Source organism: Athene noctua, chromosome 2 (genome assembly GCF_965140245.1).
Source record: "Athene noctua chromosome 2, bAthNoc1.hap1.1, whole genome shotgun sequence".
Classification (NCBI taxonomy): Eukaryota; Metazoa; Chordata; class Aves; order Strigiformes; family Strigidae; genus Athene; species Athene noctua.
Genome location: NC_134038.1, coordinates 33,162,639 through 33,234,727, shown reverse-complemented (window position 1 = coordinate 33,234,727; position 72,089 = coordinate 33,162,639). Strand labels below are relative to the sequence as shown.

The following is a 72,089-nucleotide window of genomic DNA, read 5'->3' as shown; positions in this document are numbered from 1 at the left end:
GAATTCAGAAAGAAAAAAATATTTGCATTACTAATAAGTCTAATAATTCAATAATTAAGAACTTCACACAAAATTATGAGCAAAAGCAGAAATAAATTACTGCATTCATTATGCTAAAGTGGGAGGAAAATTATAGGTCATTATGTACTGCAAGCGACATCAATTCTTAGGTTTAAAATGTGCTTTATTGAAGAACTAGTGGGTTTTGGATAAAAGCAGAACTCAATGAAAGAATGCAAAAATCCATTAGCCTCAAATTTATAAATCATTCTCTTACATTTCAATATACCAGCACTGATCATATTTAAAGTGCATTTGCCCTGAACAGTGGAATTCATGATGTTTGGAACATATCACCTTGCTGTGACATCTGTCATCCCTTTACTGTGGATTAAGGGAGGTGGTGAGGGAGGTGGTCAGATGTAACCACTGTGATGCAGCAAGTGTTACCAACAGTGTTAGAAAAAGGTTTTGAAAGAGTAATCAGCAACTGGATTTTCTATACCTGAAAATTAAACTTCTGACAAATCTACCAGTATCTCAGGTTTTATAATACTCAATTTTTATCTTTACCTTAACTAAGAGAAGACATTGGACAAAATACATGCAAGTGACTTCTGCTTTTTTGAAGAATGAGACTGGAAACAACCAGATATAGTCTCCATTTTTGCCATCAAAGGATAGCTCTTGCAGACTTGCCCCAACTCTAAATAAAAAAGGATGGTCTTAGTTGTGAAAACTACCTCATCCTCCCCATCCAGCCAAAACCTTCGCTGGTGCTAAATCAGAAACACCACGTATTGCTACACATTGCCCAACGCAACATCTTTGAGCTCAGAGTGCTGCTGCCAAGTGCTCACAAGACAAGCTTTACTGCCTGACATTTCGGATGCACAGTTTTACAATGTGCTCCACACCATTTTCTTTAGTCAGTCTTTGCCTGTCTTGATTATTCAGTTTGATTAACTCTTTGGGCAAGAAAGTAGCCCATTCACAGTCAAGCTGGCTGTTGAAAACTCAGCATCACCAAGGCACAGCTTTGTGCTGCTCTGCCACAGCCCACAGGCTGCTAGAATGCTCCCTGGCATAAATTCGGCTGGAATCAACTAGATTTTCCCAGACAGTGCCCACACTTAGTTTAGGGGACAATGTGAGCCAGACTGGCAGAGTGGATGACATTACCCTGCTTGGGGGAGGAGGAAGAGTTCAGCCACACAGAGCAATGTGCAGTGAAAAAAGCCCCTAAGCCACAACTTGATTTTGTTTTTACCACACATGTAACCAACTGGATTCTTTCAGTCTTGCTTCTTCCAAAAAAAAATAAAATTAAAAGTTGACAGAATCTTTTCTCTATCTTAAAACTAAAAGTAGGCATTTTCTTGAAGAAATGGAATAATAAATGAACACAGAACATGCAACAATAAATGAAAACACGTCTAAACCCACACCATCACTCTTGTGTGTGAGCTATACCTAAACTTCAGGTAGCAGAAGGAATACAGAATTTTTTATATCACTCTTGTATGTGGTTTTTTTTTTTTTTAAAAGAAAAAAAGAAAAAAGGAGCTTAAAAGGAGAAAATTATATCATTTTTCACCACTTTGAAATAAATTTGTTTAGAAGTTTGAGACAAAATGTTGACTCAAATGATTTTTTATTGCAGATTTTTATCTGTTTTGGCAAGAACAGTTGTTTGTATAGAGTGCATGAAGTTTAGTACATGCTTGCACAGAAAATGTTAGAGGAAAATATATTATGTGGACTCCAACAGCCCAAGAGAGGGGAGGCTGCTGCAGCTCCATATCCACAGGTGCAGCCAGTAGGGATGCTGAAGATGTATTCCTAGTAGGCACACACACATATACCACATACAGCACATACACACACATACATATACACACATACATACGTACGTACGTACATACACAGCCAGCCAGCCACACAGATCAGAGACAGAGCACTCACATGAACACAGATGGCACCGACAGTCTCATCCTGTTCTCTGGCTGAGCAGGACAGAGGTCCACTCATGAAAATACATACATGCACATGTATAATGGTGCATGCCTGCAGTAACTGGGCTCAGACAGTCTGCCCAGTAGCTTCCCCTGGATCCCAGTCTCCTCAGTTGCTGGTACCTGGGCATACAAGCACCTGAGGCTGCAGCCCTGCTCCAGTTGCTGGTATAGACCATCAGACTCTCTCTCTTTCACACACACATGCACAGAGCTGGCTAGGACTTCTCCTGGTCACATAGCTGACCCTCTGTGCTCTCCCACCTAGAGACATGACTCACAGCTGGCCCTTACAGACCCACTCACCACCTTGCTCCCAGACCACTTCACCTACTCACTAGCTCATCTGGTTTGATCTTCACTAGAGATCACACAGTCATTCACATACCCACAGTCGCTCCAGTCACTGCACCATGGACACACAGGACCTCCAACCCATGGCCTGACTCCAGTTGCTGCACTCATACACACAGGAATTTAACAAGAAGGCAGGACACTGACGAGGCACAGGGCATGGCTGAGCAAGTGCACCAACTAGCCAAATAGTTACATTTTGCCACACTTTTTTATCCCCTTATCCCTCTATTTCCCACACTTGCTCCTTCCCAAGTCACCTAAATCCCACACTTTTTCACCTTTGGTTCCTCCCTGAAATCCCATAAGGCCTCCCAAAATGCTTTTCCCCTGCATCCCATCATGTGTCCCACCACCAGGCAGCAACCCCCCCTAGTCCGAAAGGTGATCCGGAGAGCTGCTCCCAGGGACTCATGGAGATGGGTTTCATGCCTGGCTACTGGGGATGAGGCTCTGTCTCCTGAGGCAGTCCTGGGAGGGGCCCAGACAAGGTGTTTGCTCCTCCAGAGTCCTTCATCTGGGTTCCTGCCTCCCATGGTGCCTCTGTTTCCCTAGACTTGTGAAAAACAGTCTTTGATGGGCTGAAGGCTCCTATGATGGGAGTATCCCAGCATGGCATTATTTGGGCTCCCCCAACCTACCACAGTCTCCCTGTGTTCCTTTGTGGTTGTCCAGATGAGCGTTTATCACATAACCTGGACATCAACCAGCATAATGGGACACCAAGCCCCTTGGACCCTGTATCTGGTACATAATAACAGCTTTTGAGTGTCTCAGTAGAAAAGACTGTGATTGAAAATCTTATCACCTTAATTTTATTTCCCCCACAAACATATATGAAGTGCTGTTTGCATGCTAATGCCATTTGCTTTGTTTCAGTGTTTAGATTACCGCAAACTAGATTTAGAATATTTTTGACTGAACCATTTCTTAATTACTAATTGATGCTTCTGCAAGGTGTTCTGATCGTATGAGAAATAATATAGTTGCACCTAATCCTGAAGCTTTAGTTTTTTGTTGGGTGTGTCCAGAAAGACTAACATTTGCCATATAGCTGCACTGTTCAACCATTAAAGACAAGGAAAGCCCACAAAACAGCTTATGCCAGTTTCAAATACAGATACATTTAACAAGTGGCTGATAAGAGGAACACAAAGAAAAAAAAATGGATAGGTTATTACATAGATTGCACTCTCTATTGAAATATTACTATCTGCTTGGAATCTGTTCATTTCTCTAGACCTTGCAACATCATTATTTTTTCGCATGCTTCTACCTAATTTGTGTTGCTCAGTAGTCACAACAAGCTGGAGCAGCCGAGAGTTTTGCTCCACTTGTCATCCATATTGTAAATTATGAACTTAAATATGCTTCAGCAAAGCATAACAACAATTTTTGAATTGGCTTATGGCACAGATACTTAAATTATGGTTCATCCCAGCTTTCCTTACCTGCTGATTTAAATTCATGTGAGGCCTGTAAAGTGAGCAGCAACTATTACAATGGGACAAATGGTAATGGTTTTAAAGTAAAAGAGGGTAGATTCAGACTCGATATAAGGAATAAATTTTTTACAATGAGGGAGATAAAACACCGTAACAGGTTGCCCAGAGTGGTGGTAGAGGCTGCCTCCCTGGAAACATTCAAGGTCAGGTTGAATGGGGCACTGAGCAACCTGCTCTGGATGAAGGTGTCCCTGCTTATTTCAGGGGAGTTGGACTAGAGGAACTTTAAAGGTCTATTCTATGATTCTATGAATTAATAACAACAAATAACAAATGTTTATGACCATACTGCTAGCTGAACTAATTTGTCATGTGCTACATCATGGCCTGCAAAGTGTCATAACTATCCATCCTTTATCTGAAGGGCTCATCCTTACTTCAAGAAATCACCTGTATGTCCTTTATTGGTATCATGAGGAAAGGGAAGACTGAAAAAAATTTGTTTGGCAGGGTAACATTAGACACTATAATAATTAGACTAAATTAGCCTAAGGAAACTTAGTCCCTTAAAAATCAGCCACAAAGTTCTAAAAAATGTCCTCCTTTTATGTTGTCTTAAATCTGTACCTAATAAAAATCATGGATGTGGCGCCTTGTTTGAGACTCTACATGTTAGAACTTGATTTTGCCCCGAAGTTCTGGGTTTTTTTATGTTTGTAACTAAGGTAAGGAAACTGGCATATAAAAAGAAAAATCTGGAAAGGTTAATTAATCACTGTATAAACAGATAATATGAGCAATAGTACATTTTACTATAAATGTTTAGGGAGTATCACATATAGGGTAAAGCTTTGAAGAGACTACACCTAGAAGAGGACTTCAGCCTCCTGGGACAGCCTCCACTGTCTTATGAAACTACTGAAGAATCAAAGGACTTCAAAACCACACACTGGAACAAGTTAAGAGATGATCTCCCTTTGGGCTCAAGATTAAGACTAGGTGTGTGTTACAAGAGATTTTTAGAAGACAATTTGAGGTGGAAGACTACTTCTCTCCCACTCTCCACTTTTGCAACTGGTCAAGAACTGAAAATCTGGTTAGTGAAGCAAAAAACTAGGGATGAATGATGCTATGCAGAGGTCCCTCTGACAGGCTGCATCTCGGCTGTCCTAGCCCTTGACTACCTCATTACCCAGACAAATATGGCACTCACTATCAAGTGCTATCTGCTTGATAGTGATATTGGATACACTATGTGCATACATCTCTGAAAGACAGGGAATCTTCACTTTCTTTAGGACAGTTTTTTACAGAAATTATTAAAGCCATCATTAAAAAAGATTCTTTTAGAAATACATTTCCAGAATACAAAGCTGTAGGTGGGATAACCCAGTAAATTCAGCTAGTCAGTGAGCAAGGATCTGAATTTTTGTATTTATCTTAGGATAAATGCTATCTTTTATAGACTACACTATCTGGGGACTATCTCTCTAATATCAGTCAATTACAGAGATTGGCATGGCAGTAATAATCAAGGTAGAGACAGGTATTACTTTTTTCTATTTGTTTAAGTTACACCATCCCACAGATCATTAGTATGACCTTGGTAAAATGTGATGAAGTCATGCCCTAAAGTGAAGATATACTTTCAGAATTATATACTTTGCTCTTTCAGTAATGACAAACATTTTGCATTATGTATGGCTATACTTTTTACTGCACTTCATGTAGCAGTTTCTCTGTTGCCCACAGGGACTGTTTGGAGTAGGACAGCATGCAGGCAATAAAAATCCTCCAAATAGTTCTAGCATAGCATCAAGGAACAAAGCTCTTGGTTTTGTGTTTTTGTTAGTTATTGCTAACAAATGTGAAAATGCAGAAGCTCACAAGGTGACTGCTGCAAAAGCAACTAAGTAAACCGCCATATCATTTTGAGTCATTCACATGAATTATTTGATTGGAATAATAAAGCAGCATGGTTTTCTAAGAGCATCCGTACCTAAAATATTACCTCTCATATGACAGCTTTGTTTGCCGCCAGTTTTCTTTTAAATAAAAAAAAATCATTAAGAATATTTGAAAAAAAACTATTTTCCTTTATGGCTATTGGTACTTCAAACAATAAATATATCAAAATAACTTCTGATAGTCCTACCTTATTAATAATTAAAGAAAAATAAAACAAAACAAAACAAATTCGCTATTTGATGGATTACTTCCTAAAAAATTAATGAAACTGAAGCTGAAATTCTGAAAAAATAAAAAGTATACTGCATTCAACTGGTCTGCACTTTGACAAAGAATTATCATCTCCAGCTGACAGTGTTAACATCAACTCTGTGAGATATTACTCTGTCTACAAATTAACGGAGGATAAAACCAAATATTCACTTCCAGCAAACTGTCCATTTCCTATATAGCAAAATACACTGTAAGTCATAAAATGATCCTGTCAGTGATAAGAATAAATTTAACCTTCCTTTCTCATCTTCCAAAATTTCAGGATAATGGGAATTATGTCATTTGTTATTTAGATACTTAAAAATGTTGTGTCTGTATCCCTTATGTCTACAGCTGAAAGCAGCTTAAAATGTTGGGTTATTTTTCATTTGTACCACGAGAAGAAACCACAATTTTTAGTCTCTCTAAAGATGAAGAAGATAGATTGGAAGAAACTTTCCATGACTAGGAAATATTCCTATTTCTTTAATGACATAATGCATTAATTGATGGTTAAGTACCAAAGGAAAAATGACAACAAATTATTTTTTCGCAAATTTAATACATTTAAAAAACCATATAGTTAAACAACAACAAAAATGTAAATACATTTATTTTAGTAGTTCTCAAACTTAACATTCAGGTGTTAGCAAAAAAAACGCCAAAACCAAATTCTAATATAATGTAACCATTTTATCTTAAAAGTATTTGGTAGTTATTTTACTTCTCATTAAAATATTAGAAATATTTTGGGGCTGGAGCCTGACAAAAGTTTTATTATGGATTGTTTCCATAAAGAATATTTTAATTGAGATTCAGTAGAGTATGAAAATGAGGAAATTATTAAATTTTCTATATTTAAATCAGATTTTCTCAAGTTCTTAAATAGTTTAAAATTTACTGTCTATTCCTACTTCAAATGCAGTGCTCTAAATAATTATTTTCCTAGTAAATAGTCTTGGAAAAATTGCAGAAGTTTGCTAAATATTAATTCTGGTAAGGTTAAACATTCAACTAATTTCAACTGCATATATAAGTTATTTAATATTTTGCATTTTAAAAATTTTTAAATATATTAAACTGGAAACCCCTTTAGACAGCAATTTGAGACATTTTGACTTGTATATATAGAATCACAGAAGCATAGAATGCTTTGGGCTGGAAGGGACCTTAAAAATCATCAAATTCCAACCCCCATACGAACAAGAAAAGTAAGTATGAGAGAAAAAGTCTTAATACACTGCAGGAAATGGTGGGTTTTTTAATAATGTTCTTTTAAATATAATCTATTCTTCAACTTTCCTTGAACCTCTTTGCTTTTTTTCCCATTCCTTGGAAGTCTCCCTGAGACCTCGGCAAGATCCCAGTAGATCTGACAGTAATTCTTTAACATGCAGATATTGATTTTCAGTGTTCTGTGAATTAAGAATCAGTCATTGATGTTTCATTACTGCTATGTTGTAACTTAGCAAAGTCAATTATAGATCAGGAATCTGATTTTACACCTTTTTTTCTTCTTCAGTACCTGTGTTCACCAGCTCACTAGATAAGATTTAATAGAGATGAGCATTTCACCACAAAGGACAAGTTCATTGCTCCTTTCAGTTGATACAAACAACGAATTTGAGTCCAATTTTTGCCAAGGTGCCATCAGTATCAGCTCCGGACTTTGCCTCAGTTTTTGGCATATGCATAGGCCTTTAACAGCCGCTTTAATACAGCTGTGCATTTGATGTCACAAAAGAAATACTACAAATATTATACTTTTCAATCTTCAAGAAAGTTACAGGAATATAATTTCATATACTTTTCTATAACAGTGTTGGGATCTCCAGGCTTCACTTTTCAGCAAAGTTGCTGATAATATAAAGAGCTTAAAATGTCAGTGTGGGCCAAGACCATGCTGAGTGCTTTTGATAGCTTTGTCTTGTTTCTGACATTACCTAGGGAGTGTACTAATTCTTTCATTTTTTCACTCTTTCTCTGAATACCAAAGAAGGCAGACTATCACATCTATCCATTAGTTTCTGCATTACAAAAAGAGAAACCCTCCTGAGACCATGAACTGGGGAATGGTTGGATGCTATCAACTAGACTCTGTACAAACAGCATTTTCACAGCAAGTCAACTACACTGATCCTGCCAAGTCTTTTTCCAAAAATTATAATCAAATAGTAACTACGGTATTAAAGAGTCCAGCTAAATGTTTATTACTTCCTGTTACAGACAAACAAGCATATGGACTATGAAGATAATAGTAAAGTTAGTATATGAGGATATATTTTACCATAAAATAATCAACATTTTCCTTGTTAACGAACAAATAAAAACAATTAATACTATAGTGTATTAGGTTTACAAGATTTATAAATGTCTATTTAGCACATTTATAAGCTAACCACTGAGAATGTTTCAGCAGCCATTTTCCATATGAATGAAATTTGTCTGTATTTTATATAATCTTCACAGGGTATACATTTGAAAGTACCACAGGCATATTGACAAAGGAGAGAGAAAACTGAAGTTTATCAACAGATTAAGAGTTATTAAACACAGTGAAAGATACATAACCAGTGACATTAGTTTACAAATATCTACATCAATTAATTGCCTGGGAATAAATTGATATTTTAGAGGCTTAGTCAGAGATGAAGGTGGTTTAAAAAGAGGCATTTCAGGATATGCCTAACCTATCAGAGAGAAATCTTTTGAGAGAAGAATTGCTAAGGCTTTTGCTTTGTTAGAAAGTTAATTTTAATACAATAGTAAAATATGTGGCATTTTACATATTTTTGTTTTATTGTGCAAGGAAATATTACTTCCTAGAATAACAGCAAATTTTCTAAAGTGACCGATGTTATTAAGAAGCAGCTAGCCTATCTCTATGCTGTCTTTATTTAGCCTTCTACAGTGTGTCATGTTAATGAGATCAAAAAGAGGTTGCCATATTTTAATTCTGAAAGTTTGGTTTCTCTGTATCTCCCTGCCACAGAACTTCTTCATCATCATTTTTCCTTATATTTTAGAAATTATATTTATCCATGTATTTCATTTAAATGCTCCAATAATAGCTGTAACCCTACCACAATAACAGGTGTAACTTCACCACAGTAAACTAAAAATGTATCTGTGTTGTTTTTTCTTTTCTTTTACTGCATACATTATATCTTTCTGAAGCAACTGGAATTTTTCTAGCAACATGGCCTATTAATTAAGTATATATTTTTTTAAAGCTAGTTTTCTAATTGCCTGTTGCTGCACTGGTGCTATTCCTGCCAATGTCTCTTCTGAGCTGGAAGATGTTCTTTTGTGCATGGTATATACATTCTGCTGACTCCTGCTGTTGGTACAATTCTTTGTAGTTATGCTACCATTTTACAGACATCAAGATTAGTTGATCTTCTGATGATTGGTGTGATTTTGGCAACGTGACTCCATGGACTCCGAATTTGAGCTTTGCTTTCCCTTTTTGTTTCAGATTCTTTTTTCTGTTTGGGGATTTTTTTTTTTTTCTTTTTTGTATTCTCTTGTATTCATGCTATACAAGAACTTAACTTTCTTCAATAAGTTTTCATGTGGGTTGACAAATTTCCTTTGCTTGGCAAATTTTAATTACTTCAACAAAAATTACTTCTTTGTGTTTGAGATCTAGGAGAAGTCACAACCTGATCTTTTATAAAACCCCCAGCATTCTTGCATCATTATGTCAGCTGTATCCTCTTTTTTAATCTTGCTTTTATACAGATTTTAAAAGGTTTATTTTTATGTATACAATTCTAGTTTTTCAATTTACTGAAAAAAAAATTTAAAAAAACCCCAAAAACCAAAAACAAGTGCATATAAACTGTTCTGCGCATTCCTAGAGGAGTCAATAACTCAAGGTAGGCAGCTTTCAAGCTTTTTGTCACAAATACCACTCTGTACTTCCCAACTTTTCTTTGCTGCTGCTGGCTCATTATGATTTTTTACACTGTAAGCTGGTGTGACAGCTGCATCCATGCTAGGTGAGTCAACAGCATTGTGGTTCAGGCATCACCGACATGGGCCTGACTGAAACCAGCCCTGCTTTGCCAACCATGAACACTGTGCTGGGCTGCATCTTATCAGGAATTAAGAATTCGAGGCCCTGTCTTACCAGGAGCTAACAGTACCAGTCTCAGCTGGGACTAGACAGAATTAAAACTGCTACAGCTGTACACCTGCACATACACCAAAGGCGGCAGGGGGTGTAAGGTGTGGTGTGTTTGACTATGAGTCAAGACTTTATGCTCTAAAAGTCTGTAGCTCCTCCAAGCCCACTGAGCTCTCTTGTTTGGCAGCGGGCTGCACAGCCGCAATCTCCTCCTTGAGCAGGGCTGCCTCTCAAAGCTACTGCTCGAGACTGAGACCCCTTACCCAGCATCTGATATCTATGAAAAGGCGACATTTTACATTAGGCCTAAATACATACTGCATGCTAGTGACATGTATATATATCCAGCTATAGCTTAATTATTAGAAGTGTAGTAAGTAGTAAACTGTTCGATTGCTGTCTAAATCATTGTTTAAATCATCAGCTAATCACCATCTAAATTATCATTTAAATAATCATTTAAATCATTGTCAAATCATTCTCAAATCATTGTTAAATTATTCCTTAATCACCATTTGATTACTATTTGATTTTAATTTAATCATCAATTAATTATCATTTGATCATCATGCAATCATTTACAAAATCCTTTCAGTTAACACCACAGCGATGACTTCTCTTTATAATTCACCTGAGACAGACAGGCATTTTTTTTCAACAGACTGATAATTCACCTTCTCTTACTTTATTAGATCTCCCAGGGGGAAAAAAAAAAAAATCTTAATCCAAAATATGAATTTATAGTGCATGTTGCTACCAGACAGAAAGGTCTGTTTTCCATTATTATTTTGCTCATTTTCCTCAGCCTCACATACAAAGGTTAACAGTAAAATATAGATTCTGATGCACGTAAAACCTTCAGAATAATAAAGCACTGGATCTACAAAGTTCAAGACAGACAAGGCATCCACTGTAAAAATATTCATGCAAAGTGTTCAGACAATACATGCATTGTAAATCAAACAAGGGAGGAAAGAAACAGAGTTGCCCAGTCCATTCTAAGAGAAAAAACATTCTATTGTTTTCCCATGGCATTGTTAGAGACAAAGAATGCTGAATAAGTGATGAACTTAGCTTTTCTGTGATTAAGTGCACCAGCTGTATTTCCAAATTTCAACAGTCAACTGGACGATTTTCAGTAATGTTTGTAATTAATGATTTGCCTTAATTTGTCCGTGATGCTCTTTCACATAAAACAGATTTGAATAGTCACATACAGCAGCTACCTATTCTACAACAAGTGAGAGTTTTTTAATGTCATGTTTCTTCAAATCAACATCATTTGAGATATCAGGCATCACTGTAATTATGCTTATGGGATATGACACATCATAAATTAATGTAAAACAGCCTAAAAAATACCACTGTGCTGAGTCTCTTTATAACATGTTACTGGCATTATCAAAATAGGCTAGGACTTTCCTATAAAATCAGGAGAAACAGCTCTTCCCAAAGGACTGTTTCTCTGGAGAGTGAATAAACAGAGAAATGGAAGAAGTCAAACCTGGCTACACAGGAGAAATAACTTCGGTAGGAAATGTTCCCTACACAAATAGGTTTTAAAAATTATTCACATTAACATGCAGACAAATATTGCATCATATTATTCTATCAAGACTATTTTTTTTTTAGTTTTAGTTTCCTCAGCTGAAGAACCAAGAAAAGAAAGACTGTAAAGCTCCCTGGTAACTTCCAGGGAGAAACATCTTTCCTTCAAGAGGAAAAATGGCTACATTTAACTAGCTGAAGACATGCTGGTTCCAAGGCGTGTTTTTCATAGGCAGGAGATCCTTCCACTGTAACACTTATATAAATGTTTCCTTCCCTGAGGCTGTATTCAATTTGGAACTGGAATAATGAAGAGTCAATAGAGGCCCGACAGGGACAGGCACACATGGATAAAGTTTTGCCCTGTCATTGTTTTATTTCTGGTGAAGCTTTGAGAAAACTTTAGGAAAAGCTTTAAATACACACCCAGCCATCATATCTACCTAGAATAGCAAGCTCAAGCAGACTTTTCCAGCAGATTCCAAACATTTAGAGGCCAAACCCCTATCAAAAATACAGAAGCAATCTGAATGCCACTACCTTCCTCAAAAATAAAGATTGATTCAGGCTTGTCTCTGCTTCCCAGGACAGCCTAAATATCTATGCCAATGCTTAAGTGATGCATTGCTGAAAAAAACCTTTGCATTACGGATGACACTTAATTAGCTAAACGGATCACTTGAAGGGGTAAAGTGAGACCTTCCTTCTGATTTGCTGTGCCTTGAAATAACACAGTCATATCATGTCTTATCTGAAGTTCATTGCATCGAATAAAATCAGACAATTATCTAATTCTTAAAGTTTAATAACTAAAATTAAAACTCTTCATACATAATTGGATGACATAAGCAAAATGAAAGGACATTCAAATTTGGTTAATTTTTCCTTAAAATAAGGTTGATACAAACCTATTCTGCTTAATCATATACTACAGGAGGAGATCTTGTTCATAGCAAAAGTCTCACCAGTAGTGAAATTTGATGTGTATTGAAAAAAGTGATTACAGAAGCCACAAAATTTAGGGTTTTGGTAGAAGATAATACAGTTCATAATTCTTGCTTTTTTTTGTGAATTGTTACAAATTTAAGATGAGATTGGTTCATTATTTATATTTATATCCTCTACAAAAAACACCTCCCAAAGCTATCATCTCTCTCTCAGAATGTTGTTTGAACAGATTTGTATGTCATAAGGAGCAAGCATTCAACAATCTTTTGATAACTGCTCTCCATCTGGAAATGAAGACCAGCTCTACAATATTGTTTTTCATTGCTGCAAAAATAGCAGCTGTCAAAAAACTTGAATTTAAACCGTAATGCAAATAGAATTTAGGGTGAAGAAAAAAACCCAGTCATCTTATGATAAGCATTAGAGTGGAGAAAAACACCACACACTTAACAGGAAATAGAGTGGTTAAGGCACCCAAAACTCTCCGTTCAATTTCCAGCTTTGTCAGACTTTTTATTTGACCTTGCTCAAATTTCAATGTGCTCCAGTTCTCCATTTGTAAAGCAGAAATGAAAGATGTCTTTTTTCTTTCTTCTGTGCATTCCTTCCCCTCTGTGCATTAATGATTCAGACTATATATGAAATATACATATACACCTATATATACATTATATACACACTAATCACTTTGTATAGCTGCATGAGGCAAGTAACATGTTATGCTTTTTAGTGACAACAGTGCTGTCAGCATGAGTTAGCTGTTCTCCAGGCTGTAAAACAGAATTACTTTAGGGCTTAAGTAAGCAGACACAAACTCTAGATGGAGTAGGCCTTAGGCAAAAGCCAAGGATCTCTATGCTCAGTCAGAGTTTTTCCCAAGCCCTGATTTTAGGTGTATGAGGAATTCTAAGGACAGTCGAGGATAAATAGTCTCTGGAGGGCCACTTCAGCTCAGACTTGAGGACAATTGAGATACTGAGGGTCAAAGTAAGGCAGAATGTAGATGGATCTTGGCTTTATTAGTATGTGTATGTGCAACATCCAAGACATCGTGAGGTCCAGACTTCTGAGAATTCCTCACACCACAAGAAGTCAATAATTCTCACTAACAAAGATTATCAAAGTACCTTTACTTTCTGGTGCATATTTTACCTGACAACATGAATATGTGGGAGTTTTTATTGCAGACCAGGGAATCAAATTTAGAGTTTTGGTTCTATAGATTGAGCAGAGAGAGACATTGCCGACTCTGAGTTTTAGACAGTATCTCAAAGTTTGCCCAACAGAGTTCTCTCTCAATGAAGATTGCAGCAATAATGACAAATCTCTTATCAATTTTGTCTCCTTTAAGATTACAAGTACAAGTAAAAAGTAGCTTAATAAAGACTGTTGTAGTTGTAAAATTAACAAAAGGGCATTATCTGTTCAAAACATTCCCAGGTAAACAGCATTAAACACTTAAGGTGTAGAAATGTTGCTGTTGCTGTTCAGAAAAGGATTTTCCCTAATGTCTCATTTTCAGATAAATTTCTTTGACATTTCATAATTAAGTACTGTAAAGTCCATACTACAGTGATATGTTCCATTTTGGATGTAGTTTTAATTTAAAAAATGTTTTCTACAATAATTAATGGAAGATCATAAACCAAAGTCTCTCAGAGACATTTGAAATTAAATAAGTGTAAAATATGAGAGTTTATTCCCTATCTAAGGACAACTTTCAGCTGAAAAGCCCTACAATATAGTGGCAATATATCTGCTAAATCCCTGAAAACTCAGATTCTAAAGCAAGCTAAAAAATGAATGGGATTATCAATGTATGCAGTAGTTGTTTTAAGAAAACAAAGGGAATTTTCAGGGGAAAAAACTCTAGGAAAACCAAGCTTCTGCTCTGTCCTTCCACCACTCTACCAAAATCTCAGAACCAGGAGTACTTCCAGCTCCTGACTGACTTTTAATCTGCTGACTGTTCAGTCTTGTCCTTTCTTCATTTTTGAGGTCTCTTCCCACTTCTTTTAGGGTGGCCTTTAAATTAGCTTTCTCAACTCCTGTCTTTACCTTCCTAGAGTTCTGTCCTTACTCTCCTTCTGTTGTCCTTCTATATCTTATTTCAACCATGGATCCATGGTCTCTCTTCAAAACATTTCTAGAATTGGGGGGGAGGAATTTCCTATTTAGCCATGCAATCAAAAATCTCATTTATGTTCTTATGAATTACCACAATATTTTTTTTTTTTTTTTTTGCCTTTGGTATATGCCCTGCTTGAGAAAGTCAGAGCACTGTTACAATGAACCTCATATCCCATCTGCAGCATTTATTTCTGTGCATTCCTATATCTGTGGTTTCACATACAAACTTCTAGACCTAAGATGGGACATCTTCACAAGTCATCTCATTACCATCCCTATTCCCTTTGTTTTTATGATGTCTATAAAAAATTAGTACTTAGGCTGCTTCTGTGTGATTCTTGAATATTGGGGAAGACAAGGACAGAATCACCCAACTGTATCCTACTACCCAGTGTCTTGATCCTTTGAGTGTAAGTTGCATAGGAAAAATATCTTGGGTTTGTTGGCTCTTTTTGTACTGTGACTAGCCCAATCAGATCCTGATCTAGGATCAAAGCTTTTTCGTGCTATGGTAATTCAAATCACATTTTTAATTGACATTTCTAGTAAAATTCCAATTTCAGAAAGGAGGTAGTTTGTATTATGTGTACTGATTATATTCTGTTCAAATAATAAAGAATAATATACAAAGAGTAGTTGTTTATGAAACTGAACTGAATAAAACTAACTTTGGGCATCAGCTTCACAGGTCTGATTTAGCCAAACAAGAAGTTGCAAGTTACAAGTCTGTACTATTGAGCTACTTATCCATTTAATTAGTCTTTTATTGCCTTGACATAGCTAGCGTAGACTGTCCAAAGGCTCTTTTCACGTGGAGCATGCTCTGCTGCTCCACTGTCATCTAATTTGATACTACCTCTGGAAGATACTGCCTCTGTGGATATTCAAGACTCATTTTATATAATTTTATCTGTCTGAGTGTTCATATCTCTACAAGTACAATGCAATTCCACAGATCATAAAGTGTCAATGTTCCACCTATTGTAAAATTTTATTCCCCTGTTTATCACAGTAATATCTGAGCTCGTTCAAACAGCAACTTCTTCCTTGGTAATCCTTTATTTTCTTGACTGGAGAAAAAATGTTTGCAGAAGGATTTTGTGAAAGTTGTACCTTCCATTCAGCTCTTGCTGAAATTCATATTATTTTTTCAGTCTCCTTTTAATTCACATCCTACAAAACAATATCCCATTAACCTATTGTTGAGAAAGTCATCTCCAAAAGATTATTGTTTCTTGTGTTCCATGACTGACACACTTTGCTCTAGGAATATAAACAGACTCAAAGAAATCCAAAATGATAACAGAAGACTGACTTTAAAGCGGGATTCCTATGGAGGCATTGAGTTTGTGATTGGGCAGGTACAGGAGCAGTTAGAGAATTTTCCAATATAACTCAGAAATTAAACAGCAAAATTAAACCAAAAAAATTACAAGGCAAATATTTTTTACAAAACTACATTTTGGAGGAAAAGATTCACTAGCACTGATACAGAATCACTAAAGTACTTGGTCTGGCAAAAAAAAAGTATTTTTAAACAGAAGGCCCCAATACCCCCGCTGCATTAATCAAAACCACTGACCAGCTTTGGGCACAGCACTTATCAGTAATGAATTTGATTCTTTTATTCTATAGGGAAATAAAAGGTCGTGACATACACCCACTTGTACAGCAGTGAAAGGACTTCTCAGAAAATAGGCAGATGTCTTAACTGATGAAAAAATATTTCTAAGGATGACTATCAACGCACTCAAACTCCAAATGTCCAATATTGTCCTGACGGCACTAAAGACAGGAAGAATTACACTTGTACAGGAAAAGGCAGGAGCAGGGACCTAAATGAAAGTTTCACCAGATGATACCCAAAGAAACAACTGAGAACTGCAAATGCCTTGAAAACCAGGAGAACTGCATATGTTTAACTGCCACCTACTCACCAACATTTAAAGAACTACAAGCAACCCACAAACTTCTGTTATTTAGAAAACTAAGATTAGCCACCATCCAAAATTGATTGATTTTTTTTTTTTTTAATTCTGAACTGAAAATTTTTGCTCAAGAATACTGAACAGAAAGAGATCCAGAAAGGGAAACAACAGGAAGCAAATACAGAATCAAAACAGGCATTGTTTAGTTTTAGAAATTGCTTCAAACAAAGTTTCAGAGGTGCTAGCATGTTACTGAGAAATCTGCCTAAAACCTGACTCATGGGTTGTGATAGATTTGGGATTAGGAAAAGATGTATATTCTCTGGTCAAACAGACAGGTTTCTCATGTTTCTTGGCTGGTTTTAACTGTTTTGGCAGTGAACGATAACCTAAAGTATACAGGATCACTGTGGCACATTTTTGCTGTCAAATTCTCTGCATCTGCAAAGGCAGCAGGTTTTGGCAGCTCTCATGGTCTTTGCTTCTCTCTTCCCTGTTATGCACTTCAACTTTCAGTAGTAATTTTTTACTTTTTTTTTTTTTTTTTTTAATTAAAGATCTTATCAGTGTTACAAGATGTTCTCTACTGCACTGCAAAATGAATAGTAGAAAGGGTAATCTTTTGGAAAAATCTCTTTTTAAAGGCTTGAACATAACAATAAGCACCTGGACTCACTGACTCCAGTCTTAAATGTGATCCTCCACTAAAACAAATGTATAAGGGAAGAAATCTGAAAGAAAATCGGGATTAAAACTTTATAAAATTTTAAATCTGTATCAACGACAGTCAAAGTAATACAGGCTGTACATTAAATACTAAACATGACTGCAGGCTGAACTCCTGGATGTATTAGCAAGGCATCAAACGAAATGTGGACACTGCACACAGATATATAGTAAGAATAGCCTATCTATTATAGGAGTTACCACTTTGGACTGGACTCTTGATTATAACTTTACCAATTTTAAAAATTTGACCTATAAATTTCAGAATTGTGCAAGCTTCAAAATGTACTTTAATGCATTAATTACTTTCATAAGAAAATTATTTTTTTCCAAAAATTATCAGGGTAACTCCAACCCAGAATAAAAATAAATCAGAAGAGCTCTCTTTAGTCCACATGCTTTGGATGAGGAACTGAACTAGCCACTCAGATTCAAACATATCTAAATTCTTAGAAGTCTGAAAGCTATACATGCTCAGAGAGAACTAGGGAGTTTAAGCAACAACCACTTTTAAGATCTCCCTCTCACAAAGCATATGCCAGACCAGATTCATTGACTACTCACCTGGTACCAGCTCTGGAAACCTGAAGTTTTCATGTCTTTTGTTCTCTTAAAGCCAATTCCATCTGGCACCAGACTGCATGGAAGATAAAGACACAAAGTTCAAATGCAATGAAGACATGGGCAAGGAATGGGTTCTGCTAAGAGAAGTACATCACCTCAGGCTTTTTAGAAAGAGAGGAAGGGATATGGTGACAAGCCAAAATAACATGTAGCAGTTGTGAAGAAGAGAAAGTGAGATTGAACTACAGAGCCTCTAATCTCTTTGTTCCACCATATATTATTAGGAAGTGGAAATCTGGAAAGGAGTTACATTGAATACTAAGAAAAATAATGAAGAAAAACTAACATCTGTGGGGACTGGTATAAGAAACCTGAAGATAAGAATTAAGTTGAAGATCCAAGGGGATGAAAATATGCAGTCAGAAGAGGGCATAAACAATATGTGCCAAGATTCTCCAATTTTTGCTTTTACACTGTTGACAAATTTAATAGTTGTATGATCAACAGGTAAAGTATTACATCTCACTTCAGTATCATAGAATCAGAGCATGGTTTGGGCTTGAATGGACCTTTATAGATCATCTAGCCCAATTTCCCCCCTCCCATGGGCAGGGACAACTTTCATTAGATCACTAGATATCCATTCACGTAAGTAAACATATTGAAGACCTATGTAGATACCTAATTGTCACATGAGAGTATTTTTTTTTTAGAAAATGAACAGATTCCACATACTACATCTAAAAATGTGAAAAATCTAAGGTTGACAAGTCAAGCACTCAGAAAACATTATAGCTAATGCCAGAACTGAGAACACTAATACAGTCTTAATTTATCCCCTTATGGCATATGCCTTATAACAGCATTATATTATTATAAGCTATTTTTCCCACTTGGAAGGATGCTTTATATTACAATGTTAGTGATGTATTTTTAAGCACAGAAAATGCTACTATGGGACTATTATTCCTACAAAGTTTAAAAAATGTATAAGCAAGCAATGAAGCTGACAGTGGAAAATGAGAAAACCCAAGCAGGTTGCTATTATAGCGTTAAGAAAATCAGACTCCTTTGTACTGAGACAATGCTGGAAGCCCCAAGGGAAAAAAAAAAAAGGAAAATGCATCTGTTCCTACTGACGTCAGGAAGCTAAGGGCCAGGCTCTACCATATGGGAAACCTTGGCTGGTCCAAGGGATCAGAATGTAAGTTTGATATTGACCTTAAGCAGATAACTGTGTACCCTTAAGAGGCTTGAAAGTCCCGAGAAGAGCTGAGTAAACAAGAGTAAGGAACTACCAGACCAGAACTGCCTGACCACAAGGAAAGGAAGGTTATTGAGGCTGCAACAGAGAAGAGGTCATCTAATCATGAACTGTTAGTCTCTAATTAAACCAATCATATGTGGACACATAGTCTTAATAAAGTTATAAAAAGGCTTGGTAGAACAATAAAGTAGACATTTTGCACAATTCGGTGTTTGTCATATCCGTTTCAACAGCGACACTACCCCCCTGTACATTCACAACTTCCATTACCCCTCAGCTGAAACAACTTGTAACTTAGGGTAGAACTGGGTCTTGTGCATAAAAGTCAAAATATCATAGTAGAGACTCAAGTGTCTTGAATTATCATTAGTGCATTCTGCAAGTACAAACTGAAACACTGATAGTCCCTGCCTTGAAAACTTGAGTATTGTGGTCTAAGGAAATGTGCAACCAGCATTAAGAGGAGGATACTGAGAAACACTGGTAGAGGATGTCTGCATCCAGAGTTTGGTTATTGTAAACTCTGCAACCAGATCGTAGGTTGAAAAGGGGAAAGGGGGGAAGAAAGAAGGGGGGAAAGAAAGAAGGGGGAAGGGAAAGAGGGAAGGGGGAAGGGAAAGGAAAAGGATCAAAGAAATCCAGATCACCACCCCTGGGATCCAGCGTTGTCTCAGGTTCAGTAATCCTGGGTAGTGAGTGCCCACACAGCAAAGTTTCTGTTGCCTTATTAAGTTCATCTTATTAGCTAATTAGCATACTAGACAAGGAGGGGCAGGTATTCCACAAATTCATCTCCACGAGAGACGAGAAAAAAGACGGAGCATGGGTTCCAGTCGAGTAGGTGGTCATTGCCCAGCTTTGTTTTTTCCTCTGTTCCCAGAGATCTTATTTGTACTTGGGATTGCCCCAACCCTTCTGCAGGACCTTGCCCTTGACCTTGTTCAACTTCAGGAGGTTTGCATGGTCCCACCTCTCAAGCCTGTCAGGGTCCCTCTGGATGGCCCATCCCTTCTCTCCAGCATGCCGACTGCACCACACAACTTGGTGTCATTGGTGAACTTGCTGAGGGTGGACTCAATCCCATTGTTCACGTCTCCAAGAAGATTGTTAAACAGTTCCAGTCCCAATACTGACCCCTGAGGAATGCCACTCATCGCCTAGACAAAAGCACTAGAATTTGGGAACACACGAGAAGAACCTAATGTAGGTAACTGTCACATAAGCAGGTCCATAGGACGTAGGCTATTTAGGCAGAAAAAAGTGGATGGGAGACCAGAGTTCTTTTTTATACTCAGTACAACCAATTTTCCGAGTTTCGGGTATATAAACTTTAAAGAAGCCTATGTGCAGTGATCCTTATATCTTTTTATGTTCTTGTACTACTTCTGGCTGGGTTAGAGTTAATTTTCTTCATAATAGCTTGTATGGTGGTGTTGTTTGGATTTGTGATCAAAACAGTGTCGATAACACACAGATGTTTTAGTTATTGCTGAGCAGTGCTTATACAACATCAAGGACATTTCTGTTTCTCACACCAGGCCATCAGCAAGTGGGCTGGGGGTGCACAAGAAATTGAGCGGGGACACAGCCGGGACAGCTGACCCCAACTGACCAAAGGGATATTCCATACCATAATATGTTCTGCCCAGCAATAAAAGCTGGCGAAAGAAGGAGGAAGGGAGGATGTTTGGAGTCATGTCATTTGTCTTCCCAAGGAACCATTCCTCTTGATGGGGCCCTGCTTTCCTGAAGATGGCTGAACACCTGGCTGCCAATGGGAAGCGGTGAACAAATTCCTTATTTTGCTTTGCTTGCACGTGCAGCTTTTCCTTTATGTATTAAACTGCCTTTATCTCAACCCTCAAACTGCCTCACTTTTACCCTTTCAGTTCTCTTCCCCACACCATTGTGGTAGTTTGTGAGCAAGTGGCTGTGTGGGGCTGAGCTGCCTACCTGGGCTAAAACACAACAGTTATCCACATAATATATGCCTTCATTAGTAAGACATCTTGTAAATCAGATCCACTTTTACCAACCCTCATGGTCTATGCCGTTTTTACCACTGGTACCAAGCGAAGTGGTAAAAAAGCTAAGTCAGCTCTTTTCATTAGGAAACTTCTGAAGATCCTAATGCTAGTGAAAAGTCTTATATTTCTACATAAATACATATGTGAGCATATCCTTATTTCTACATAATATGTTTATGTGAAAGAGTATGATGAAGTATTTCCTAACAGGAAAGCTTCAGAAAGTTCCCATAAGCTGTTAAATACTGCTATACAATCTATGTCATAGATCCCTCCTTTTCCCCACCTTTTCTTCTTGCGCTAAAAATCCCATAATAAGCCTTGTACAACCCCGAAATGTTCTTCCTATTATGCATCCCACAATGCATCCTGTACCCCTAGGCAGTAACCCCCTCAATCTGTGAGGCAACACATAGAGTTTTTTGGTTGACAGCTGTCTCCATGGGGCTGAGGATCCCCTGGACAGCCCTGGGAGGGCTGGGCAGGGGCTCCCTTTCTCTGACCTGGTTACTGGAGTTCCCCCGCCTGCCCCTGAGCTCCTTTGTGTATGTGGAGATGAGCCTTTAATCACCTAACCTAACACACTGTAAACAGATTAAGTATCACTGTTGAAATGCTGCCAGTGCTGCACATCCAGGTCTGCAATGCCAATCAACAGAAGAGGTTCAAGGCAGAGAGTAAACTGGAGCAGCCCAAAATTCATGCAACTGTCAGACTGCACAGGTACAGGCAATCAAATCAAAGACACTGGCACAGTTAAAAGCCTTACCATAATCACTATAAAAATAAATGCAATGAACTTCCAAAAGGGAATTTAGGCTTAGAGTTTTTATATTTCATCTGAGAGACAGAGATTAAGATCCTCACCTTGAGGCAATTCCTCTCCCCTTTTCTGCTTTCCTCTACCGCTACAGACAACCTTCCTATCTATACCCAGGCCACCGAAGCAGCTCTTCTCCTGTTTCAGACCTCACCACCATAGAAAACACCAACATTTCCAACTCAGGCTTACTCCAAAACCTTGCTGAGGCACCACTTGGCTACCTGGTCAACAGAGCAGGAACGGCCCCTTGGAAACACCTGCGCTCACTTTTTGTTCTCCTGGGATCTCGTCCAGCAGGATTTTTCTTGACCAGGAGAACGACCCTGCCTTGATCATGAAATACGAAGAGCTCTCAGACTACGATGATTTGGTGACCCAGCCTGCCTGGTGTTATTTATGCAGCAACATAGCTGTGTTTGTCCTCCACATGGGATGGGCTCGTGGGATTGTAAACTGTGACAGGAATCCAGCCTTCTTTCCGAGCCTGTCGGTTACCCGGTACGCGCACAGCACTCTGTTAACAAAAATAGACAAGCTGCCTGCTAGTGGATCTTAAAAATATCAGGACGCCCTTTGTAAGGGAGAAGTGTGTCTCGGTGACCTTGAACGCAGTGCCTTTTCTCTGCTCTTCCCTCCCAGACCCTGAGCAAAAGCCGCTGGCGAGGAGACTCCCCTCCACCCCAAAACCAGCTGCATTTTTTAGGGCACAGGCTGCGGAACGCTTGCGCGCCCTGAGGCCGGGAGGGGACAGGGAGGGCTGGGCGCCCCCGCACCAGCACGAGGGATTACAGCGGATTTTCCTTCAAAACAGACACACACAAAGCTCTCCCGGGGGGAGGCCCTCCCTTGGCTCCGGCCTTGCAGCGGTGCGGGAGCCTGCCCTGCCCCGCTCCTCGCCGCTTAGCCCGGTACGACCGGGTTGGGCAGAGCGGCCAGGCCTCGGTGCCGGACACTGCGGGGGGGGGGGGCGGGAACGGCGGCCGGCCGCGAGGCGGGAGCGCCGCGCTGCGCGCAGCCCGCTGAGGGGACTCCCGAGAGGGGAAGGCTGGCGCGGCGCGGGGCGGAGCGGAGCGGCCCATCCTGCCGTCGTGCCCGGGGAGGGACCCCCGACCCGCAGCCGCGCCGCCGGGGGACCGTGCCACCCCTGGCGGCTTCCCGGGCAGCGGGGTGCGTGTGGTGCCGCGGGAGCGCCGGCCCCGTCGGGCGGGGGTGGAGCGCCAGGGCCCCGCGGCGCTGGGGCGGCCGGGCGGAGGGGCCGTCTCCCTCTCCGCGGCGGGAGCGGAGTGCGGCGGCCCGGGAGGGGGCGGGGAGGATGACTTCATGCCGCCGGAGCGCCGTGAATTTAGGAGCAGCAGCTGCCGCCGCCGCCGCCGCCAGCGGGATGTGGGGGTGAAGTGACAGCGGGAGCTGCCGCCGGCTGAGGGAGGGGCAGCGCCGGGCACCCCGCTCCGCTGAGCCCAGGGGCTCTGGGCCGCCTCGAGCAGCCGCTGCGGGAGGGAGAGAGGAAGATGCGCTGAGCCGGTCGCTGGAAAGGTGAGGGGGAGCCGCCGGGGGCGGGCGCGGGCTGCGAGCGCTGCGGCGCTGCCCGCCTGGGGAGCCGCGACGCTGCCGCTGCGAGCTGCCCGCCTCGGCTCGCCCAGCGCGGGGAAGGCCGGGCTGGCGGCCCGGGAAGCAGCCGCTGTGCTGCGTGCGCCCAGGCCGGGTCTGGAGCTGTGCTCGAGTATGTAGCTTCCTCCTCCGTCCTCCTGCCGCGAGTCCCTCCAAAAGCAGAAAGGCTGCCCTCTCAGAAGCGCCAGTGTTGCATTTTATCTTTTACTGCCAGGATGGGCAGTGGCTCCGTGCCAGCGCTCTGCTCGGCAGCCCGAGCTGCTTGTTTTGCCCAGGGCAAATCAGCAGGGATTCCCGCGTGTGGAGGGGGCATTTTGTCTGTGGCGCAGCACAAGACGGGCGCGAAGGCGGGAAGGACCGTGGAGCGCTGCGACAGGTGCAGGACTGCGCTCCGGGTTTCCTCTTGCTCCCTCCGGCCCGATGTGCGTCCCTGAAGTGGCGGGGAAGACATCTTAGGACAGAAGGGTTGCAGGGGAACAGAAGCTAAAAAGGATGTCGTCTCGTTTACATTCCTGGATTTGGAAGTCGCTTCACAGGAAACTGGAGGGAGTGTAGAAGTTGGAGAAACAGCCTTTATGCCAAAATGGATTCTTTCTCAGGGACTCTGTCTGTGGTTTTCTCCTTTTTCCATTTTTATCTTCTAGCACATGGTTTGGGACAAACAAAACAGCAGCAAAATTCAAATGCCTTTGTATGCTAAGTGGAAGAATTAGTGAGTTGTTCTTCCGTCATATGGCCTGTAGAAGTGGAAAAACAGGAGTACATGCAGCATTTTAGCTTGCCCATTGACATTGTACATCGTTTGTGGTATGTGCACAGGTCTTAACATTACGTGAGTGATCTTTTGGAATTGAGTGGAAGGAAAAAACCTGCCTGGCCTACGTCTTCGTCTGATATATTGGTGATTTTTGGTTTTGTTTTTCCTTTGTTCTGCTCTAAAAAAGGTGGCTCTAAAGCAGGCATGTCAATACAGGAGGCTGGGGTTGGCATGCAGGGGCAGATCATTAGAATGAGCACTATCTGCATGTATTAGTGGTTAATGGCTCTATGTGATTCAGTCTGGAAGCAAGAGCAATGATTGTGCCTCTGGGAAGAAAAGCATAGGGTACTAATCTGCTCTTAATGAAAAAAGAAAGCAGAATGTTGGAAGCTGAAGGTTATTTTATTCAATGTCTCTTTACTTGTAGGATCCTGTTATCCTGTGTGTTCACACAGTTGTGGGATCCCAGTTGTGGTTGAAGCCTCTGGTCATGGTGCTAGAGTGGCAGAAGTAATACTTAAGGAGATAACAGGCAGTTGCTTGGTCTCTTGTCATTATTTCTGGGAAGATGTTTAAATACATGTATTTGCCTCAGTACTGTTGCTGGGTACATAGAAGGCAAATGATGGCTACAGGGACAGGAAATGTGTATAAAAGACAATTGAGGCTTCACAAGGCTGAAACGAAGAGTGACTGGTGAATTGCAGTGTCAGAAATGGGTTCAACAGATAAATCTTTGCTCTGAAGAACAGTCATTACCTATGACCCTTGTATAAGCTTGTTCCTTTTAAGCACTCTGTAGCACAGCCAATGTATGCATGTCAAGATAGAAAAAAATTCTCTTTCTGTCAAACCGGTATCTTTCATCTACCAACCATTTACTTTGTTCCTGTAAAACACTTGGGATTCTGAATTATGACACCTCTACTGTTTTTTCCTTTCTGGAAAAGAGCATGGCTGACTGTCTCAGCAGTTTCAGTGTCATAGTCATTTGCTGATTTCTCTTCTAGTTGCCTTTGGCTGGAAAAAGAAACCACGTAGCTGAGTTCAGATACTTCTCACAGTAGTCCATCCCTTCTATGTGAAGTCAGTTTCTTCACTGAAGAGAGCATCAAGTAATGTTCTCCCATTCTGTTGTTGCAAATGCAGGGTAGTATGAGTATTCACTAATGTTGACATGTTAGCACAGTAAATGCAGCCATTTGTTCTTCCTGGCAAATTTAAGCAATGTTTCAAAAGACTCTTAACATTTTTTTAAAACAATGTGGTGGCAGAGATGAATGGAGTAGTTCACTATGAGCCATAGGTTATTGTAGATGGGAATGTATATCTGATTGGTTTGACACAGAAAACTTGAATTGCTTTTGGTTTTATGTTGTGCGTACTCCAAGGACAGATGGTGTAATCGTATAAAATGCAAGAGTGCATGTGCATGTGTCCACAGAAAACATGTATATCCAATTATCAGTGTGAATATAGTTCAGTGGTGTAACTGATGTAAATCCACTTCCTATGGACTTCTCTCCCAGAACTCCTCTTCCTCCTTCTGTTACAGTAACTTCCACACCTCTGCCAAGCAAAGAAGAGCATCTTTATTGTGGTTAATCTGGGGCAACAGCCCTCCTGACTCGAAGAACAGCCTAGTTGGCCAGCTGGTTTATGCCAGGCAGACTGGGTAGCAGCTGAGATTTAGCTGCCTTTTCCTCAGAGGGTCTGCTATTTTGGAACTCTTTGTCTGGGTTAGTTCTTCAAATTTGTAAGAGCTTAATTATCTTTGAGATTTCTAGGCCACAGTCAGCCTTTGAACCAGCAGGTTCATTTGATCAGATTTATGAGTGGGGGCCAGATGGGTATGTTTGCATAAGGATTGTTTCCTTAGGAGAACAAACTGGAAAACCCAGTAACCTTGAATGCACTTGAAATTGCCCAGGTTTGATTTTATTTGCGGTCCTTTCTAAGGACTGAAATGAAACAGTTCAGTTAAATATATTTTCTATTATTATGAGAATGTTTAAAGATGATGTTTCTAAGTGCTGTGTGAACTAACTGAAATAACCACGTTCCAGAGCAAGCATGTAATTTTTCAGTTATGTTGTTACTAGGCTTTGAGTTTGATTGTTTTCCCCAAATTAAGAATTCCTTAAAGAAAGGCTTGAGCGGGATGTGAGTGGACAGATACTATGCAGTGAATTTAAGACTATGTACTTTAGCATGTGCAGTCAAGTTTTTTAATGGTAGTGAAACCATTTTTTCTTCGGAAGAACAAATGTATTGACAGTTTTCAAATGCATACCCTTTATGTGCAGTAGCTAACATTTCTAGGTGAGAAAAAATTTCCTTCTGAGAAATAAATGCATAAACTTAAACTTCATCTCCTACTATGCAAATGGATTTCATGTTGGACTCTAATTATTAGTCAATAGAAGATCTTTATGTGAATGGACAGTCAACTGCAAAGGTAAAAACTGTTAACGAGAATTAAGAGTTTTATCCATTTATAATACATTAGCGGTGGGAACAAGACAGGCATTAAATATCTTTCTGTCTTGAATTTGACCTAATCAAGTAAGTCAGCACTTCACAGCCCAGGTAATGAGCCCCTGAGTTTAGTATCAGAAATACGGAGGTAGAAGTTCAGAAGCAGAGTTCATGTATGCTTCTTGCAAAAGCAAGGAGATTTAAGCCTTTCTGTTGAAGAGGACTGCATGTGACAGCAACACAAGCATGAATCCATTTGTATTTCTGAGTTTCACGATGCATTGAGAGAGTAGTTGCAAGAAAGTCTTCATATTGTGTACTCCTGCAAAATGGCTCTGTTAAAACAACATTGTAAAAGAAAGGATCTGATGGTACAAGTACTGTGTGCTTCCAGTATATATCCCTATCTTTAAATATAAATAGAAGAGGAAGTAACATGAAATGAACTCTCTTGTAGGAGAGTTGATGCAAATGTCCCAACAAAATGCCAGATCAAATAACTTAATTTTTCTTCCTCTAATTCTTATGGTAGAACCAATAAGATATGATATCAGTTTTTGTCCTCCCTAACATATTGAAGATATGCTGTATTTCTGAGCTTGGTCATATTTCTGCGGTGGTAAAATGATTCCAGAGTATCTGCCCTTGTTCCCTGGGTGAACCTAGTATAAAACATGAACTCTGCAGAAGAGCTGCAGTGGAAGAATTTCCATGTCAGCCAGGGTGTAGTTGTCTCTAGTAGAATTTGTTTTGTTTTCTAACCTTTATTAAAATTAGCTCCATTGCTGTTCTTTGGCTTTATGGGACTCATGGGCAATTTAACCTTCCCTGTCTTCAGAAGTACTTTAAAGCAACTGGCTGGTCTTTGCACAGTTGTGCATTCCTTTCTGCACTAAGGTCCTGGTGATTCATCAGATGTGATAAGCAAATAGATCTAACTCCAACATACAATTTTAGTTTCTCTTACTTTGCTTTTTTTGTCACGTCTTTGTTCTAGCAACTATTCCAAAAGATCCAAAGGTATGTCAAAGTTATCTTGGCAGCTCTTAGCTAGCCTGTAAAATGTGCTGCAGCTTTAATGAGATCATATACATCTGAATATATCTATATAATTGTATATATTATATAATATATATTTGTTAACTATTCACTCATTTGCCTTCTACCTCCTACAGAATTTCCACTTACACATATGGTGAGTGCATAACTGTGGTGAAATGATCTCACCACCTGTTGTTTTAAAATAGCACAGATGCTTATTAATGGTCCTTCCATGATACTGTTTATAGTACATGTTAAACCTCACTTAAAATACTGTGGATCGTATTGGTAAAGGATATTATTACTTCAGCAGCAGCAGCCTTAAATTGGTTCCTGTTCAGCATCTCTACTTAACTCGTTGACTGTTTGTAGGTTGCAGAGAGGTAAACTGCATAGGAGAGTCAAAGTTAAGATGCTCGATGAGAAAGCTGTCAGTGAATCCTGTACAAGGTGTTCTGTGACAGTGACTGCTGCTGTTTGGATAGCTGATCAACCCAAAGAACTGCAAAAAGTATGAGTGTACAGATTCTCTATGCTCAGAAGTCTTGAGCTCAGCTGATGTGAACTCCTTCAGGCCAAGGCTCAAAAGCATTTTTCTCACTTCAAAGGGAAATAATAGCAGAACTGGAGCCTCGATCAAGAGTGTCTCCTAATACTTTTTTTTTTTCTTCATGGAAAAGTCTGTTCTAAACTAAATTTAGGTAGACAAATGTTCCAGCAATTCCCTGTTTTCTTTGTCCAATCTAACAAGTGACTTGGATTCTCAACTTTGCTTTCAAAGAATTTCTAGAGTTCTGTCTAATATTTCTGGTCTGTAACTCTCCAGATTTATCTTTGTGCTGTGGTTGTTTTTTTTTTTGTCTAACCTAGAAATGTATTTCTACTTTGAAATCATCTATCCACAAGTGGACCAAGACAAATTCTTGATGTTAAGTGGCAGTTCACTGTCATTCTCGCTTCATTGAGATGTAAATTTAAAAGGACAAACAGGATAAACAGACTGCTGCTTTTGGACTTCCCAAGATGCTTGCTCGAGGCACAGAAAGTTCTTGATATTTGCATGTTGATAGTGAATTCCAAGAAAACACTATTATACATTGCAAAAAGTATATAACAAAAAATAAATGAAAGATGTCTCTTAAGTTTAGCGAAAGCTTTTAGGAACTATTAGGGTGTCTTTTTTTGTGATCCTTTTTTTTTTTTTTTAAATACATATGGAGACTTATTTCTTTCCTGTAGTGCATGACAGATCGCATTGATTTGGTTTATTATAACTAGTAAATTAAAAAATAGTTGTTCATACTAGAACAGTGACTGTCAGATGCCTGTTCAAACTTTATAGGATGAACAAAACCCTCTTTTTATTCGGAAAAGCTCTGTGGCATATCATTATAAGCATAGCCTGTAAGAATATAAATCTGCTATTAAAATAAGACCACTGGCAAAATTCCAGTAAAGGATGCTTAGAGATGTAATGCATAAATTAAATGGTGTAATCATCTTTTGATACAGTCTCCCAGTGTCTGGTGCTCAGCACTGATTAGGAGTTCTGTGAGCATAAAGTAATGTTTGCAGTATTACGTCTAATTGCAGCAGGCATCATGTCTTCACTGGATGTGTTTGGTTGATCTGATTTGTCTTTTCAGCCTCTACAGTATTGTTTTAGTAGTTACACGATTCAGTGCATGTGGAGTGTAAGGAAGTAAGTCTCTGTTCTGCCTTAAAATTTGTTATCCAGTGCTTTAATTGAGGGCCTTTTTAATTGACATGATGGGAGAAATATTAAAAATTGTTTTCACATATCTATCACATTCTCTTTTTCCTCAGGAACAGAGTCATCTTGGTCTGTTACTCTTTCTGCATATATAGACTCTGTTCTCTATCTGATTCATTCTTTGTCATGTTTTTATATACTTCCTGCAAATTTAATTCTGATGTGCAGTGGTCAGAAATTAGGAACTCTATTTAATAGAATGAAAATTTCTATTTCTGTTCCATTCCTTTCCCAGTTTTTTTACTATGCATATTTTTCCCAGTTACTAATTATATGTTTCATTTGGGCTGATCTCTTGTGTCCCTATGAAGTTAATTTTCATTGTGGGATCAGTACAATAGTATGTTTGTATGACTAGAAGAAACTGGTGCCATTAGCAGGGGACATAAACGTTGGTAGTTGGATATCAACAGTGTGTATTTTAAATGTACGAAAGAACAAACTGTGTCTAGCCTTACAGAGCAAGAGAGATTCAGTCATAAATCAATCCTTTGTTTTGTGTTACTCTTATTTTAAAATAGTGGGATGATGGAAACTTTACTGATTTGGGCTAATGTTTGTGAGCTCAGATACCGCAAGCAGAAAATAAGAGAATAGAATTCATTAATGCATATAAAAATTGGAGCATGTGAAAAAGGCAAAACAGTCTCTAAAAGGCAGGCATAATGTGAAATGCTTCATTTATTAAAAAAACAAACATACTAAAAATAGACTGCTGCATTTTAAGTAACTGTTATTTGTAAGGTCTCATGGAGTCAGTGTGATAAGAGATGTGAATGGAGTATGCATGAATATAGAAGCTTGTATGATTTGAGAGAGAGATACAGCTTATCAAAATTGATTACAGCATGCCTTAAAAGCCTAAGGAAACCACAGCTTTTTGCCGGTGAAGTAAGCCTATTTTATCATATATTTGTTTATTTACAGGCTACTAATGTTTACATTCAGTTCTTAGACAAATGCCAAAACCTTTTCCAAGCAGAATATTAATCCTGAATAGGGAGTCCTCTTAGTTATCCTGTATAGCTGGAGGCCTTGTTGAACACTTCTTTTTAATGTGTTATTTGCCTGCAGGGAGTTCAGGTGTTGATCTGTTGAATGGCAGCTATAATATTATAAGGCAGTAAAGAATTGTATAATGCCACTGTCATTCAGTCTGAGTGACAGTGTGCAAAAATAATGCCACCACCACTACAAATCCTTTTAAGAGTGAAATTTTTGTCTCTTTACCTAATGTGGTACTACTAGGGACTGACTGGGGCAATGGCAATATTGTCTTGAATTTTACAAAAACAAAACCACTGATAAATGGTCAGAAGCAACTTCAGAGCATTCACCCATCCCCAACATGTGGACAGAGCATCTCCAGAACAAAAAAAAGTTTGAATGGACATTTATAGAAGATGAACATGATAGCCATGTACCTGGAGGAACACAGATACTGTGTGAAGAAATTTAAGCATGTAACATCACTTCCTCACTGATACTTTAGTATTTGTTATATATTCATGTAACTTTTAGTATATAGAAAGCTGGTGGCTTTTAGTATATAGAAAGCTAATAATGGGGAATGATTTCATTAGCACATAGGAAGGAATTGCACGAAGATATTTTGCATGGTATGACGCGTTAGTTAATTGTCACTCTAGAAGATACTTTTCAGTTGTACGTTCTGCACATTTATGCAATTGCTGTACAGACCAAAGAGCAAGAAGCGGCATTTCTGTTATCCTCTTTTTCTAAGATAGTGGGGAAATATATTATTTATGTAGCACCTTTCATCATGGAAGACCTCACAACACTTTACAGCACTTCCATTTTCACTGACAACATTTGCAAGTAAGTGATGAAAGCTGTTATTTAAACATTGTTTTCCCACATTTGTATGGCTGATAAGACTGCAGATCAGGGAGTTATTTATGCTAATCTCCAGGAAGAGGTACTGATTCCTGATGACTGCTGCAGCATGCTATTTCCTTCCAACCAGAAAATACTCCTCTATCACTTTTGTGCCTCACAGAAGCAATTTTTGAAGGCCATTCATCCGTTACAGACTGCAGCTCTGCTTCTTAAGCATTGTTTCTAGTGGGACAACACACTATGCAAATGTGTCTTGTGTAAGTTTACTGAATTCTCCAAGTATACTCTTTGTTAGCATTTCTGTTCTTCCATTCTCCTGTAGCCTTCTTGGTCTGGCTAAGCCAGGCACTGCTACCTCTTTTGAAAGTTTTGCAAGTATACTTTTTTCCTAAATTTTGTCAGTAAGTCAGATTTTTAATTGATAGTTGGGTAGCACAGTTTTTTATAAATATGTGTTCTTGACTACTTTCTCATACATTTCTCATACGATTATTTGGAGACTAACAGATTGCATACATTAAATGCGTATAGTTTCTTGAGCAAACTACAAGGCAGAATTTTAGAAAGAAGAAAATCTTAGCACTGCTCTGGGGTCAGCATCCAAATGACTACCTTTCTTCCTGTGGTGGTATGTTGCATTAATTTCCTGCTGCAGTGGGAGGAAAAAGTGCCAAAAACTTTCTAAGTTTCCTGAGCTTTCCAGGCTGAGTGATCTGAGCCATTTTTTGAATGTGGTGTGTTCTTTGAGCCTTAGGTAGCACCTGAGCACCTCGTTTCCGTGTCTATCCGTGCTTTTGGGAAGTAAACTCTCTGTCCAGCTTCTCCTGAAATAAGCAGTTGCCTGTGTCTCTGCCCTTAGCAGCAATTCATTACACTGTCCTCTCAGGGCTGCTCTTCAGTATCTTCTTTTGTAATTCTATTCTTGTCTGAATTTTGGTGACAAGTGTGGGGTTTTTGAGGGTTTTTTGTTTGTATGGAATGGGTATCAGATCAGAGTTGCAATCTTTGCTTGAAGTTAAACAGTGTCTGAATACTGCAGAGCACTAGGGCAGTTTCATGTATGAGTGTTAAACTGTTTCCATGGATTTTGGTACGATTTTGGCTTGTGTCAACTTGTTCTTCTGAACAAGTCCAAAACTTGGTCTGGGAATTGGTGTGGGTTACGTGCTATTTCATAGTAGTAATTTGGATGTTGTTGAGAAAATAAATTCTCCTAATAGCCTTTTAGTTTACCTGACTTTCCCTTGATGTGGTTGCTGTTGAGGCAGGCTAGATTTTCAGCTAATTTGTCTGGCTTTTCTCTGTTCAAACTAATGAAAACAGTGGAAGCTTTTTGTGCATCCGGTGAGACTTGTCTTTCAACTGATGTTCCTTCTGTGACACTTTTCTTGAACACTATTTAATCATATCTGCTGTTTGTTGTGTTGAAGAATTTCAGCTTCCCATTCCCTTGTCTGAAGTATTCCTGTTCTGCTCAGAGAGCAGTAATTCCAGTGTTCTAATTTACCTCTATTCTCAGCACATTTGAAGGTCTTGTAAAGGAAGACAGAAAAAATTTTGAGTATCATGGCTTTTATATTAACAGTTGTAGAAGCTTTCAATAGTTTTACTTTCTACGTATGTTTATTTTGTGTTAAGGTGTGATGTGAAAATCCAAGGGAAGTTACAGTTTAGCACCTCAATTTTGTGGCTTCTCTCTATGTAATGGTAATTTATAAAAGTAACTAGCATTCTGATAACAATGGCCATAATACTAGACTTTTATTTTCACCAAGGATTGTTTCTCTTAAGAGAGATCCTTGTGTAAGTAAGGACATAGATATGGATAGGTTGGAAAGGATAACATAAATACGAGTTAACTGTCACCAGAAGAATGGGAGGGTGGATCTAGTGAGGCTCTTTCTAGATAAGTCAAACCTATGACTTAAAAACACACTAGTGTTGACATGTCAGTTGTTTGTCCAGTGGGTGAATTTTTCCCTCCTCCTCCACACAAAGTGCCTTCTCTGTGGAACTAATCAGTGAGACACATGTGAGGGAAGTAGTTCCTTATATAAAGATTGGTAATAGCAAAATCTGAGTAACCAAAAGTGAAGACAGCTGTGATCTCTACTCTTAACTGTACCCCTCCTTTTTCTTTTCTGCCTGTTTATGTATTTGGGTGGTAGTCAGGTGCTTCCATCTTATCGTTCGGGCATAAAGACTTCTTACAAACTAAGGAACAAAGGCTTCTGTGTTGGGTTTTTTGTTTTGTTTTAAGTTCCTACTTTTCTCTCCAACTAGCCAGCTCATTTAAAGCTAAAATCTTACACTTGGCATGGATGCTGCTTATATTCAACCCAGCTGATGTATCACTAAATGAAAAAGCATTCAGGGAAGCATGAAAAAAAATCAGTAGGATTAAACAGCAAAGTGTAAGGGTTTATTCCATGCAGGAGCAGTCTTTGAGAGCTAAAAGCAAACTAAAGAAAGAGGCATTAATTGTGGTAAGTTAACATGTAAAATGGGAATCAGAAGAGAAGATTCCTCAAATCCTTTCAGTTACTGAAAGCATCAAATTGGAGATCTTCAGTTTACAAGTGATCAAGTATGAAGAGAAATAGAAAAGAAGCCTAATGTGGATAAAGAAAAATTGTTGAAGTGGCTGTTATGTACTTCCCTGTAACCAGCTGTCTTTGAAAAGGGTGTCTTCTCTCCTACCCTTGAATGTGGTTTTAGACATATTTGTTGGTTATTTAAGGTGGCATGGATGGCATCTGAGAGTGAGACATAGATGAAGTCAGTATCTGTGTGCTTCTATAAATGAAGAATGCATGCAAGGCCTTGCTGAGTGCTGGCTTGTCTGTTAACTGAAAGGGCTAACTATTCATAAGTTTAATTCAAGTCTTCCTTCAAGCACTTTAATGTTTAAAACTTAGCCAAAGCAGAATGTAGGTCACTTTTCTTTGTGTCTCTCCTTCCCTGTTTACTGACTGCTTTGAGAACTTCACATAGAACTTAATGAAAACACATTCTGGCTTTTGTAGTCATTTGCTTGGTTTCACCTGGGAAATTCGCACGCAACTATAACAAGTTACTCCTGAAGGATCTTTTGTTGTCCTCTGAAAATGCTTTTGTTTCTGAACACAAGAGGAATAAACCAAGACTGGAATAAGCTCTAAAATGCCAAGCTGAGTGCCTCGTCATCTGCACTTGGATCATCCACAGCACACCTACTGGACTGTGCACAACTACATGTCCTTTCCATGGAAACTGAAATGGTGATGCAGAGAATGGGAATGCCTAGGTGTCATGCTGACATTTAATCATGACAAGTCTGCGAAGTACTCATGAAACATGCAACTTTAACATAACTGGGATCTCATTTTTTGGTCTCACTGACTGGCATGTTTTGCTGCTTTTTCTACAGGCAAGCTTTTTTTTGGAGTTTCTTCTCAAAATGACAGTACTCTACTGCCTGCACTGAGCAATACTCCAGCCCTTTTATGTGCTGGAGCAGCTGCAGCAGTATCTATCAGACAGTATGGCTTTAGCCCTAGCCTTCTGATGAAAATACGTGTTTTCACAAGTAATTTCCATTTCCACAATTGTTTGGAAGAGAATGTGCTTGGTGCTTTCTTATCTATCTGAAACAGAAGGAAATGTACATACTTACACATGTGAGGCTTGTCTTAACGTGCAAATGTTCTTCCAGGTGCTCTTAGGGAGCTAAAATGGCTTTACTTCAAATAACCTATTTCAGAAAGAAAGTAGTTAACCAACTTGTCATTTGTACTCTTCACTATTTGAAGTGCCTTTCTCACAAGATGCTTCATATAATAGCTGAAATAATTTTGACTCCTTCCTCAAGCTTCTTAGGAGAAGACTTAGGTAAGAAGGAACTTTTATCTCCAAGGGAGACTTTTCTACAAGCCTTTGATGAAGTCCATTTGTTTTTGTGGAACTTCTGTGGCATCCTTCTCATCTTCTAATGACATCTGTGACTAATTTGCTAGTCTATTTCTGTTACTGTGCTTATATAAGATACCAAAAAGAGTGGAATTTGTTTGTCCCACATTGTTGTGTACAACTTGCAAAAAACCCCCCCAACAGCACCACCCAAAATTTAAACTGTTCAGTCTTCCTTCTTCTATGTTCCTGTACTCTTCACTTGAATATTCTGGAATAGTGAGGAAATTACAGGGGTCAAAAGAAAGCTAATATAGTATCTTTTATAAAAAAGGATAAATATAATTACTTAGTTACCAAGGTCTATTGATCTCATAGTAGAAAAAGTAGTATATTTTTCACTTACAGCTTTGAAGGACAGCACAAAACTAATGCAAATCACTGATGGTTAATGAAAAAAAGATGCTGTCAAAGAGACCCTGACGTGCTGACTATATATTTTGGAGGTTATAAAGTCTGGCTAGAGGAGATGGGCTTAATAGTGTATTTTACTCAGTGAAAACTGAAGTTAATGTTATTTCACGTCTGCAAACTCAAACACCTCTTGTATGTTCCCTGCCACTGTTGCTAGTTAGTTCCAGGCAACAGTGTGGTAGTTACAGCGGCACGTATGATGTGTTAAGTTTGTATCTATGCCTTATCCACTGGAACTTTTTTGTACCGTCATATAGGTGTGATGAATGTCTTCCCAACAATTCATGGTGGTGTTTAGATGGGTATTGGCCCAGACGGTAAGCAGCTGCTGCTGGGTTCACTGTGAAAAGATTCTAAAAGATGGAGTAGTTACAAGAGTCTTACCAGCTCAGAAAATACTGACGAGTATCTATCTGATGAAGAGTATGTTTTTCCCTTTTTTGCTCAGCCTCTGCAATGGTCTGCAATATTTGTGGGTGTCTCTCCTTCCTGACCTCCCCACACACCAGGAGAGAAAAGCAAGGGGGAAGTTTTTCCTACAGTAGAAAGCAGAAACAGATTTCAGAAGTGCTCTAAAGAGCTGCAGATATATGGAGAGCTACATGATTTTGTACAGCTTCCATATTTTACCAATGGAAGAAATTGTTTTCCTATTGATAACTTACCTCGACACACAAACATTCAATCTTTCTCTTAAAACTTTGAAACCAAAGAAATGCAAATTCATTTTACTTGTCCAAAAGTGTTGGTAGTCAGAATGTTATTTAAATATAGCAAATTTGTCAGCAGTACCCTAAAATACCTCTTCATAAGGCTTGCTAAGCATGTTTGTTAGATTAATTCAAAGACAGCACAAAGACGATTAAAGAGTTCTCCAAAGCCATCTTAAAGACCTGTATAACTAGTGCTTTTTTAACTGTTTATATGTAATGCATCTGTCCTCATGTGCATTGCAAATTTATGTATTAAATCCACCAAAATCATCACTTTCTTGCTGGAAAACTATGAAACTGTTGAAACACTGGGACTGGGCATTTCTGTTTCCATATGACTCAGCACTGTTTGCCTCATTTAAATGCTTTACACCTCATTAATTCCTTGTGATTACACTGTGCATTTTGGTTCTTTCTACTTTGTTTCTACTGGACAATATGAACTTTGTTTTATTTGTCTTCTTGCATTTTGAACTTTGGTACAGATTGTTCTCTATTACAGTTTCTTGTTCCATCTACAACAGGGTAAAAATCTTCCAGACATCAGCATGTTGCCTAAAAATCAAGAGAGAGGCCTAATGTCACATTATCTTCTGTACTTCTCTTTTAGTAGATATCAGGAAGACCCGACTGCTGTGAAAACAGAAGACTGCCAGCTGTGCCATATGCATGTTGTCTAGTACTATGAAGAGAACTTCTTGTATAAGTTGTAGTCAGAGGATGCTGAGTCTTTCAAATTAATTATTGAAAATCACATAAGAAACACAAGATGAAGAAATGTGAAAAAAGATCACCAATTATAATGAGTAAGATCTTTTGAGAAGTCTCTGAGAAGCAGCTTTAAAAAATATAAAATGACAACAAAACAAAAAAAACAAACTTCCTAATTTATAAACAACTTGTTTTTCAGTGCTATGGCCAGAACTCCATGTTAGAGTTTCCTTTGTAGAATCCTTTGTATTCAGCCTCCAGCAGTTTTAGCTTGCTCTGTTCTTGTACCCCTCCCTTCATTTTGTTTTCTCTCAAAGGACAGATACAAAGGTCAGCTCTGTGCTCTGGACCATATGTCTTGACTGATTGCTTCATACTATACATCTAATCCTTTTTTCCTAGCTTCTTTTACAAATTTGTAGTTTAAAAACGAAGTCACTGAAAGGCTTTAAGAGTTCATAATTGCAATTGCATACCAATGAGGAAACCTCACTGCAAGAATGTATTATGATGTCTTTTTTCCCAGATGCTGCTAAGAGATGGAATTTCTTACTACCTTTTTATTTTACCACTTCAAAAATTTATTTTAAAATAAAATTTTATTTCAATGCCTGCTTGTTCTGTGTATTCCTAAGGCTTTCTCTGGCATACTAGTTTATAATGGAGATCATGGTTCTGCTACCCAGCCTGTAGATAAGCATGTAAGACTTAATTAGATAGTCTGTGTATATGTGCTAGTAGCAAAATACATAGTGTTGTTTTAGCTATCGTCAAGCTCAAGGCCAAAGAATGTGTGTTCTTGCAAATTTAGGAGCTAAATATGCAAATCTTCATCCTCTCTTGAGAAATTAAATATTTTTGACTGTATGGGTAGAATCTGATGAGAATTCAACCAGTGAAAATTCTCCAGGAAAGTTAATTAAAGCTGGTATCCTGAGAATGCTTTGCATTAATTTTGTATCAGATTATACTCTGCTTTCTGCAACCTTAATTAATCAAATCTTAATGGTTACTCAATCTGTAGCACTGTTTTGTGTTTAAAAAATATCAAGGGGCATGTTCCTAATTGGATATTGGCGCCTGGGGAGGGGAGCAGTAGACATTGGTCCCCTTTTCCAAAGGGGAAATAGGCTCTGAAGCTTGAGCAGGGGAAAGAGAAAGAGGTAAAGGGCAGCTTGTTTTTCAGGACAAGAAATGGCAGCAGAAGGCAGACAGCAATGTAATTAACAGGTCTTTCTCCAGAAGAGAAGGTGGCCTTTACTGTGCCTAATTACACAGACTGTAATTTAAAACATGCTGTCTTGATCTCACAGTTGGATCTTTCACTGCCTGGTTCATACAGGCAATGTGCTTAAGTTTTAGGCCTGTGAGCAGATATCTAGGTAGTGTTTACCCAAGACCACAATCTGAGAGGACAGACTGTTAGAACTGTTTAGTTAGAACTCTCATTCTTTGTGGATTAGTGTTGTAGATTGATCCTCTGTAGATTAGCGGCTTTGACCTGTAATGTTAACATTTTGAATTGAACCAGGATACAAAGGAGTATCAACCTTACTCTAAACCTGGGCTGTTATCCTCCAGCAAAGTAGAGAGCTAAAAATCTGATTTTATAAACTCTGTGCAGATGTGTGATTAAAAGGATAATATCTAGTTACTTGTATTATATATCAGGAACAAGCAAGTCTATAGTAGGCCAAACTAATGTCAGGGAATCGTCTTGCCAAGACTTGGTTGCATGTGTAAGTTGAGGGCTGTATTTCACCTACGACATGGTGATAGTGACAGTTTTTTAAACTCGCAAATCATGGATTAAATGTTTCTGTCAACCAGTGCCCTTTGCTTCTAGAGTGCTTTTAATGAGATTGGGCTTTTGAGACAAGAAAATATCTATGAACTACATGTACCTTTTAGGAGACTGAATTCAAGACTCCAGTCTTTCCTGTTTTACTTAAAAACGATAAGCATCTAGAACTGCTGGTCAGACTCTTTCTATGTGCATACCATCTGTCTCTCACCTAAGACTGTTTATGATCTGGTAACCAGGATTTTCTGATCCTGAACTCACTAAGGATGAGGCAGCAGTATGCCATAGCAGTCATTTGGACCACTGGGTACAAAAGGGGTATTGACATACCAACTCAAGTTTAGTGGACGCTAACAAAACCATCAGGAGGCTGGAGTGCATGATGTATGAGCAGGGGCTGAGGGAACCGGGTTTGTTCAGTATGGAGTAGACACTACAAGGAGATTTAACTACACTACCCAAGGAGCTGTTATGGAGATGATATAGACTTTTCTTAGAGGTGTACAGCAAAAGGGTATGTGGCAGTGGTCACAAATTACAATGAGAGAAATTCCGACTTCATGAAAGGGAAATCTTTCACTGCAAGAATGGTTTAGTATTACTATGGGTTGTTCAGAGTGCCTGGAGAACCTCCATCCGTAGGGATACTCAAAATTCATCTGGAGTCCCTGAACAACCAGACTGATGTTTGAAGTTAACCTAGCTTTGAGCAAGTGGTTGTTGTTGGCCTTTGGCTTCCAGATGTCCCTTCCAGCCAGAGTTTTTCTATGATTCAGAGATCTGTTGATTTGCTAAGTGTGCCTACAGACCTATCAGTCCTGACTCAGGGTCTGAGTTTGAGTTCACACCTTCTGTGTGGGGATAGAGAAGAGAATCCCTTTGCTCATCTTCCATATAATAGCTTCTGTTGAGGAAGGTGGAGACTTGGACTCCAGACTATTCTCAGCCTCAAGAAACCTGAACCCATGTCCAAGCAGAGGACAGAACCACCAGTATAAAAGGTATGTTGAAGCTGGTTTATTGTGTACAAGCACAATTACTTTCCTTCTGGTTCTGTGCCTTTTTGCAGACAAAAAGATGCCTGATTATAGTCTTATGATTTGTATGATAAAAAACCAGAAGCCTTCACTTCAGGATAAGTAGATTATTTTTGTTGTTTCTAACTGACGGAGTAAAATATATAAGCAGTTCTGGAAGTCCTAGCTCTAGGCGTTACGCACAAGACAAGCTTTTCTGTCACTCAATTCTTATTTCACAAAAATAAGCTGATCTAGGATCTTTGCAAGAGACAGTTCAGTTAGACCTGCCCCACAGAAAGTGTCCAAATGCAGCAGAACAGTACTCAAGTGCCAAGACAATCTGGTTCTCAAACTTCTGCCTGAGGAACAGAGCTATGGCAAGCTGGTATTCTCCTGAACCAGTAAGACATGACCACAGTGTTCTTTGTGGAGGTATTGCTTTGCTTTTCCTTACACTGCCACACAGAGTGAAATTCCCACTAAGACAATGAGATGCAAACTAAATAAGCGATTCCATATTTAGGTGTGAGTTTGTCATTATTTAATGTACCTTACTCTGATGCAGAAAAACAGATATGTGACAACAGGCATTGCAAACTAAACTTATCCTTCTATCAAATCCACCCACATAGAAGATATTCAAGAAAAGCTCTATCACATGCTGAAATCTCTGATATCTAAAGCAACACTGGGAAGTAAATTAATTTAAATTAATAACTGTATATCATTCAAACTGTACAAGTGTGGGATAAGAAACGACAGAAATCAAGCAGAGTGTAGAAGTTCATTACGTTTGTTATTTTTTTGTGGTGTTTAGTTGTTTGTGGGCTTTTTTTTATTGTGAATGTTGCTAATACTGTTCTAGGAGACCTTGTAGCTTTCTCTCCTGAAGTGTATTCACTTTCAACAATTGCTGAAGTCTTTCTGCACAGGATTGTTAAGAAAAGCTAATGAAAAATACTTGTTTTGGATAGAGAAAATACCTTTTTTTTTTTTTTTTTTTTTCCCCTAAGGTATACCTGCTGGTATTGTTCCTAGTAAACGCTTTATATAGAGCATAGGTTTTGTGTTTAATCATCCTGCACTATTATAGTTTATACTTTGCCTTTACCTATCTATAATTCTTGCTTTCTCTTAACAAAACTAGCGTAGGATCATAGCTACTAAATTCTTTGCTGATCAATGATGAACACAATATTTTTTGAGAATTCTTCACAGCAAACAGAAATAGTCTTTCAACGTAGCCAGTTTTGTCTCTGTGTGTTTTGAGGAAAAAGATATTCAGCCTTATAATATTATACTGAGAATAATTTTCTTCTAGATGTACTTCATCAGCCCTTTGTTTCTTAGAAAGAAGCTTTTCCTTACCTAGTATCAGGCATGGTTCTGTCTCTGGAGCTCCTCTCACCTATTATTTTTGTTTTGAAGTGCCCAAGATTAATAGAAAGAATGCAGAAGGAACCTAATATGAAGCTAAACAGAGCAAAAATTGTCTGAGTCATATGTTTAGCTCTGAAATACTTGTCACTGTTGGAACATCTGAAAGACATAACACTATGCAGCTTCATAAAACCTTTATGTGGTAACATCAGACCTCACTGGAGTATTTGATTACATGCTTAATAATCAGACTAAACCAGTTTGCCTTTGTTGGCAATGTAATCACCATCTGTATTTAATCATATTAGAGGTGCTGGGTTTTTATGTTTAACTTATCTGGTTGGGGTTGTTTTGTGGGGTTTTTTTTTGTTTTGTTTCTTTTTTTCCCTTTAAGTTATTTAACTACAAAGTTGACTAAAAATGTTTCAAATAAGCTTCACTGGGGAAGAAGCATTTCTTTGGTGGTGTGTGTGATGAGTGGGAGAGGTGTGGTTGTGTTTTGGCTGGGAGTATGGGGGTTTTGTTTGTTTGTTTGTTTTTTAATAAACAAACCTCCTTCTTTCTGCGTATATTCCCAAGGTGAACATAGTGTCTGCCTTTTCTGTGCTACTGTTTTTGTCATGAGGATGGCATAGCTCTTCATTTTAATCCTGTCTTCAAATTATACCATATTTCATTTATCAGATTTGGAGAATCTGCACACCTTTACACACTCTCTGCAGTCCAGTCGTATGTTTTTTAAATTAAAAAAAAATAAAAATCTGTATTTATTTTTCTGTGGGGATAATTTTATTAACTTTGTTTTTACTTTGTTGAATCCATTAGCTTTGGTAGTCCCTTAAATAGTACAGTGAGGTATGCCAAACAGGAAAATAATTTACTTTAAAATAGCTTTAATGGACCTCAGAATCATTGTGTTATGTTATGTGATGTATGAGGAGTTTTAGGCAAGTAGCCAAAGTCCCTTTGACTTTACAGATAAGTTTACCTCGTTTGGCATACAAATCAAATGGCTGAAAGATTTGTAGTGATTCCCAAAAAACTTCCTGGCACATGTAGATCACTGCTGCCTGGATACAAATGTGTTATTTCAGTAATGACATCATGCAAAATAGCTCTGTGGAAAGGAGGGGACACATGTCAAGACATGTGGATTCAGCAGTGCTTCACACAAGTGAAATGCCCAGAGTCTGTGAGTCTTCATCCAAAGGTCAGCTCTGGGGAAATAGTTTTCTATTTCAATTAGCCTTCCAGATTCTTGATTTTTTTTTTTTTCCTTTCAGTGTTTTGCATGTTTAAACTTTTTTTTAAAGTTTGTTTATTAATTAATACTAGAAGTAAATATTTTAAATTTTCATTGATTTTGTCATTTGAGTGTTAACATTTAAAGAATTCCTGTAGGGGGTTGAGCAAGAAGAGTGGCAAAATAGAAAAGGTGGAAAATATTGCTTGATTCTGAAAGTCATACTTGAAGATATTCCTGACAAAGAGTTAACAAGCAGATTGCTTAGAGAGTAGAGAAGCATTTTGGAAAGAAAGATTTGAAACAGAAAAACACAGGCTGAGCAAGGTATAGTTAAGATCTCTCTCATCTGAATGTTTTTTCACTCAAACTGTGCTGAAAAGCTTTTCTGAAATGAAGATACATCTTGTCATTCCATTTTTAGTGCAGCTCTGATTTCATTGGAGTCTGTGATGAAAACAAATATGGAATATTATCTTCTATGCAAATAGTACTATTTGAAAATACTGGTGCTGTTTCTATTGGATCATGAGGAGGCTGTAGGTATAAGTTATGTAGTAGCAATGGAAAATTTTGTTCAAGGGAAGGGTAGAAAAGACTGGTTTTCATGTTTGAGATGGCAAATTTCATTCAGACATTGCACTAAAAGTTAAAATTTTCTTACCTAAAGGTTACCTATGAAGCACATGTTCAGTGAAGCTTTTAATCCTGCGTAAATAGTCATGTTAGAAAGTGTGGGCATTAATTGCTTAGTAGTAGAAAGAAAAATGTCTTTGGCTTCTCCCCCCACCACTTTCTTACCTTAGTTTATTTATTTTTTACAGTATGTGTGAATTTCTGACTCTGCTGAAATCAGCATGATTTTTTCATCAACTTTAGGGCTTGGTGTCCTATATTACATTAAGACAAATTTTTAGTAGTGATAAGGGGCTTGGGTTTGCTAGTTTATTTCACTACTTATCCCATGATATTTTTTTAAAAGGTTGGTTCTTAATTTCTGAAGCATGAGGTCCTTTGTCGTATCTTATGTTAGTCATCTGAAACAGAAAATACGAGTCAACATACTGCATTCAGTTACTCAGACTTGGCATGTTACTTGCATATGGGCAAGTCTCTTCTTTTTACCCATTGTTCTTGTGCAGTATTTACTTTTTAAACAAGTTAATCAATTCCTGGAGTAAACCCACAAACAAATATGTCACCTCTTGCAATGTGCTTGCATCCTTGGCACTTCTTGCTCTTCTGACAGGCACTAATTCAACTGAATACTGTGGTGTGATCTTGACAAACTTGTAATTTTGTTTCTATGGTGAATGATTTCTTGAAAGTAGCCTATAGGCTTGAAAAGCTGGTGTATACTTTACCTCTGCTGGTATATACTCCTCCTCTACCTTTCTTGCTACAGAAACCTAAAAATGTCAAAGCTAATCTTACGTTACGCAGTATAACAGAGAAAAGATTCCTTGTCTGAACAAGGGCTTCAGTCTTGGGGGGAAAAAGCTTTGCTTCTGGTGTCTGGTAAGTCAGCTATGGCTACAGTGATCATGGTCTTGGAAAACACTGAGATTTTCTTGGTCTGTGATGGTAAAGGCTGTCAAGTAGATAATAGTGTCTTATTATCTACCTCTTGTGTTATTAATATACTTGCCATCTAGCCTTTGCTTGTGAAGAGAGTGCCTCGTATCAGCTGTGAGATATCAGGAACATGTATTATAACAAGATCATCACATGCCTGTGATTTCCCAGTGTTAAGTCAAAGAAAGTGACAGAAGGGCAGCCTGAGCAATTAGTGAAGTTTAAGGAAGACATTGGAAAGCACAGTAAATGCTTCTCATGGCCATTTGTATCCACTTAGTATCTCATGATGAATATAAATTTTATTGGTGAGTATATCAGGGGTTGGTGCCCAGGTGTTGGCAGTGAGATGGCTGCAGGGCGGTCTCTGTGAGGAGGGGCCAGGGCTATGCTATGCTGGACACAGCTGGTCCCACAGACCTACTGCAGGCACAGCTGAGCCCTGCAGCCAGGACGGTGGCACCTCTGGGAGAACATACTTAAGAAAAAAAAAAAGCACCGCAGAGGTAGAAGAGGAGGAAATAAAAAGTGAGAAACAGCAGAGGGAACACAAAGATTGAAGAAGAAAAAGGAGGAGGAGGTGCTTCAGGCACCGGAGCAGAGGTTCCCCTGCAGCCTGTGGAGGAGACCACAGTGGAGCAGGTATTTGCCTGCCAGTATGTGCTACACTGGAGCTGCCTGCTATTTCCTAAAAGAACTGATGCCTGGTGAGAGCCCACACTGGAGCCCGTGGGAAGGACCAGTGGTGGAGCAGGGGAAAAGTGCAGGGAGGAAGGAGCAGCAGAGAAAAACTGTAATGGATTGACCTGACTGCAGTTGTACTGACACCCATTCCCTATCCCTCTGGACTGCTGGGTGGTGGGGAGGAGGTAGAGCAGCCAGGAACTGAAGGAGTGAAGCAGAGCCTGGGAAAAAGAGGGGGGTGGAGGGAAGGTGTTGTTTTAACTTGTCCTTGTTTCTCACTATCCAAACCTAATTTAATTGGCAGTAAATTAATTTTCCCCAAGTTGAGTCTGTTTTGCCAGTGCTGGTAATTGGTAACAGATCTCCCTGTCTTCATTTTGACCCTCTGGCTCTTTCATCTCATTTTCTCCCCCTGTCCTGTTGAGGGGGAGGGAGAGCAGCTGAGTGGGCATCTGGCAGTCAGCCAGGGTCAATCCACCACAGGTAGTTCTTTAAAGATAATTATTTTAGGTACCAAAAGATAATTTTTTTAAAATAGATAAGCATTTGGAATATGAGGCAGTTCTTGTACATCTTACAGAAAATCTACTAACCTCACAGGCTTAGTAAGTATGTCTAGATAACATAAAATCTAGATACATAAAATCTAGGTTATATTTAATGGTACCCTTCTCAGCAGGTATACCTATGTATATTTACATGGATAGATGAGGTCAAAGTTCCCTGACCCTGAACACTCAAACTGTTGTGTAGGAAACCTTCCTGGTATCTACTAATTTTCTCTGGCGTTATGTTCCTTTCCATGTTCATGTAGGCCCAAAGGTGGACAGTTTTATTTGGGATGGGGTAGAGGTTTACATCTATTTGTCATCATCCCAGGATCTTTGCCAGGAGGAATAACAGTTTTGAAAGAGTTTTCTTTCTCTTAAAGATGTTGATTGTTTCTTCCTGATCAGTCTTAGAACCCACTTGGGTTTATTTTTATGTGCTTTCTTACTGTGGTCTACTTATATGTCTTTTCTCTTCATTGGTTCTCAGTTACTTAATTCTTTTATTCTCTTTTTTTCTAAAGTTTAGCTTTTACTTGAATGAGGCACTTCTGTAGTAGCTAGGAGAAGTGTGTGTATTTTTCTGTTGCTTTAGATACGGAGGATCAACTTCTCTACAGTTATCTTCTTCTTTGAGGTTATACTTGCAGCTTGCCTTTTATGGAAAAAATGGTATCCAAAAAGTCTCATCTGTGAGTGATTCTTATTATTGAGAGGTTTTTTCCTTTGCCAGGATTTCGGAATTGGAAGTCTTAGGAAATATTCTACCCATATATTCATTCTTACTGCAAGCAGACAGCTGGCACTTCCTTTCATTATACACCAGCAGGTAGAAAAAAGGAAGGATTCTGTGTTTTGCATGGCCTCTGAAGGGTCAGGTAAACTATTCAAGTAAAGTATGGAAGTACATGTGTAGTCTGACAACATTAATTCCACTCAGGAACTTTGTACAGTAGCGTTTCTGTAAGTTCTGTTTATGCTCATACCTGTTTATGCTTGTATCCAGAAAACATGGCTTGCACTTTATTGTATTTTGTTGGTTTCATGCATGTTGGAAAAACTATATGTTCAGATTCTTAGGCTTTTCTAACGTTTCTTATTGCTGAGCAACTGCTGTAAAAGGGAGAGTTGCGAGCTAGAATTAAGAGCTTGAGCTGCAAAAAATTTGTGCTAGTTTGCTTGGATAACTTTTCTTGACATGATTATAAAATGTCAACTGTATGCTTTTTTTAATAGGCCATCTCCTAAAGTGATTGAGCAATTTGTTATGGTTGACTGAATTCAATGAACTCTGTGAGAGTGGAGGAAATTCTACTTTGTTTATATGCTTCCACCAACCCCTTTTGTAAGTTGCCCACCCTGTTGTCTTCCTCCATTTGGCCCTTTTTTCTTTTAGATGAAGGATTGGGACATTAGAGGGATAGGAATTAAGTATTTGAGCTTTAGTTTGGCTTGAAACTGGCGACAAAAGCAGTATTTGACCCTCAGATTCAAAGCTGTAACTAGCACTGATTTTTATCTATGGTTTGCAGAGCCTGTATCTTACTCAGTTACTGTTGGGTATCATATTCCTCAGGGTACCTTGGTTTGCATCTAGACATGCATATTAAATATGAGTGTCATGGACAGATTGTGTAATGCATCACAATTTCTAATTAAATATTAGTATGTGCAAGCCATTTTTTAGGATCCATCTGATACCAGCACGTGGAAACTTGTCAGCATTGTTAAGGACAACTCTCTAAAGTGCAGATTTTTTCAATCCCAAGTGTTCAAAATGATACCAGGTCACAAAAGACTATTCAGGAGGAAGGGTTGTTCTTTGTTTTACTTTTTCCCCTCTTCACTTAATTAGATTATTTTTTTAAGCATGGACATGCAAAAGAGGTCAGTAAAGTTCCTGTCTTCAAACTTACCATGGCAAATGTGAGGGCTTTCTTTTTGTCTTTTTATGTTAGAAATTATTTGACCTGTCTTAAATACCCATAAATACTGAAAATTGTAAAATGCAAACTGAACATACTAAAGGATTTTCCTATTATGAAAGACTCCCTTATTAATCCTTTTCACTCCTCCAGCTGATTGTGCATCATTTTCAGGTTTCAGACTGTTTGCTTACCATAAAGGAGCTCCTTCCAAATGTTGCTGCTCTTCAGGTCTTGATCTCTTTGCTTTCAAAACAGTGTTGATAACAATTTGAGTCTGAGCTGTATTTTTTCTGTGATTTTAAAGAATAGAGACTTGAAATGCATCTAGGAGAGTCACACTCACTAAGCCTTGCTGAATCATATTCTTGGGTATCCTGACTACTATGCATGTATGTGGCTACACATATGGATATGGAAAATCACCCCTTTACACCACCTCGTGCATTTGTTTTTGAGAAGCCCATTCCTATGTCTACCACAATCTGCTCTGTTTAAAAAAAAAAAGTCATCTTTAGGACTTAGGATCTTGCAAACAATATGAAATTGATGCTCTCTTCCCCTTCTTCCTTTAAAACACTGCAGGTGGACTTGTCTCTTCAAGGGACTTAACTTAAACCTTGTTCCTATTTTCTCTGTGTCTGGGAAACATCCTTCCTCTACTTCAATTCTGGACTGATACACAGCTTTCCATAGACACAGCTGCTGCTGAGCATCCTAAGATGGGCAAGAAAAAGAAAAGAATGTGAGGAAAAATATTTCCTTTCATTAAAATGTCTTCTTTAGTATTTGTACAGGACAGTTTCTCGGGGGCTGCTTGAAGGTACGTCAAAAAGCGAATGCAACCCCAGTTTATCGCATCTGTAATGTGATTTTTAAAATGTGGAGCCTTGTCTTAAAGAGTTCTGAAATCAAGTTATTTTGTAATGAATTGCAATATGGAATATTTGCATATATGTTCCTTCTGTTGAGCTGATTAAATTTATAATAGACTTTGTATAAAGAGGGTTTATTTTTTCCTGACTGGTGACGTATTGTAGATTAGAGACCTTTTTTCCCCCCTCGAATGAAACAGAGTAAGATGAAGAACAATTAAGAATTATTTTTTTTTTTCCTTTTAAGTATATGGTGCTCATACATGGAGAACATCTGACAAACATATAGCAATATTTGAGATATCTACCTCCATGTGCTAATGCAGGAGGTATGTCCTGAGTTTTGCAAGCAGTAACATTGGGTTTTGTCATCTTAGGTAGCTACCAAAACTTCCCAGGTGACCACTGTGAATAATATTGTGGTAATAATATCAGTGGTCTGTTATAAAGAAACAGTAAAGTATTCCTGCTGGAAACAAGTCTAAAAAAAGCACGTTTGAGACAATTATTTCAGGAAGCCCTAAGTAGGCTATGCAGTTGCATAGCAACAGAGCCAGGCAGTCCTTAGATTCTAAAGTAGTCAGTGTACACATGGGAACAGAATGCAAAAATGATTAAAACCTTGAAAAATATAAGGCTGAGACTAAAAGAAACTGAAGTGAAATGATATGCAATATAAAATGTGAATTTATTGTGTGAGGTATAATAAATTGAACTGCTTTTAAGCTACAAAAACTGAAATGCTGTCAGCCAAACTGTGCTTTTTTTGTAGCTTCTAGATAGTAATTAAAAGAAAGGCAGAATGTCTAGTGGCTGGGAAAACTAATTCAAATGTAAAGTAGATGTTAAATGCCTGCCATGGGAAAAAATTTGCATGGAAAAGTTAACTTATTATTGACGAGCCAAAAAGTTGACCAAATATACCATGAATGAAATACTGATTAATGTATTGTAGCACAAAGAGGTTCAAATACTTGCATTATTAAAAAGCTGCTTGTCTCATATTCACGAGTCTCTAGGCTGGCCCGGTGGTATTTATCTTTGCAAATACTGAAAAGTATGGTGTCCCTGGGTGTATTCTTGGCGAACTCCAAGCTAGCATGTGAAATGTGAGACCTTAACAGAAGCATATTGTACTATAGCAGCTTTGTCTTTGCAAGAAGTAATTGCATTTATTAAAAGCAAATGTAGGAACCAGTATTTAATATTTAGTAATGTACAGTTGTGGATGATCTTTCTATCAGAAAAGGAAAATCCCTTCCTTCCAGTACTGTTTTTGCCACTGTCCAAGAAGAAACAGTAATAAGATCAAGCTCTTCAGTTCTGGATGCTGCAATACATACTTTCATGATGAGTCATGACTGCATGATTTTAAAAGGTAGTCACATGCAGACAGTTGAGCTATTCCAGCAGAAACTGCTGAAAAGATAACATAATACAATAAATGTTGCATCTGTCTAGTACCTTACAGTGTCTTAAAGATTTGAGACGAGTGTTATATGGGGATAGTTGTTTTTTAAAAGTTGGAATGGTTTGGGTTGGAAGCGACCTTAAAGACCTTACCTCCAACCCCCCTACCATTAGCAGGGCCGCCTTCCACCAGCCCAGGTTGCTCAAAGCCCCGTCCAACCTGGCCTGGAACACTGCCAGGGAGGGGGCAGCCACAGCTTCTCTGGGAAACCTGTGCCAGTGCCTCACCACCTGCACAGGAAAGATTTTTTTTCCTTATATCTAATCTAAATCTACTCTTTAATTTTCAAGCCATCACTCCTCCTATCACTACACTACTTAATAGCATCCCTCCCCACCTCTCCTGTAAGCCCCCTTTAAAGTACTGAAGGTTTCTCTTTTCCAGGGCAAACAACCTCAAATCTCCCAGCCTGTCCTTATAAGGGAGGTGCTCCAGCCTCCTGATCATCTTTGTGGACTCATCTGGACTCACTTGAGCAGATCCATGTCCTTCTTATGTTGGGGGCCTCAGAGCTGGACACAGTACTGCAGGTGGGGCCTCAGAAGAGTGGAATAGAGGGAGGAGAACCACCTCCCTTGACCTGCTGGCCACACTTCTCTTGATGCAGACCAGGATACGGTTGGCTTTCTAGGCTGTGAGCACACATTGCTGGGTCATAGTCAGTTTTCCATCCACTAACACCCCCAGGTCCTCGACAGGACTGCTCTGAATCCATTCTCTGCACAGCCTGTATTTGTGCTTGGGATTGCCCCAACCCATGTGCAGCACCTTGCACTTGGCTCTGAACTTCAGGAGGTTTGCATGGTCCCACCTCTCAAGGCTGTCCACATCCCTCTGGATGGCCCATCCCTTCCCTCCATCATGTCAACTGCACCACACAGCTTGGTGTCACTGGCAAACTTTTGCTGAGGGTGCATTCAATCTCACTGCCCATGTAGCCAACAAAGATGTTAAACAGTGCCAGTCCCAATACCAACCCCTGAGGAACGCCACTCGTCACCACTCTCCACTTGGATATCGAACTGTTTGACCACAACTCTTTGAGTGTGACCATCCAGCCAACCTTTTCCACTGAGTGGTCTATCCATCAAATGCATGTCTCTCTGATTTAGAGACAAGGATGTCATATGGAACAGTGTCAAATGTTTTGCACAAGTCCAGGTACATGACATCAGTTGCTCTTACCTTATCCACCAACGTCGTAACCCCATTGTAGAAGGCCACTAGATCTGTCAGGCATGATTTGCCCTTAGTGAAGCCATGTTGGCTGTCACCAATCACCTCCTTATTTTCCATGTTCCCTAGCATAGTTTCCAGAAGGATCCACTCTGTGATCTTGCCAGGCACAGAAGTAAGAGTGACTGGTCTGTAGTTTCCTGGGTCTTCTTTTATTTTTCTTTTTAAAAATGGGGGTTATGTTGCCCCTTTTCCAGTCTGTGGAAACTTCAGCAGACTACTAAGGAAGAGTTTTATGTGTAGCTAAACTGTGGAGCATTTAGGTATCTTGAAAACTTGATAGCTAGACTATACTTTGTACTGAAACACTGAAGAAGCCTAGCAAATATGTCTGGAAGAAACCGTATGAAAATGCTGGTGCATCCTCCTGTCCACACAGGGTAATGTATAGCCTAAGTTTAAATACTGTCATGATACTATTATCTAGGCATTTTCTTTTTGCTGTTTAACTGCTTGCTTTCCCTTTGAAATGGTTTTGTTACCTACAAACTTCTGTTGTAGATGCTGTAAACATATCAATCAAATTGTCAGAATGCAGAAAATGACAAAATGCAGAGTTTAGTTAACTTGAAAATGGAAGCAGTATAATAGGAAGGATAACTCTATTAAGCCAAATCTCATGCAGTGAGATAAGAAGAAGGTCTTCTAAGACAACTTAATGCATTGCAATTTCAAAGGAAAATGGGTATTGTAATGATATGAGTATTGCCTGGAAACAAGGTATGCACCATAACTGTGTTAGATCTTGGTTCAGCAGCGAGCAGTAGAAATACTCTTTGTTCCAGGGATAGAAAATTAAAATATTTAAGATGGAATCCTCCAGGAGGAGGAAAGGAATCTTTGTATTCTTAATAAACAGGTTCTACAATGTTGAAAGTAGTCTTTTTGGTGACTAGTAAAAACAAAAATGCTATGCAATTAGTACAAAGTATTGTTAAGCACCTGACCAGGGTATCTTTCCATTGTAAGATGTCTGAGGCTTTCCCCCTCCCCGTAAAATGTCTCTGCAGTGAGCCAAAGCCCTCATTCAAGTCAGTGGCCCTGTGTGAAGTCCTTGAGTCCAGTTAGCCTACTGGGTACGTCTTGGTAGAGCAGCTGGAGGGATCCACCACAGTGGAGGCTATCTTTCTGATTGTACAGGCTTAACTGGTTTCTTTAACTGAACTCTGAGTTTTCTAAGGCAATTGTTGCTTCCTCCCCATCTCCTCTTTTTTTTTCTTCCTGGTCTTGTCCTCCAGAGTACCCTTTTGGATGATGCCTCCCTACCTGAAATGTGATTCTTCATGCCCATATTGTGGTTTTGTAATTCCATTGTATTCCCCCAACTCAGCACATGCATAGACAAGTCTCGGTGAGTGCTAGCTAATACCTTCTTCCTAACCATTAACTTTATTGACATTATATAACAATTAAGAGCAAAGCTCACATTAGTTCTTACCCTTGCATAACAAAACTATGTATTTTATCAGATTGGGCATATATTAATATGGAAGAAATGGTCTATATTTCTTGGCTTGTAAAACAGTATACATAGTACTCCTGGATCATGAATTGTCATGTTAGTTTCATGGTTCGCTGTTAGGAATTGCAACTACTATAATAAATTACTTAGGGATGTTTAGCTATTCAGCTCTATAGTTCAGCTGAGTATTTCAGCCCTTATAAATGAATGAAGGTTACCTTGCACCATGGAGCTATTTATTAAACACAGCTGGTTGCCATTTAACTGCAAAAGTACACAACAAAGTACTGCATATTGCCTGTGTGCCACTTCTTCTTTGATTTTTTTCTTTTTTAATGACAATGAGGCCTTTTTTGCTTTGACCTGAACAGCATTAGTACTATTATATAGTAAAGTCATATCTAGCAAGATGTATATCTGTGAGGGGAAAAAAAAAAAGATATTGAGGGGAATAAGTCTTATGCAGATAAGACATTTTATGTATGCTGAATTTAAAAATTCAATGGACCAGAGTCCTTTTAGGCCATCTGAAGTAGGATTAATGTCACCTAACTTAATGCATTTGTAATAAAGATCTCGCTTACCTTCTAGATTTTTTTTTTTTCTATTCAGTAGGAAGAGATAAGCACACTGAAGTTAGTTGCATTCATTCTAAAACAAATGCTAAATATGGATCAGATGAATCACCGCATACAGGTACCTACTTACATATGTGTACACAGCCATTTAAAATTAGTCCAGTGAATGTCATTCTTAGCCCTTCCAATAACATTAAGCTTCTGCCAAAAATTGAAAACCTGTTTGATAGAAACCCTTTATCCAAGTGACTTCCACATTATCACCTTTGTACTACTGTTTGTTTAGAAGGCTCATACTAGTCTGCAGGTAATTCACAGAACTATTTTGCTATCAGACCTTCAGTTAAAAGTTGGCTAAACCTATATTTTTTTTCAGTTGAAAGTTGTCTGTAAGGATTACAGTGGCTCTCAGCAGTTTGGCCCAAAACAGTTGTAGACTACTGATCATGACTTTGGTGCTTTGTTCTTTTTTTTCCCCATAAAGCTATACACATGGTGTTGTACGTAGCAGTGAATAGAAGAGACATGGTTATTACAAAAATAGTCACTACAAGGCTTATAACAAGTTTTCTAAAGAATAGACATAAGAGACTCAGCTATGTTTTCTAACAAGAATTGTGTTGATCAATACCTTTAAAGTATGGGGTGTGCAGGCTAGCACTTGTTGACATAAGTGTCTGAGAAATCAAACTTGCTTGTACCTGAACTATGAATCCTGAATTAAGGGCAAGGTTAGGAAGATACAGAGAAGCTTCATGAGCAAAGCCCACACAATTTCCTCCATCCCCTCCACTAAACATCCTGATGCTAAGCAGATGTCTACTCTACACTTCTACAGAAAGTATTTTCTTTTTTTGTGCACAGCACTTCCAATTTGCCAGTCTGTTGTGAACCCTCAGTACACTGGGCCTTTCCAGTAATACAGCAGTTGAGGAAGAGCTCCTCTTTCCTGTTCAGGGGTGTATTTTGTGTCTTCGTACTCTTCAATTTGTGGGTTTGTCTCTCATGCCATCTCTCTGTTCTGGAGAGAGTGCTGCTGGATCGCCATATAGAGGCCCCAGTGGACAGACTTTTCCCAAAGGCTGAAACCATTCCTTTTGTAGAAAACATTGTATTTGTTCAGTATCATGTTAACCCTGCTCCTTGGTTTGGAGCATCACACCATTCTAAACAAATAAACTGCAGTGCTACATATCTGGCATCATCCTCCCAGAGCCTTATGACATCAGCTTTCCCACAGCTCAGATGGATGTGGGAATGCTCAGCAGGGCTGCCAGATTGGCATCTCATGAGGAGCTTTTCAGCTCCCATCTTGCTTTGAGGCTCTTGCCCATCTTTACAGATGTAAGGTATTGCTATAGTAATGGATTTAGTTGTTCATAGAGAGTATCAGAGCATCCTGCAAACTGATGCCTTAACTCTTTCCTTCCTTTCAGAAGCCAAGAGGTCCATTTACCAACTGCAGATAACAAATTCACACAGCAATAGATGCCTCTTCTCAAACACATTTTCTTTGCCACACAGTATTCTCTTTAGGTTGAGAAGTGACTAGTGATGGTAGACAGTAGCTCACTCACCCTCTTCCATTCCCTACAGGTCTCTGTAGTATTGCTGCATTGATTATGTTTTTTTTTTTATTTTCTGCTGTTACTTCATTGCCCAGTTTTAGGGAATATTGGAAAATAAAACTGAATTAGTGAACTGAAGTTAATTGATAGATGAGAGACCAAATCTTTATGGTCATGGGCATAATGAAATTTGCCTGAGCAAGGACATAGTAAGAATTTAACTATTTCACTTTTAATTTTGTAGATCTCTTTAGGTTAAATATAACTTAGATAACGCAGAAGGAAAACCTATTAACTGTCTTAGTGAATCATCTTTTTGTATAGGTTATGAGCTAAAGAATATCCAACTTTATGGTGCTTTTTTAATGTAGATTTAAAACAACTACGTAATTTCTTTCTGGTTAAAAAAATAAATAGATGGTAATTTTCTTTTTTAATGAAGAATTAATGAAGAAATTAATGAATTTTTTTCATTGTTTAACCAGTTGAATTGCCCACTAATTTCCATTAAGATTTTACTCGTACTAGCAGTGCTACATCTAGTATGTTAACAGTAAAAATGGTAACTGTCAAAAGGTAAGTGACAAGTTCTACATTATTATTTCATAGAGGTTGTCACTTCAGAAACATTAGACAGACAAAACTACATAAGAGATTTTCAAAGTGCAGATTAAAATACTGTCCAACTCGCTAGGTTGCATGGACATTTTTATTTCCTTTAATTGGTTTTCAAGAGTTACTGCCATTTTCTTGCTCATCTGTGTCTGTTTAAAAGCAAGACTATTGTATAGCACAACAGATAATGTCTTGTGGAGGGAGTATACTTTTGTAAAATTGTTCCTTTGTTTCTGCTTTCAGTGTAGTAGACCACGTATGAGGTGGGAATCTAGGTGCATGTTGCTGTGGAATAGAGCTGTCTCCTCACTGGAAAGAGCCCTGTCTCTAAGCTAAGGCTAGATTTGGAACCAAAATTTATTTTAAAAGCATAATTATACACCTTCTCTAAAACAGACATGCTATTAAATGACAAGGGTTTTGGTGGGGTTTTGGTGTTGTTTTTTTTTTTTGTTCCCTTATGGAAGCTGAATATAGATAATTATATTTAAATAACGTGCTGATCGTGATACAACATTTAGCAGCCAAAGCTTGGGAGAGTTTTATTTGAAAATCCCATATTCAAAGCCATCGTTTTTAAACACATATGGAGAAAGAGGGGGAGTAAACATTGAAGGATCGTACCTCTTAGTCTTACACTGCAGGTTTGCCAAGAAAATGGCAGCTTTCCTGTGCTAGCCAGCAACATATGTGAAACCCCATAGACAAGCCATGTGTCAAGTGCCTGTAAGTATTCTGTCTTCTTTTTTAAAAATAATAATCAATACCAATTATCGAAGGGATTTTAAATGTGTTTGGGCTTTTTAGGTAGCTAGTCCTTTAAACAGGCTAAACTCAACAACTGTAGGTACTTCTGGCCCATAAACTGTATAGACACTGATTTTAAATTCATACTGGCATGCCACGTGATTTCTGTACTTTCACTTCCAAATTCTTGAGAACAATGGCACTGTGTAACACTTGGTTTCATTGAATGATTATGGAATGCAGTCAAATTCTGGTGTAATTTGTGAAGCCATCACTAACCTCTTAAGTTTTTTTTAAGAGTTCTTTCAATAAAACCAAAGTATGTAAAAGCAAAATATTTATAGAAATTTAACAGTTACCTTCAGAAACTCGGTAGATAAGATTTGTTATACATAGCATGCAAATGGAAAATTTAACACAAAACTTGAATTGTGGAAATCAAGGAGTATTCTGAGAACTTTCTGAAAACACAAATACCAATTCTTTCTGTACCTATTAAATTATATCGTTGTTGTCATCCTTTTAGTCTCCTGCATTCTCTGGATACTAATTGTACTCCTTATGATGCTTATCTGTAAAACTTCTTCATTTGCATAGGTTATAGAAGTAGGCCTTTTGCAGGTGTAGCAGTATATGTTATCCAGAATATTCATTAATAATACAGAGAAGTCTTGTTACATTGGCTAAAATCCAAGACAGCAACTATGCCTATCTACCTTCCCATCCTTCATAATTCTTTAAGTTCTTTCAACTCATTTTTCAGCACAACTTTATTTGGGAGGAAGGAGTTGGGAGGGGAAAGAGACAGAAGTCCAAGATACTCACATTTCTAGAAGTGTTATGAAACTAAGAAGCTGAGGAAAGGAATGATGCCATATGAAAATCCCCCCAGGTTGTATTGCAAATCCTAACGCATTATCAGGCAAAGTGACTCTACGTGGGGCAAAAGACAAAGCACAGCTGGGGAGACTTCACGTGGGATAGTATCTTATCAGTTACCAAGGAATCCAGTCCTGCAACAGCAGGTTTCATTAGTCCTTATGCTCACAGAACTGCTTGTTTTTTAGTTTGCTGGCTCAGTTGGCAGAAGCAGTGAGATTTGCAACCTTCTTGTTTCAGTTCAATGCCATGTAGCAGAGTGCTGTTTCTGCAACTTTAACAAAAAAAAAAAAAAAAGCCAAAACAAAACCAAAAAACTAGGAGGGCTGTGACCACAATCTTTAACACAGAAATACCTGTTAATGCAATTAGTTAGGAAATTAAAATTATTCACAATTTAAATAATTATATCAATTAATTTCACAGAATTATTATCTAATTCCACTCCTTCCACAGAGACTGAAGGAAAAAAAGGTTTTTTGGAGTGAATGGTAATTTCTTAATGACTGGTTCAGTGAATAAATACAGACTGCTGGGCACTGAGCCATTCATTGGAAGGGGAGCTCGCGGGTGATATCAGTGGAGTTCCATATTTATGCAGTAATGTCTCAAGATAATGCCAATACAAAACAGAATGGTGTTTGATATTTAAGAGAAAATGCAGACAGGAAAACTTGGAATTGTTAATAAATGTATGTTTGGTAACATTCTTTTTTGATCAGAATGTTGTTAGTAATGCCATATTGAGCTTATAGAAAATTAGCATTTAAAATAAAGTTCTCCATAAGCACATTTTCCTCTGGCTTTATAGCTTGTTTCATAGCTAAAATTAAATAAGCTTGAGATTTCCCCTGGTGCTCTCCACGTTTTGTGGAATGTTTCAGTATAGTCTTACAGAAGAATATTCCGTGGAGTGCAGTTTGTAAAGTCCAGGGAGTTGTTCACATAGTGCAACATTGCTCATTTTGCCAGCCTTAAGAGCCCTGTAGCTTGTTCCACGTTAGTCGGAGTCTTCTCTGCTTATTCTGTTCCTGATGCACTGATACACAGCTTCCAAAGTAGCAACAGAATATTCTTCTCTGTAATGTTTTTTTCTGTGCTAAAATGAAACTAGTATCTTTGTAGGAGTGATAGCTATGGTGACTTTGGACTGGTGCTACACTTACGAGAAAATCCAAGCCCGTACATTGATTACTGTCAGGTTTTGCAGTTCCTTTTTTTTTTCAGGCCAGTTGCAATAACAGGCATGAACAAATATTACTTGTGTAATTTTCATTTAAAATCTTTTATCTTCTGATCTTGCTGGATGATACTCTTCAGTGAACAGGTCAGACAAGTCTGAAAACTTGTGCTGTTTTTTTACCTTATCACAACTGTCCTCACTCTTTCCCTTCACCTTTGCAAGTTATATGCTTCACTACTACATGGTTGATTTATTTGGCATTGTGATGCCTGCACCTTGGGCAAAGAACAAATGGTAGACTTCTCATTTACTTCAGTATTCCTAAGTGTTTTAAGAAGAGGATGCTTCCTGGGAGGAAACGCACATGCTCTTAAGAAAGTTTTTGTTATTGAGAGGCACTCCACTGTTTTATGTGTGTCAGGCAGGCTTTCAGTCAGTGCTGACCTCTTTCCATTCTCTAGGTGTTTGTTGTTAGATTTTGTGGGTAGATTTTTGGTTTGGGTTTGGTTTTGTTTTTTTCAAAAGCAGTTTCCTGTTTCATACTGGTTGTTCATAGGAGTAAAATTATCCTGTCAGCCATTCAGCATTTGGCATGGGACACCAAAGCTTGATAGCAATGAACTTCTTTTTAAGTCAGTCAGTCTTGCAATGATACTTGATATAGTTATATTTAGACTAAATAAAATATGGTGTAGAACCCTTTTCTTGGCTTCTCAGACATATTGTATGTACACCCTCATAGAGCCGACTGAAGGTGGGGAGGTGAGGACTGGAATGAAGATGAAGAATGGACAGGATTTGTGAAGTTATTCAGAGTTAAGGGTGGGGAAGGCTTGACAGTTGTCTTTTATATATCTGTTTTTAAAATAAGGTTTATTTTAAAAAATTAGGGTTTTTTTCTTTTTATTTAAAGAGAGAAAGCTGATTCTCGTGCTGCAGTTAGTGTTTGTGATGACTTCAGGGGCTTCTTCAGTGTCCAGCAACTGTGGAAGATTTCTCACTGTATGCAGCTGTGCAGTGTTGCCCTTATGGCAATGTCCTCTCTCTGCAGCATGCAAAATCAGAGAAATACTTCTTAGAGATTAAAGAAGCATACAACTGTGGGGGTGCTTGTTTTGTTTAGTGTTTCCTTAGTGCTTCTTTTCTTTGGAGTTACTGCTGTAGCAGAAAGCTTCCCTGATTGCCCTACTACATTCAAACATAAAATGTGAGGGAAGCTACATCTGAAGCATGGTATGCTAACTTTTTGCAGGAAACCTTAGATGAGTACAAACAGAACTACAGTAAAAGCAGTGTGATCAGCAAGCAAAAGCACCTCCTCCTCCTGCCCGCCCCTCACCCAGTCTCTGGTTACACTTCTACAAATTAAGAAAAAGAAAAAAAATTGCAACAGGTTAGAGATACAGCAGATACTCTAGCAGGGATGCAATTGTTTCTCTTTCTGAGGTTGAAATAGGAGTTTGTTATATCTTTGGCAGGTCTTGTGTTAATGCACATCATCCCATTATTCCATAAAAAACATGAGAAATAATTATTTTCTAATGAAGTTCTGAGTTTAGTTTGTATCTATAGATAGATAGATAGATAGATAGATAGATAGATAGATATCTGAGTGAAGTTTATATCTAGCTTACAGAGTGGTGTTTTCTAACCTCTGCATTATCGTTTAGCTATTCTGTTTGCTCTGTTAGCATGTCTCCACTGTTTCAGTGACATTATGGTAATGCATTTGCTTTGGTGCAGCTACCACACCAAAATAAATTAGTTGAGTCTGAAGAGGTCTATACACAATGCCAAAACTAATCATACTAACAGAAAGGAAAATACACAAAACATAGCTGTGCCTGTGTATGAGCACAGTGTTCTGCATGCAAAAAGCATTATCGATTTGTACTTTTTTATTCCTTACACTCTGCTTTTTGTGCAGAAAAGAACTTTGTTCCACCCCCTACCTACCTCCTACTTTCCAGCTAATATTAAAAGCAGAGACAGCTCTGTAAAGAAATTATGTTGCTGAGGTCATTGCTTTTATAAAGTACTCACTAGCACTTTATGAAATATGAGAAATGAAGTTGTTTAAAATACTGTTGAATACAGATTGCATAAAATCCACACACTTCTTTTGCTTTCTGCTCAGTTTCTTCTCTAATTTCTCCAAATTTTGAGACTGAGGCATCTTCTTTTGCTACTTACTGCTTGAACAATCTACTCCACAATGAGAACCCTTTAAGTTCTTCTATTCCTGTTCCATAACATCATTTGTTTGATGGTCTAAGTGTTGTTTGGTTTTTTTGTCTTTTTTTTTTTTTCCTCCCATCCAGGTACTGCTATGTGGATATTTGTTAGCAATGACTGATGTGGAATCTACATATGCAGACTTTATTGCTTCAGGAAGAACAGGCAGAAGAAATGCGTTACATGACATACTTGTGTCCTCTCCGGGTGGGAACTCTAGTGAACTAGCCCTAAAGTTATCAGAACTTGATATAAATAAAGCAGGTGAGTACATTTTGGTCTTTTATTGTATTTATTTAAAACTAAAATGAAAAGAGTGGTACACAAAACGTGGTTTTGTGCACAGATTATTCCCTTGTCCCTCAGCAACAAAAATACTTTTTTCAGATCAGCAGGAGTTGCCTGCAATAAGAAGTCCAGATTTCATAAATGGAAAAGGTGGTTATTTACAAATGCAACATACTACTGAAAAAAGAAAAGTCATTCTGCAGTGAGTGCCTAGTGGCAGAGTCCATATCAGGACAAATTTTATGGAAAATCAAGTATAAGGAAGTCTTTACTAAGACCCAACTCTTCATAATATCCTTTAATGGAAGCTCTCTGGTTTGAAGCTTGTAGGAGAAGCCATGTGTCTGCTTGAAAAGGTTATTGTGGAGTTTATTTGTGTTTTGAGCTGCCAAAGGACAGAGCAATAGCAATGCATTGTTTGTTTTAGTTGGATCTTTGTTTCTGGGTAAATTGTCTCTCCCATTTCTGCTGATACTTTGTACTTCTTTTAAGGTGATTAGCACTAATGCAATCCTAAATCTTACTTCACCTCTAATATTATCAAAATTTTTAGTTGGTTGTGCACCTTCAGCTGAGAGGAAGGAGGGACAGTGCATATAAAAATAGTAATATGGCTGTGTAATTACTTTCATGTTATGTGGGAGGGGGTTAATGAATGGATCTTAGAGATATTTTAAAACCCTTTTCGGATCTTAGGAAAGAAGTTTTATGCTTATTTTAGTAATAGCAGAAGAAAACAAGTGTGGCAGAGAACAAACCTGACAAGCAGCTGCCCTGTCTGTGCACGTATTTTTCTCAGAGACAGTGGCTAAAGTTCTGAGAGGCAGTCTTGTCACTGGACAATCAGATGTGGACAGTGTGACATTTGGGTGGTTGCAGTGCTGTTTGGATGGAGGAATTCTTTTTTTGGCTTTCAGACTAATACACATTCTAAGTAATTTCTCTGCAGTTGCCAGTTTGGGGCCTATAGTTTCCAGATGCATGCAATCCCAGCTGGGCAGGGCCTCTAATTTTTTTTCTATTTAAAAATAAAAGCTTTATTAGTATGTGTGTCTATTTATTTTAATATGGAGATACATGTAAAATGTTGGAAAAATATAAAGTGGCATTTGAAAAGCATAATGCCAACCTTCCTTCTTGCTTTAATTTTCTCTAGTCTCAAATTTACACTTACCAGAATTGTCTTTGATCTTGTCCACTTAGAAGATATAAACAATCCCTGTTTTTAAATTAAGCTGTTGGAGTGATTGTAAGCCAGAATTGTCTTCATTTGTGAGCCATAAAAAGGATGTGACTTTGTGCCTGTAATGTATGTCTGTATGCATTTTGTACATATAGTTAGCTCTGCAGTGATGAGAATTTTAAATAATTGTTAACCTAATTTTTACTACTTAATTGAGGAGCCTATTTAGTTTTTCTTGGAGACCTCTTTTGCTGATTGGGAAACTTAATCATTGCAGAAAAGTGGACAGAGTTGCTCATAAAATTCGGTAGCAGATACACAAAAATGCCTGCATACTTCTTCAGGAAGTTACACAGTTTGAATGAGATACAATGAAAATATGTTTAAATACTGTATTATTAGTACACCTAGGTGTCAGATAAAAGCCTCCAAACCACAAATATTGGAAAATGCATTGTATTATCATTCATATGAGCATTAGTGTATTATCCCATTATGTCTTTCCAAACCAGAGAGAGGCTAAAAAATACTTTGCATCCCAAATTCCAGTTCAGAATATACTAGTGCTTGTGGGATGCATATATGCATCACATGTGACAGGATTATGAGGAAAACATGTTTGAGGATTAAATCTTATTTCTTTCAAGGTGCATGTCAAACAATTTATGCTAAGTACTATGTAATTATACAAACAGATATCAAGTTTCAATTATTTTTTTTCTTTTATTCATATTAGAGCTGTATGCATTTTCTTGCAAAAGCTCAAGTATGTTTGCTTTCAACTGCATGGAGTAATGGCAGAGTAGGGTAATGCGGGTTAAGAAAAAAAAAAGACAGTAAATTATAAAACTGTAAATTATAAAAATGTAAATTAAGCTACCCAAGCATATTTAGTACATTCCCTTTGAAAAGCCTGCATACACATTTCCTGTAAAGAACAGGAACAGCTTTGGCAGTGAGGCCTTGTTCAAAGGCCGTATTTTTTCTGTCATGTACTATTTGATGCCTGAAGTGAGTGCTAGTTAATCCCTTCATTGATGAGCCAATGACAGATAATCGAGAGTTTACTGAATAATTATATATTATACATACAATTGGTGTATAAGACTCTCCCTTCCAAGCAACTGTTCCAGTGTTCTTTGTCCATAAGCAAACAACCTGCTGTAGTATCTGTGGAATGGACATATTTACCAAACTTCAACATACAGGTTCCAAGTACTCTGTGGCAATGCATTTTATCTAAATTTAGCAAAAGCAACACTGTGTACATGTGATAAGTAGAAAACTGCAACAGAAATAGTACAACAGAAGGCAAAAGAGAGATTTTAGGGAAATCAGCAGGTAGCTCACCTGCTCAAGTCTCTCTCAAGGTAGCCAGTGCAATTCTAAGAAACTTTATATTCAGATCATCTTACAGGTGATTGTAGCTAAATAAAGTAGTAGCGGAAAAGTATAATTGAGAATGAGGACCAGTCTCTGCAAGTCCAATCTCTAAAACAAACCGTCGGGTTTTCTAGAGGTCTGCAGATACACTACAGAACGCAGTTTCACTGCAAAAGTGGAAAGGAGATTTCTTTGTAAAAGTTGTCCTGGAGATAGTAGAGGCTTTGAAGTCATACAAAACTGGAATGAAGGACTGATTGTAGAAATTTGTGATTAAAAATTATTTTAGTTCATGGTAGAAACGTTTTAGGTGTAAGCATTGGGAACATGTTACAGGAAGAAAAATCAGTTAAAAGCTGCGCATTAGCAGAACTAGTAACCGTTGCAAGCTTACCAACTCACACAACTGTATTATGGCTTACAGTATCACATTATTTGGTTTGGGGTTTTTTAATGCTGCCCGTTGGTTTTGAAATGCTCTGTAAGAATTGCAGCTCTTAAGAACTTAGAGCCATCATGTTCTGAATGAAGAACAGTTCAAGAGTGTTCTTAGGCAGTTTTGGGATTCTCAGAATCTAGAAGCTAAATTATTTCCATAAACATGTTTTAAGGCCTTTGGGAGGAAAGCTCTGCTGCAGAAAGACTTAAGTCCGTAGTAGCAAGACAGTGTATCATAGATTAAATGGATTTACACTAGTGAGTTATCTCAGTTAGTTGAGAAAATCTTTTAAGCAGTGGTATATTAGAAACTTGGTGCTCTTTCTCTGAGTCTTTGTGCACTGTGTTTAACATTTAGGTAGTGAAATGTTTGGACTTTGTGTCCAGGATGATTTTTCTCTTAAACACAGATACCTTACAAGTTTTTTTTCCTCTTCAGTTTTGTCTTTTTGTTGTTGTTGTTCAGGGTTTTTGTTTTTTTAAATAAGATTTTTTCAGGAAAGCTTGACTTGCCCAGATAGTCTGACGGATATTAAAGACTTCCTACCTGTCAGAATAAATGGACTACAGAGCAGGCATAAAGGAATAAAACAATCAGATTCCACTCATCTGGACTTTTGCAGTATCAGAACAAATGTAGTAGGCTTTGTAGAATGTGTTTGGACAACTTGGGGAAAAGAGATTTCTGTCCAATAGGAAATAATTGCATGTGGATCCTTTCTGATAGAATCCTTTGTAATGTGGGAGATAAAACTGAGAAATAAAGAGTTTCCTGAAAAAGTGCCTTGAAAAGAAATTTTCATTTATTATTCAACCTATAATTAACAGAAAAAAACCTCACTGTTTGATAGGTTAATCAACCTTCCATACAACTTTTCATCAGGTTAAATTTAATAATTACCAATACCCTCTGAGGCATTTTGCCACCTAAATACTCAGTGCATGCACAAAACACAGCTGTCACATCAGAGCTTTTTGCCATGTCCTTTGCAATGCAAAGAACTTTTTTTTTCAATTAGCAACATGACTTCTCTTCTATATAGAAAAGAGAAGGTATTTATGGTGCAGATGTACAATGTGATCTGAAGTGGGGAAGCAATAAACATCTGTATTGGGAAACCTGCCTTTATTCTAAAGATCTATAGATTAAAGTTAAGAGGCACTATTTCCTCTTTACAACTGAGTCCATGAAATTTTCTTCTCTTAACTACTGTATCAAGCCAGTCCAACACAAACTACTCAAAATCTTTGCAAGATACAAGAGACATCATACATATTATCAGTATTCCTTACCTAACAATATTTTTATTATGTACCTATAGCTAATTAGTCCAGTGTTCAGGGACTTCTGTCTTTCTTGCACTTAGCTTCCAGCTGTCTGAACCTGTTAGGTCTTTAATTATTAGGTGAAATACAATACTTTGCATATAGGCACTAATAGACCAATGGCAATGCCTTCTTTAGAAGGGCTTTTTGAGTTGTCTGCTTACTGCGCACTCTTAAAATGTTTTCTTTTCCTCACATCATTCTGTGGTTCGCAGTGAGACAGCTTGACTGAACACTGTGGGGCATGGTACTGAAAAGGGACACAAAACAAACACAGCTTTAACTTGGTTTTATTGAAGTTGCATCTCTTTATGGTAAACTCTGTTCAGACTTGGGGTAATGAGGGGTTTTTTCTCTTACATTGTCATAGTATCATAGTGAATAAATTGTCAAAAATACCCCACTATTTTTGTTAAATTCTTTCATTTCTAGCTACTTTACTTACTATTTAAAATTATAGTGGTGATTGCACCTAGGAATTTGGTTCTGAAGGTGTCTCATGAGATGAAAAGTGTGTCTATTTTAGTAGTAAAAGGTTTCATATTTAATGCAAGATTTCAGTTTCTTTTTACTTTTTTTTGAGACTGGTGGATGAACAGTTAGGGTTCTGGGAGCAAGACCTCTTTGTTTTAGGGTGGATCACTTGTCCTTTTCTTGTATGTTATAGAAGGAGAAGGAGATGCACAACGCAATCCAACTGAGCAAACCGGGGAGGCCCAAGGGGAGGCAGCAAAGCAAGAAAGCTGACATCCCACTTTGACGGATTGGAGCAGCTGCTGGATGCTTTCAGACTACAAGAGCATGCTGGAACAAATTTGTTTCCATGAGCAAGCTGGTGGAAAAGAAAGTGCATGTGTCTTCACTGCTGGAACCCACTCAACACAATGCTAAAAATGGGGGTACAAGCTGTGGCAGAAGACAGAATTTTCTCTACCTCTGTCATTAGCAGTGGTTGAACATGTATTGATTTCTTGGGATAGTGTCATCAGATGGATCCCTTCATAATGACTACTTGATGGGAACACTTTTAAAAAAGTAGAACAGATAAATCTTGTAGCAAATGGCCTTTGAAATGTCAGAGGATCTAATTGTGTATCTTAAGCAAAGGCTTGTGTGATCCTCGGAGTTTAAAATTCTCTGGCCAAAGTGTTCACCCATTAAAAGAACTGTAAAGAAAGCACTGTTTTTAGAACTTTGCGTCTGTTTTACAGCTCTGTTATTTACAATGGTTTTTGTATTGTACAACTTAGATGCTCCACACTGCCCTTCCTCAACTGCTTATGAAGAATATTTCTGTTACTGTGAATTTTTCTACCACGCGTTTTGAAAGGGCTGGTTTTTTGCATTATGTGGTGATGTGCACATGATAGATTTAAAACGTCAACTGCTAAATTGATTATGCCTAAACCTAAATGACTCAGCAACACTAATTTGTTACTAGATGAGCCTTCAAAACGATTTGTTAATGTGAATACTTCAGCGTGTTTTGTGTCCTTGGTACAGTTTTGCCACTTGCCTGTAGTTAGTTGCATATCAGAGACTCAAATTGAATCTTTTATGTTATTTTTCGCCATTTTTCTAATTTTGCTCCCAATTTCTTAAACTTTCTCTGAGATATTTTTTTAAAATGTTAGTCCAAGTATTTTATTGTTATGGTAGTTTTAAGAATACCTTTATAACCTTATATGGGTTAAAATTCAAACAGATTCTGTGGTGCTAGATGTTTTCCTGGTTCATGTTGTTAAAGATGGGCTTTGTTTACACGTGGGAGAATAACTGGCATAGGTTACTGCCAGGTATGTATTCCAGAATGAGTTTTAGATTGCAGAATAGTCCAATTTAGTGGATCATGGGCTGGATCCAGACAGAAGGACTATTTTTTCTATTCGTTGCCTTTGCCTCAGTTGATCAGGCTGTTGAGTTTGCACAGCCAGTAGCCTGTTACTGATGGACCAGGTAAAGCCAAGTGCTAGTAGCTGCTACAGCAGCTTTTTAGCTAGGAGGTGGAAAGGGAAGTAAGAGACTTGACATCTAGCACCCAAAAGACTGGATTTTTCCCATTTCAGCTATTCCAAAATGACAATCCAAACTGGACCTTCACTGAAATACCAGGATAGCTCGTATACCCCATCGAGGGGATTACAATATCTATAAATTAATAACCTGTTCTGCAGTAGCTATGCTGATTGTTTTCCTTTTCCCCATCCTGCCCCAATAGACAAGGCCATACATGAGGCTGAACACTGCAAAATGGGGCAGCCACACCTCTGTGTGACGAAGGTGAGTAGAGAGTGACTGACTAGTAAACCATGGCAATCACATAAGCACCAATCACAAAGTTAGAAATTTGTTCTATTAACAGAAGGTGATGTCACTTTATATATAGTATATATATTATATATATTTTTGTGTTGTTGTTGGTTTCAAATGTAATGCACTTTTTAATGTTTGTAAACTTTTACTAATGAATAGTGTGATTGCTTCCTAAATATATTAATCATCAGTTAACAAAACATCTTTGTGGCCACAGCTGTTTGTTTCTACCATATGTATCATAGTACTTGTCACCTGAAATTCTTTTGTGAGATGTGTGAAGAAAAAAAACCACTTCTGATCAGTATTATGAGCTCATTTATTAGTGTTAATAAAAAACAAGCCAGCAGTATGCTTGTGGCTCACTAGTGTAATATGAACTCACCTTTTATTGTTTGGAAGCTGAATGCCTCGTTGTCTTATTAGCTGTCAAATGCCCTATCTTCTTGGTAACAGAAGTAGTCCATTTGCTTTGAAAATACTGTTACCCTTAAACTAATTATTTATTCATTTGTTTCACTTGGTGTTCCTTTCAAAGTTAACACATTATTGCTGAGCTTTTTTTGTTTTAATTATTACCCACCCACCCCCCACCCCCCTTGCTCTTGCATCAAGTCTTCAGGCTGAACTGATTGCCCCTTTGTCATGGATTAGTTACTGTCAATCTAGCACAAACACCAGAAGGAAATAAATTTCTAGGGCTTTTTGTATTGTTACTTTATTGATGATCCATGAAACATCATCAATAAAAAATGTCACAGAAAAAGGCAATAGTGGAATAAGTAATTACAGTACATTAAAATGTTGGTTTTCCTTATTTTCCTTCAGTGCTTTTTCAGTACTTTCCTTCTTAATTCTCCTGTGTTGTGAAATAAAATTCATTTCAGCCTTTCCTCTCTATTTTGTACCTGTTTCTTCTATTTCTCCTCTTGTTCTCTTTTGGTCGTGAAACAATTATGGAGGCCTTTGCTGGTTTTTTAAACATATCTCTCTGTGATGGAAAATGGCATTGTTAATTTTAGTAGAGTAAAAGGCTATTTATGTTGCTTATCCCCCAAAAGTGTATGAGTGCTTGCTGTATGGCTTGAACTCTGCTTGCTTTCTTTGGGATATTTCTGTAACATCTGTAAGCAAGCCTCACTTTATGTAAATGTGTGGTTAGTCTGTGCCAAATCACAGCACTGTATCTTGAGTACAACTATTACCCAAGCAATTTCAAGAGAGCTAGTTCAAGTATAGTCACACCTATACTTCTGTGTAATTGCATCATATAACAGGGACACTGATGTGGCATCAGACTTTGGTTATTTTTCCCTTTGTTAGTTATCTTTTTCAATAAGCCTGCCACTCTCACTTCTGTTTCAGTATCTCATTTATATTTTATTGTTCTCATGATAGGTAAAATATTTGTTTGTTTAAACCAGGATTATTTTAGAAAGATCTCTACGAAAGCTATATATACTCAACGAAGTTAGGTCTGGACTATCAGCTTAACAGAATACTCCTTAAAGGTTTGGTTTTGGGGGGGGGTGGTGGGGGTGGTGGTGTTTGTTTTACTGTCTCTTTAGTTGTCTGTTTTCAGTGCCTCCTTCATCCCGCCAGCCCCATCACTTCAGAAAATAGTCTCTGTACTCATGTTCTTGTTGCCCATAATAAAATCTGACTGTGTTTGCAAGCATTGCACTTGCATCATTTAGATTCTCCATCCACTTGAAACAGAAAGGATATAGAAGTAGAATTGAACAGAGATACTGGCGTTTCTGTCTTATGCTTACTTCCATTAATGTTGTCCACATGCTTCAAAAAGCTTCTATTAAAAGAGAGCAGCAAGCACGCACATACCATTCTTTCATCAAACTGTCATTTTAAGTGAAAAGTTCAGCATGACCTTTCATATAGCAATTAAATAAATATGAAAAAAAGTCAGTATACCTGCTACTTGTCCCTGATATTTCCCTTGCTATGTTTTTTTCAACAATATTGAAGTGGGAAAAAGTGTATCCTAATATGAATGACAGGTCCTGAGGAGTTAGATTTCATGCAAACGGATAATGAAATTACCTGGTGCCCGGAAGGAGGTGAGCAACTACCAAAGTGGTTAAATGGGAACTTCTACAGTATGAATGCCTTCCTCAGCTAAACAGTGAAGAATTCCAGGTGTGCTAAATGTTTATATTTTATGTTTCAGAAATATCAGTGAATTTTGTACAAGGAAAAGACTGAGAGCTGCTGTTGAGACTCAGCACAGTAATGTAACCTCAACTTTGACAAAGTTTGCCTTACCTCAGCAGTATTCCTGGGTTAAACTGCTGTGTTTTTGCTGACTTGTTTCTTTGTTTTCTCTGCCTGTCTTCCTGGCTGGTTTATTTTCTGTCCTGTGCTTCCCTCATGTAAAATAATACCTGAGAAATATATGCATATGGAGTGCTGTATTGGATTTTCTGTATATTTAACTGACTGAAGTGTTGTAGTGGAAAGGTTGTTTCTCTTCATCTCCTTGATCCATGCAGAAAGCGGAATCTGCTTCAAAGTTCTCAGCACAAGAGAAGCAATAGAACCAGGAAGAAAGTGTGAATTCCAGAAGATAGGCCAGCAATATGAGGAGGTATCTTTTCTTAATAATAATGCAGGTGGAGCCCCATGCAGGAAATAAATAGCTTTCTCTGTCATATGATGGACAGTCAGGATGTGTTGGTCAGCTAAAAGAAAGATAAAAGGTGATCTTTTGACTTCAGAACCAACTTCAGGTTTTCAACAGTGCTCTAGAAAAGAAGCATAAATCTGTGGCCCTTATTCTTGAGACAAATGAGAATCACCAGGTTCTAATGAGAGAGAATGAAAGATTTCTTAGGTAGCAGAATACAGGAATCTCTGTGGAAAGCAGAAACTTTAAACAGCTATGAAAATGATAAATGAGGAATGTTGTCACTGTTCTCTGAAGACTGAGATTGAACTCCATTCTTTCCTGCAAGAGCATAAGGACAGACGTGGTCAATATGGATGTTTGGTACATTTCCGCTATTACTTTATTTATATAACATACTGCCAATATCTGAGATAAAATAATGGTCAAACAATGGTCTGAACAAAAATAGGATAACAGGGTACTGAATCAGTTCCTATTGTTGTGTGACAAATCTAACTGAGTTGACAAAATATGAACAAATCTTAAAAGCGGAGAGTAAAGCTAAAATACAGTGCACTCATGCTGACAAGAAGCATCCCCATCTTCTGAAAGCAGCAGGACTTCGTGCTCTACCCTTTTCACTGATTCTTACATTATGGCTTGGAGCTGCTGATGTTTTGGGATGGAGGGCAGGACAGACTTGTCAACTGATGACATGTGTGTACAAATGATCTCTTGGTATTTTCAGGCAACACGTGCTTCAGGGCCCTGAAACCAAATGTTTATAAAGACCAATGCTAATGATGACGTGCTTATGAGTTCATAAGTAAGGTTTTAGCAAATTAGCTATCACAATATTTTTTCAATACTATTTGCTCTTAAGAAATTCTCTGGTGTTGATCTGTGAGTGTAATGTAATAGGTGGTGGCCTGATACAGACTTGACCAAGGCAGATCCTAGTGAATGCTCCCAAAATGTCTGAGCCAAGAATATTAGCAAAAAATCTACATGCACTAGCAAAGATAGATGTTAACAGTGTTTTGTAATTGTGCAATAATAAATCTATTGTATCAGTGGTTAATCAGTTAATGCTTAGATCTACTTCCATGAAAAAAATACCTTTTGATCCTGAAAAAGTAATCAGTTTTTAACATACAAAAGAATGAGAGATGAAATAAAAGTAACTCAGCAGTAATTAATATGAAATAGTGACACATTGTCTGAGAGATGGATGGGAGATATTTGTAGGGAGATCAAATCTTGAGCAGCTCCACAAGCCAGTATCAGGGGATTAATGCTACCTATCTTTCAGTCAGTACTAGTGTAGCCCAAATAATGCATGTGTTAGCTGGTGAGTTGATCTATCCTGTATCTGTTTTGTTGCATTAGCATGTAAATTAAGTTTCATTGTGTTCATCAAAGATGGATATTACAAACATAGACAGAAGCAGTTTTTAAGTGTGAACACATAGTGGTTTCTAAGGCAGCAAAGGAGAAAAGATTTTTTTTTTACCATATAGCATGCTGACAGATCCATTTCATTAGTAGCATGCTTCCATTTGTATGTAATTTTTTTCACTAAAAAAACCAACACAGATGTGATTGTGCAAAGAAATTCAGTGTTGCAATGTGCACATCAGCAAAACAGTAATAGGGTTTGGTTACTACTTGGGACTTCAAATGGGAAGTATCTAGCTAATGCATTAGCCATAGCTTTGATGTGAAAATGTTTTATCATTCATTTTCAGTGGAGTTTCCTACTAGTGCGTCCTACTGCATTTCCTACTAGTTCAGTTGACTCACTTGCCTGTAAAAAGATTTTTGTTGTCCGCATTCTTTTCAGTGATTCAGCTGGCTATTATGTAAGAACACGTACTGTGAAAGTTAAAAACTCATATACAGTAACGATGCCTATCTGCTGCTTTAATATTTCTCTTTATCAATAGAACAAGACATCTGTGAGTCCATGGGGTCAGGAGCTACTCAGAAACATCCTGGGACTGCCATCACTGGTGGGAGTCCAATCACTATTCCTGGAAGAGGCCATGCTAGGTTTTTTGTTGGTATGGTG

The 72,089-nt window shown here is 38.3% G+C and overlaps 1 protein-coding gene across 4 annotated transcripts; it reads left to right on the top strand.

The window, feature by feature from the left end:
* Positions 1-22,981: 22,981 nt before the first annotated feature.
* Positions 22,982-68,290, top strand: PKIA (cAMP-dependent protein kinase inhibitor alpha). 4 transcript variants are annotated; one of them, XM_074898804.1, is made up of 4 exons: positions 23,370-23,660; positions 52,433-52,545; positions 60,548-60,725; positions 65,747-68,290. In XM_074898804.1, the coding sequence occupies exons 2-4, from the start codon at positions 52,528-52,530 to the stop codon at positions 65,824-65,826; spliced, it is 276 nt and encodes a 91-aa protein (XP_074754905.1). In that variant the 5' UTR covers positions 23,370-23,660; positions 52,433-52,527; the 3' UTR covers positions 65,827-68,290. The 4 variants fall into 4 exon arrangements, with proteins under 4 accessions (XP_074754909.1, XP_074754908.1, XP_074754905.1 ...); XM_074898808.1 differs by lacking the exons at positions 23,370-23,660; positions 52,433-52,545 and adding an exon at positions 22,982-23,035; XM_074898807.1 differs by lacking the exons at positions 23,370-23,660; positions 52,433-52,545 and adding an exon at positions 23,182-23,294.
* The last annotated feature ends 3,799 nt before the right edge of the window (positions 68,291-72,089 follow it).

Coding starts and splice junctions, on each gene's coding strand:
- PKIA (XM_074898804.1), top strand. Junction 60,726..65,746: donor ACTTGATATAAATAAAGCAG/GTGAGTACATTT, acceptor TGTATGTTATAG/AAGGAGAAGGAGATGCACAA.